The following is a 60,948-nucleotide window of genomic DNA, read 5'->3' as shown; positions in this document are numbered from 1 at the left end:
AAAACAGACTGACACAATAAATTAATAAACAGTACAGGGACACAGAGAAACTACTCAGAAAGAGACAAGAAAAGCCTACAGGACATATTTAGAAAACATCATTTGCTACGACGAAAGCTTACAAACTTCACAAAAACAGAAAAAGTTTTGAAATTACATCAAGTCCACCAAAAAAGACAGTTCAGGAGTTGCATCGTAAAGATCTGAGGGCATGCTGATAGATGATACAAAACAAAAAGCTGAAATACTAAATAAAGAATATCACTCTGTTTTTACTCCTGAAAATGAAAAAGAACAAATACCAACTCTTTCCGACAGTTATCAATCTATGTCAGAAATACATGTAACATCAAATGTTATAGAAAAGAAAAACTAAAATATCTTGATCCATCTAAAGCTACAGGTTCAGATGAAATACCAGCACCCATACTATAACAATTTGCATCAGAATTTGCACCACATCACACATTTTCATTTTTTAACAAATCTTTTTTGAAAGGAGATGTACCATCAGACTGGAGACACGCAAATGCAATTTCTTTTTTTTTAAAGGCAAAAAATACCTAGCCAGTAACTACAGGCCTGTCTCATTAACCATGTTAATCTGTATATAACTGTTAAAACACATTGTAGTAAGTAACATTCTAAAACATCTGGACACACATAACATTCTAGTGGATAACCAGCATGGCTTCAGAGCAAAACACAGCTGTGAAACACAACTCCTTACGAGTAACAATGATGTACAAAATCACACACAAACTTATAGCAGTAGATCCGAACTTTATCTTTCACCACAGCCAGTCAAAAACACTAGATTCACAAATTCACTACCATACCAAACATTCAACACCAGGACAGATTACTTTAAGTACAGTTTTTTTTTCCCTTCACAGTTGTAATGTGTAATTCACTTCCACAAAAAGTCATCAGCGTTAACTCTTTGGATCAGTTTAAAATAGTGATCCAAAGTCAGTACATTTAGATATCTACCCTGTTTGTAAATATGTAAATGTGTTTATTTTTTTATTTTTGCACAAAATTATTTTTGATTATTGCACTAATAGAATTGTTATATTTTGATAAGTCTCTGTTTGAGATGCGCCGACGTATAGTCATCAATGAGCTGATGGATCGTTGTACGATGTAGATGTAGATGTAGATTTGTGACGTCATAACATGAAAAATCTTATGTTAATCATTTAGTATTCTTGATTTAATGCATTTTCCGAACATTATGTGCGAATTTGAAATAGTTCACAAACATTTTTTTTTCTTGGGCCAAAACTTCGCCTTAATGCCCTTGACTCCTTTATGTATATGAAATCAAATCTCTTTATTCCTAAAATCTTGCTGTTTAGTTTACAAGATTACTACTTAAAATTTTGAATTTTCAAATCTCATGATATTAGATTTAAAGGTTAACATAATTTTTTAAAAATACTGTATAGAACAACAGACCACATCAACCATCAACACTGAATACTCCGAAACAAACGCATTTACAAACAAAGATTAACAGCAACGAACAACACATGATTCAGATAGTCTGATTCAGTACAGACACCAGAATGGAGTAAAATCAGTTTTACGTGCGCACATTTGTGTCATTTAAACTTTTCTTTGTTACCTTTTCTAACATCGGACTCGGACTTCTTTTAAACTGAGTTTTACTGTGCGTATTGCTGTGTGTTTAAAATAAACTTGAGAATGGAAATGGGGAATGTTTCAAAGAGACAACAATCCGACCAAAGAGCAGAAATCAATCAGTACACATCCAATGGATTCAGGATAAAGACGTCCAAAAAAGTGTGAGAAAAACATCACATCCAACGTCCTTGTACAATGCCAAAATATAATATCGCCGGGATGTAAGACCAAAACAAATTATGCCCAGCAAAATGATGTTAACTCAGACGTGAATAAGATAGTACCATCAGTCGTCTTAAGTTTTGTTGACGGAATTGTTGAATGAGATGGATTGTGTCATTCTTATTCAGTGCTTCTTGGTTCATTACCGATTAGGTAGAATGTACTACTGAGAATTTACTACAGCAACGGTATTGTCCTACTAAAAGATCCCAGGTGTCCTTATCTTAAAATAATCAATATGTAAAGGTAATAGTAGTATCCCGCAGTTCAATAGTCATAAATCGATTTAACTGAAACAAATCCGGGTCACAAACCAAGGATGAGGGAAACACATCAACTATAAGAGGAAAACAATGTGCTACTTTTGATTTCTGTTTGTTCATTTACTTTAGAGGGTTACAAATAGTGGATCGATGAATACTTTGATTTTCGTTTGTACCAATTTGTGGACTGAACATTCTTTATTAATGCAGAAATACATTTGTTGCTTTATCTTAAGCATACATTAATGCAAATTAACTGCTTAGGTTTTTTTTCTGTTCATCTTCAGTATTATAGCCATTCAAGCATTGTTTAATCGTTGGAGAAAATATTATCAAAGCAAAGCCTTGGTTGTTATTTTCAGAGCCTAAAGCCTTAGCAAATCTATCGTTTGGAATTCAATAATATCCTTTTTGATGTATTAATTCTCGTTACATGTACGTAGCTGCCTTTTACAAACGTAATTTTATATATAAAAGTAGTAACTAACGTATGATTACAGGTAAATAAATTTGATAAGTCCTGTTTTATAATTAGAGTCGTCTTTTGTCCTTTATATACAATGCTACACTTACTTAAGTTAAAACTAACTTGAGTTAGTAATGCTACATAATCTGACAAAAATATGTGTTTTATGAGATCAACCTACGAAAACATCTCAACTTTCATCTTTTTGAAAAACTTTATTACCGTAACAATATAATTTTTACATAACATTTTAATGTAACAGATATAATACACAATTTCATTGCTGTTAGAACAATGTTCATCATATCAATTTTTTTTGTATCTACAAAAATGAAATTGTTTCATTGGCTTTGATGTAATATTTCGAAGATATATAACCAATTACTTGAACTGCTTTTTACAAAACCGTATCGGCTAAAACAATCAAGTCTCCTGGGCATAAAATATTAAACAAATAACAAACATCATGAAATATGAGTGTACTTTTGACTTATCAAGTGTTTTGTTTATTCTCTTTACAAAAAGCGATCACTTTCAAAATACGTGCAATAGGTCTATTAGGTGAAAAATACAGGTCTAGTACGTGGACTTGTTCCAGTCAGCTGACGAGGACTCGATCCTAATGTTTGTTTATCCAACTGGTCGGTGACATCACTTAATTCGTCCGTTTCTGGTAGACGTGAGGTGGACACTGTACTGAGAGTCCTCTTCATACTTCTTGTTAGTGGTGGGATGTATTGACGTGGAATAAGGAATGTTGATAAATTAAACAGATCAACAAAGACTTTGTATCGATCACTGAAAACAAAAAGAAACTTTATACATAAATCAAATCATTTTATTGGTGTAAAATCCAAATATTGGGTTGTTACCAAGACACACATGACAATATTTACAAACATATGATACTGTTGTTGAAATACTGTATAACTTCTGAGAAGTAAATTAATAGAATCGGACCACAACACAAGCAGAAGCAAAAATATTTTGCTGAAAGGTTCTTTTCATTAAGACTGTTTAAAAATAGGACGAAAGAAGAATGATGAGGTTTAATGTAGCTGCTATTGGTTTTGTTCTTTGATAAGGGTCTGGCTGAGAGGTCCTTCATTTCTGTATTCTTTTGAAATTTTTATGTCATTTTTCTTTATTCTTTAAATTTTTTCCTATTGTTCTCTGTTCTTCATATTTAAGTACCCCATTTTCTCATTTCTTTATTTTTATTTACTTTATTGTTTTGTTTATTTTCCATTCTTCAGCAATATTGGCTCATTACTCTCTATTCTGTAAACCCAATCCAGACCCTCTGTAATGTATACATTTTGTACATGAATCGTGTTGCTCTTTAGTAGTTGCTACTAATATCATTGATTGTCAATCCATATACATATTATGTATAGCCATAAAGACAAAACAAATATGTTTAACCTTGCAACATTCTTTATGTGCATGTCCGAAGTCAGGAGCATGTAGTTCAGTCGTTGCTGTTGGTTCAAGTCTGTCATATTTGTTTTTCGTAAATTGTTTTGTTATCAATTATGTTGTTAGTTTTCTCAATTTTACTGTTTCACATTTATTTGTTAAAGAAAAACACATTTTATTATACTGTAAACCAACTTATTTTCGCGAATACTTTATCTTGCCTTACTAGCCCTTTCTAGCCCACTTCGCAGCGATTTTATTTCGCGATTTTCAAATTTATTTGATGAGGTTAAATGAGGAAAGCATTTTTCTTGGCAGTCGATGATCTCTGATGAGAAAAAAAATAATCTTTAGATGTGCGTTAGTAGTAAAGCTATGGTCATACAGACGGTCAGCTATTCGCGTATTTTCAAAACTGTATTTCAAAGCTTTCAACCTGAGAGTTCTTGATAAAGTATATCCAGAAAAGTGATTCGGACACACCAAATTTTATAAAGTATTATATTGTTTTTATTCGTATTGATTAAACATAAAAGCAAAACAAGGTTATAAAAATTGAGAATAAACTGCTAGAAGATCTTAAAATTTCAAGGATTTGCAAAGCTGCGATCTTGAAGAGAAATTGTCAGCATGAGAACAACATGTATATAACAAAGTTCATTTGAATATTTATTTCGTGTTCTTCATACCTGATGGTAGACCGTAAGTAATGGTAACCAGAAGATCCACCTGTCCCTATTTTACTTCCGATCATGCGCTGAACCATCATAACGTGATTATCTATAACAAAAAAAAAAACAGAAATATGATTTCAAACACTATGCGAGTAAAAATCTTCAAAACGTAAATATAAAATATGAAAGAGATAATTATAAGGAATGAAAAGATATTCATAGAATTTGATATACTAATTTTGATTTAACAGGTCGACAAAACAATTCAATAGCTTATTTTTGCCATCAATTCATTTCAAAGCTAAAAGTAAGAAATACTATATTTAAACAATTTTCAATATGAGCAATTCACTGTAAATAACTGCAATTTTCACATATAAATAATTTGTTGAAAAGCTTTGGTAGTGGACTTACTTTGTTATCATTACGAAAACAAAATCATATTTGAACAAAATACTAAACGTGCTCTTTAATTTTCTATTAAATATCTATTTTCTACACAAGAAAATGCCTGTACCAAGTCAGGAATATGACAGTTGTTATCCATTCGTTGATGTGTTTGAGCTTTTGATTTTGCCATTTGATTAGGGACTTTCCGTTTTGAATTTTCCTCGGAGTTCGGTATTTTTGTTATTTACTTTTTACTACATAATATCGTAGAACTATTTTTTTATTCACCGTTATGGAAAATATATCACTAATGACCACGGGTATGTTTCATTTTCGTAGCCACAATCACGTCCTCTTTTCCTCGATTGTGACATCCCCGAATGTGAAGCAGTATCTGCTTACCCTTCCGGAGCACCTGAGATCACCCCCGTTTTTTTTTGTTTTTTTTTAGGTTTTTAGGATTTTTGAAGTGGAGTTCGTGTTGCTTGAAGTCTTTAGTTAAATTTTCTATGCAGTGTTTTGTAGACAGTTTGTTTTTTCGCCATTATTCTGTTGGTTTCATTTCCTCTTCGACTTACGCAATGATGAATATTAAACTTACAGCGCCATTTAGTAATGAGGGAATCTATGTCCATCAACAGAGTAAGCATCTGGAATGGTTGGTTGAATCTGGGTTCATCTCGATACAACGATATCATCAGTGCACCCTGGAATGCCTTATGGTTTATTCTCCTTTCGCCTGACAAATAGAAAACAATTTTGCACAGTTGCTCCAGTGTAATCAGGTGGGAAAATATACATACCAACTATTTATATGTAATAAGAAAATTCAAATTTAAATTAAATTAAAGCTTTTAAGTTCTTAAATGAAATTTATCGAAGAAATCATATTTAAAGGTTAATGATTTGCCAGCCAGTATTTAGTTATGAGGGATAACCTACTCTTCATTTTAACCGTACACGGACATAAAATTTATACAGCGGCTTTTTCCATTGAAAGGTTAAGAGTGTTTCATAAACGAAACACGATTTTATGACCTTTATGAATATGATAGAAATTACAAAGCTGTTTTCTCTTTATTTATTTATTTGTTGTTGTTGAGGGTTAATAATATTATAATTGTACAACAATTTTATGTTGTCTAATGAACATTAACTGTACGGTTTTTTTTCTTCTAATGTCAATAACAATGTTATATTAACCAAGTACTGATGATCGAAAACAACTGTTTAAAAAATAAAAGAGGAACATAATTTCTTGGTTCTCATTTGTTCAGAAATTATAAGAAGTTTTTGAAATTTAACAAGAAGTAAAACATTTTGGACAATATACATTTTTGAATATATCTAACAAATTAATTCACACTAAATATATAAACAATTGGTATGTTAGCCAAAAAAATGCTTCTGATGGAAAATTGTTCAATTATTTCAAATTTAAACAAAATTTTGGCTATGAAAATTATCTCTCTTTGGTAAAGAACTTTGATTTTAGAAGAGCTATTTGTAAATTACGTATATCTGCTCATAAGCTTCAAATTGAATTTGGTCGTTTTTTCTAATATTCCACGAAATGAAAGAATTTGATAAAAATTCTCCTCAGGCTGTGTTGAAGATGAAATCCATTTTTTAACTTCATGTGAAAAATTTAACTCTGATAGAGATGCTCTCTTTGACTTTGTTTGCCATAAAATACCTAACTTTACTTTACTAAACAATCAGCAAAAATTCATATATTTATTAAGCTGTAGAGATAATCAGGTTCTTAATGCTGTTGGAAAATTTATTCAAGTCAATATGAGTTAGATGTATTTATTTCTCATATAAATATATTATATACAATAAACCAAGGGTTTTTTTACTGTCTAATTGTATCGTAATTGTGTATGTAAATTCTATGTATTTATGCTAATCAATGTTCTTTTCCTTATACTTGTATTCTCTATATGCCCCTTGTGGGCCCTTAATTGGTAATAAAATATATCGTATCTTATCTTATCTTATATGAGTTTCCTGTCTCCAAGACATTTTATTTTAAAACAAGTACACGTAGAACCTTTAGTTACTGCTCACAAATATTCGCGCCGGTATAAGTATTCGGTAAACAAGATGTTGATAAGCAATGGATTTTAAAAGTCAGCACACATGAAGCTTGGATCCAAATATAAGATTTGTAAATTCTTTAGAAAATGCGATAAAAGTTCGATGGGGCAGACAGAAACAGGGATGGAAGGAAACACGTAAACCAGTATATTCTTCGGAGCGCGGGTATAAGAATCAAATACCCGTGAGAAAGTATTTACCTCTCTCTACATAGACGTTGTATTTTTCAGCTGTAAACACAGATTCAAACGAGTCCTACAAGAAAAAATACACAAGGTCTCAACAAATACACAATGTTTCTCAACAAATACACAATGTCTCAACAAATACACAATGTTCTCAACAAATACACAATGTCTCAACAAATACACAATGTTCTCAACAAATACACAATGTCTCAACAACCTGGTTAACTAGCTGTAAGTAGAACAACATGCAAAAACCCGAAGTTTCAGATTAAACTAAATTTATTTTTCGAAAATAAGATTGAGAAGTAAATTTAAAGGTTAAAATAATTTGTTCTGACAAACTATTTAAATGTGGCTTAACACTGCTAGAAATGTTACATACTAGAAAAAGGTTTCAAATATGCTCATAAAAGTTAAGTTTCAAATGACAAAAAAGAGGAACATGTAATTTTCAACTTATAATTGAAAAATCCTCACCTTTTGTTTGTTGTATTCAGCAAGCAAGATTTCTTTCTGTTTCGGATCTGTCTCTTCCTTTAAATAAGTTTAATACGTTATATTAACCACGGTAATTCTTTTAGTTCATTTGTAATATGGTTCTTATATACCAAATATCAGTTATACGCATTGGTTGAATTTGTAAATATTATATTGGTTTATTTTATGTACATTGCTCGTCAATGTTTGATACTTTTTGATTCCAGTAGCTAAGTTCGTAGTTTCTTCTGGCGAGAAATAATATTTTGAAGAATTCATATGGTGCATCAAACAAGCAAACTCACTTTTAAAATTGTTTTTATCTAAAGCAATGTTCTGTTAATACGGAATGCAATGTATATATGCTTTATTTGTATCATTTATGCTTAGCATCATAATAGACAGCAGATAGAAAAAAAGCTATGTTGTACATAATACGAATAGGACAGAAGGTGAATATTTAGTTATTTACACATATTTATAAATTTTACAATGCATTCTTCTTTCATATCTTTAATTTGTATCCAGATCAGAATTAAAAGAACTGCATATTCGACATTACAATCAGTCCTATACTCAATAATATAACCAATTACAGTATAGCTTTATAAATTTGTTGCGTTCGAAGCATCAACCTTCATCCGGGACTCTCAAATCCAAACATTTACAAGCCAAATGACGCACAAATACTTGAATTTCTAGTGAGATTTATGACAAAATAGGGCCTAAACAGAATAGTTACAATAAAATCAACCTAATTTCAATTTTCCAGAGAGAGAGAGTTCGAAACATGTTTTTTTAATAATTTCTAGTCCAAATAATTATGACGTCTTGAAAGGCTAGGCGTCACAGAAATAAAAATAATAAATAGCCTTTCAAGACGTCATAATTATTTGGGCTAAATAATTTCTAAATTTATCAAAGCAGAATCTAAGAAAGGTGTTATAAATCATACAGTACCGAAGCAATGACTACTGCATGCGATGATTGTACCATCGGGGACCAGGACTAGGTTGCTCAATCATCGCAAAAGTCCAAAAGTAAGAGTTACAGAGTGTCGACCTAGTGCTAGAAAATGTAAATAACGATTATGATATATAAGAAGATCAAATAAAAATGTTCCGTCTCTAAGAACATAGAATTTCTGGTAAATCCCTATGCTATTTTGATTTTACCATGTATGGTGTATGCCAGTCGTTTTCAATCCACTGGTACACTGCTGTTTTGTATCTTTCCCAGAAGTTAAAGTCAGCCCTTTCATGGTCAGTTAATCCTGGAGTCCGTTCCAGCCATTTCTTAAATATGAAAAAGGCTTGGTAAAACTTTGACAGTAGCCTGTTTTAAAACATACAACTACTGTAATGTGTAAGACAGTAACACCCAATAAGATGGCGCTGTTTTATAATACAATCAAATGCATTATAATTGAAATAAAAAGGAAAACGTACAATATGCAAATCATTGTAAGGTTCTATTTCATTTTTTTTATTTTTCATTTCAAGTCTCCAATCGGGATTATTAGAGTTGTAAACACGAACATGACTATAATACGTTTTGTAGGGTCGTTGGGTTTCTGTCTGATAGATGTATACCTTACATCTCCATTTATTCATACACATCTACAGTCATTGTTTAACTTTATACATACATAGAAATAAATGTCGCCCGCTATATAATCTGTGTGCTGTTTGATTGATTAGTTTGTAAGTGTATGTCTTTTTGAAAGATTGCCATATTCTAAAACATACAGCTTTTTATCTTTATTCAGAAATACTTATTTCTCTGACAACAATGACAGCTATCACTTTTACATTTTAACTATGTTGTCTACTAATATTTTACATCTTATTTGAATAAGGCTTGTTATGGTGCCATAATGCATAAACTAAAAATAAATAAACAAATAAGTCCGACTATTCGTACCTCAAGTAAAGTAAGTAACGGAGGCGATGTAATAGAGTCTGCTAACATTTGTTTTGAATCTTCATCGTTAAAAACTTTCATATAGTGCTGCTGGTTATACTTTACTCGATTTTCCTGAAATAAAACAATGCATATACATGCCTTTGTAAGCTTTCATTTTCATTACTTTGCGAAATAAAGTTGTTTCAACATATTTTGTTCTTTTGCTTTAAATTCAAATTTCGCATTAGTAAGAGTATATGTGCGTAAAACAACATTTCCATTCTAGAGAACTGCGAAATATGGGTCAAAATCCTAATAAGCATATAGTTTTCTTTTTAAGTTTACACTACAATGAACATGTGCACTAATTTTGAAGTCGATATGCCACAACTTCATGGTCAACTACCTTAAACCAAAACTTTAAATTAACTTAGACCAAAACTTTAAATTACCCAAAACTTTAAATTATCTTAGACCAAAACTTTAAATTAACTTAGACCAAAACTTTAAATTACCTTAGACTAAAACTTTAAATTACCTTAGACCAAAACTTTAAATTACCCAAGACCAAATTTTAAATTAACTTAGACCAAAACATTAAATCAACTTAGACCAAAACTTTAAATTACCTTAGACCAAAACTTTAAATTACCCAAGACCAAATTTTAAATTAACTTAGACCAAAACATTAAATCAACTTAGACCAAAACTTTAAATTACCTTAGACTAAAACTTAAATTACCTTAGACTAAAACTTTAAATTACCTTAGACCAAAACTTTAAGTTACCCAAGACCAAAACTTTAAATTTCTTTAAATCAAAATTTTGAATATTAACCTCTAATCAAAACTATAACATAATCGTCCATGAGGGATGGACGGATACACAGGCATGAAAACATGTCACCTTACTTTCATGGCGAGGCATAGAAATCAGACTGAATATCAAGAGATTAGTGTTAAAAGGTATAGATTAGACCAGCATTTCTGTAAATTTCATTCGTGTACCTTACAAAGGTCGATCACTAAACGAAACCATAGGCCTGTATGAGCTACAGCTTACAACATAAAAGATGTTATGTATTATATGAAACAAGGGGAAATGTTGCTGGCTCTGTCACTGTAACCTACCATAATGATTGGAGATATTCTTTATCAACTTAATTCAATATTATTTTAACTTCTAAAAGAAATTCTTATTTTGTCATCAATAATAAATTATAATAAAATAATAAATCTTTATTCTCAAGGGTATAACGCAGCTAGCTATAAAACTTATTCTCAACGATATAACGCAGCTAGCATAAGAATAATCCTCCCTGAGATCCTCATAAAATACAATAAAATATAACAAACAAAGAAAAACACAAAATGATTAGTATTCAAAGCCATTAGGTGATAATAAATAATATATAACCTTACCTCCTTAACTCCAAGTTTATTTTCCATCAATCTAAACTGTAGACTTTGAAATCCAGAGGCTGAAGACAAATACTGTCTGTAAAAAATATTAAAGCATTTACTTGATATACACCAGTATCAATCTAATAGAGGTATACAGAACCTGTGTATCATGTTCAGAACTCATAAATGCAATAGGAAAATATACAAAGAAAAAAAAACAGTGAGGAAACGCATGATTGATTAATTGTTGTTTACTTTAATAGTCCAGTTGCAAGTATTTCATACATGTTCAGGACGAAAACAAATTAATAATAAATACAATATGTAAGTCATTTAATTGGGAACCGGTCGATGTACGTCCCGACAAGGATGAAATTAATTTGGACTGCCACTAGAAAATGTAGGTATACTGTAATAGTCCAGTTACAAGTATTTCATACATGTTCAGGACGAAAACAAATAAATAATAAACACAATATGTAAATCCTTTAACAGGGGTCGACCGGGAAGAAGGGCGGGAAATTGGACTGACACTAGAAAATGTAGGTATACTGGACAGGGACACAATTTATCCTTTAAACAGTCGACCTATGAACCCCTCAAAGAGTTTTACAAGGGTTTTGGACGTGCAGAGAGCGTGGCACTCTCTCGACACTAGCTGTAGGCACCGGATATAACATTCCATTATGTCCGGACGTGGCTGCGTATCTATACATCCAATTTACAACCAAACGGAAGCCCCACTTCGGCAAAGATTTGAGATTTCACTGGTCGGAAGAAGAGCAAACGTGACCATTTTTCTATTCGCTAGTCCAAACGGAGCGAAACCTGTGTCCTGTTGACTGTACAATGTTTTCATTCTGTAATTCATATCTGATCATAATTATCTTAGTATACAATCATAAACAATGAATATGTTTTTTCTCGGTTTTGTTTACTCAAATAGAAATTATTTCAGCACATTTTATGTCATTTACCTGAACTCCAAAAAATCCAGTGGCGTCATTGATTCTAAAATCATAAACTGGTCAACCATTAACTGGAAATAAGAAGAAAATATGATGTTATCAGCATAAAGAGTCTGTCCTTATATCATTATTATTTTTTATTGATTTAATTGTTGTAGATTTTGATGACATTTAAACTGAATACATTTGATTACTTTATTTTTGATCATATCATTATGATGTAATAGAAAACAAAGGGAACTTATTAGATGAAATACAAACGAACTATGACCATGACCCTGTATTCTATAAAGTTCTACAAATTAGACATAAACGTACGATATGACTTCGTGGGCACTGCTAACATGTGGGAAAGGACATAAAATCTCCAACTGAGAGTGTCAACCATGCAGAATGAGTGTTCACATTCATAGATCACATTAAAATGTATTTCGTCCTGAATCGCACCTTATAAACGGGCTATCTGGACGGCAGATACAAACGGGCTATCTGGACGGCAGATACAAACGGGCTATCTGGACGGCAGATACAATAGAATATGTGTTCCCGATTGATTGCTATCAAAACAACAATGGATTTTGTAATCGTTTATAGCAAACTTTGATCTGTGTTTTGTGCCGAACGGACAGTTAGCCGGACATGGGTGTGTGAAGATGGTAGATTAAGGTTAGCATCCCTCTATTCAATGTTTGGTGGTGTATTTATACAGTTATACCGACCTTTAAGATGAGTACAACCCTACTCAGTCGGTTGACAATCTTCAGCATCTGATTTTCATCCAATACCTATAAAAACAATAATAATTCTTGTTTTGTTCTCGTCTATTAGTGTCTTTATATGCTAATTTTGGTTAAATTTTGTTAAATATTAGAATACATATCATTTTATTTATCAGTGAAGGCTCCCTCGTCTAAATTTTGGGAATTATAATATATAAACAGAATAAGTATATTAACGATAAATTTTTAGATTTAGATAATTTTGTTCATATAAATCTAAGCTAATATAGGTACATGTATGATTATATCAAAACGGAACTGATTGCTAACCGAAAATCTCATTAACTTAATCTATTTGATTTAATCCAAATTCAAAAGAATGTTATATGAAAATAACGCTTTAAAAATGTGTTGCATCCGAGGCGTAATTCACTTTCATCCTAAACGCTCTAACCCATATATCTGAAATCAAAGGGTACATAAATATCTGAATATTCCAGAATTCCAGAAGAAAAAAAGCATTCTATCCCAGATCCAGAAAAATTAATAATTAATTCCGTACAAAAAAATTAGCTGAGTTTCCCGAATGTTACGGGACGCAGTTAACTGTCGGGAGTGCTTGGCCGACCTTTCCGGACCATTTCCGATCCGAAATACTCTGTAACTACCGTATGATTGCGTTCAAGCAATGATAGGACAATCAATATCAAGATCATTGACGATAGTAATCCTACCAAAATCGGCACTATATTAATGCCGCAATGAACTTAATGATTGATTGATTGTTGGTTGCTTAACGTCCAGTGGCAAATATTTCATGCATATTCAGGACGAGAACAAATTAACAATAAATACAATAGGTAGGTTCTGTAATAGAGGCGTCCAGGATTAAGGTCGGAGAATTTTAGACTGCCACGGGAAAAGAGGGTATATAAAATAGGGACAGAAATTTAGCCTTGCAACAGGTCACCTACGGACCCCTCAAAGAGTTGTTGCAAAGGTTCTTAACGTGCAAAGAGCTTGGCACTCTCTTTACACGAGGCATCGGATTTAACGTCCCCATTCTGACCGGACGTGGCTGCAAATTTGTACATCCCGCACAGCCAAACGGACGCCCCACTTTAGCAAGGGTTTTACTGCCGGTCGGAGGAAGACCAATGGTGACCATACTTCTATTCCCCAATCACCCTTGGGGGTATGAACTTAATGTTACTGACAACTAGGTTAAATTCAAGTTAAGCTAATAAGTAGAGTCTGTTTTCTTACACTTGGACCATCAATTAGTACACAATTATATAATAGACTTACTGGCATCATAAAACTTTCCCTGACAGAATCTACCTCGAATAAAATCTGTTTAAACCATAGTTCATATGCTGAAACATAATTTAAATTGGAATATAGTATAATTTCAAAATCTATTACAGAAAAGTCATTCTGTCCTATATTTGATCTCTCGAATCAAACCAAATATTTGTTGTAAAAAAATAATAATATTAACTAAATTTATTGTTGTTGCAGTTTTAGAAACTCTTTACCATCTGATCCATCAATAATTTCACTGATTAATAATTTTGTCATAAATATAGTAGAAAAACAAAACTGAACAAATATATTGATTGAAATACCAAATACAACTGATACGGCAAATTGTTTTTTTTACATTATGTCTTTGGAATAAGCTAGTGATTTTTTCCAAAACAAAGAAGCGTCAGCTACTTTTTTTAATTCTAATTATTGTCATGATTTGAATTCATTTTGCACTCAAAGACCAAATATTTACCTTTTCCTTGTTACTATACTACATTGTATAAAAATATTGTTTGTGGTGAACCAAAAAGGTAGGAAAATACCCCGTTTTTTTTTCCTAAGAGTATGGAGAGATGTTAAAATGATATTAATACACAGAACCTTTATACAATCATTTTTTGGCCAAAATGTTACATTTTTAACTGACTTTTATTTTTGAAAAGCGTCCCATTTTTGTATAATTTCCATTTAAAAGTTTGGCGAAAAAATTCTGTTTTCAACATCTATATAATTAAAAGCTTGTACCATATAATTTTACATGTAATTTGTGTCTTCTCCCAAAATAAATCGAAATTTCATGTAAAATGGTTGACCTGTTGTATAATAAAACATGCCATATGTTTCGAATTGTCCCAAAATTACCTTTTACGTATACTGCTACTGCAATATTATATTTACCTTGGTGAGTGATGATAAACAGGTGTTCGTCGTGAACCGGCTTTCCTGCTATAGAACTAGACATTGTCTGACATTTTAACAACTTCTCTAGCTGAAATAATAGATAGGATAGAGAACCGTTACGGGGAATGTGTGTGTCAAAGATACAACAACCCGACCAATGAGTAGAAAACAGGCCAAGACCACCAATAGGTCTTTATAGCAGCCAGAAAATCCTGCACCCGGAGGCGGGATTCAGCTGGCCCATAATATAATGTATATACTAGTTCAGCAAAATGGATGACATACTTAACTCCGAAACATTCAAATGAACCAGATACAATATAAACATTGAAATTTACTCATAAGTATTTTAAGAATATATGTGCATTAGATTAGATGTTCATTTGTCGTGTTCACGATCCCGTTCTCTTTCCCTTGTTCAAGACTTGTCATCAGTCTTTTTACGTGTCGAAGGCGGATGTTACTTGTAGGACAAAAATTGATTACCATGCCATCCCTAGTTATTAGTGGGGTCCGTTGTGCTCAACCTTTTACTTTTCTGTACATGTTATAAAACAATTGCTTTCGTCTACTTTTGCTTATCTGTCCCTTATTATCTTTCTTGGCTGTTGTCCGTCCACCTATCTTAAATTATTTAATATGTTTGCCCCTATGGTACCGTCTCGTCATCATTTTTTGCATTATTCTTTTTCCCATTTGTTACTTTAGATAAAACTATTTTATTTTAAATTCCTATATATCAAAGTTGTTATGACATATAAAAATAGCGTATGAAGCATGAAGAATTCACCGACTTATTTCAGCGACATTACATAAACATAATGTACTTATATTACTATAGTATCCAAGTTCAAAGTATTTGTATTTTGTACCGTAAAGTTTATATTTTTTGTTATTTGATTTTATCTATTAATGGGATTGAAATAATGTCTGATGGCCATCATGCATGTTATTGTATGTAGCTTGTGAGACCGTTTAATGAAAAAATATATACATATAGCACCACAGTACTTATTGAATACTGTATATATGCGTATATATATACTGCTGTCGATTTTATACACCACTGGAAAGAAGTGGCCTTAAATTAATGTATCTGTTTAAAACTAAATTTGTTCAATTATGACGCAAGTTTGCACAAAGTTGTGAGAAAGAAAAACAATTCGTATCGATTTATTTAAGTTCTTTGGAAATATAAAAACTCTTGAGAAGTCAATTGAAAATGCCCGAAATACTTGTGTAATTTGTTTTTGTTCAAATTTTTTTTTTTATTGATATCAACATGGTAAGCAGTCTAACTTTATTTGGTAGTTCTTGTTCAAAAATGACTAAAACAAATCCTTCGGAAAGGCACTAAAAATAAGGGTCTGTCGGGTAAACCTATGTCTTTTTATAAGGCCTAAATAATCACTTACCTGTAAGTATTTGCTGTATGAATCAGGCATTCCATTCATTTTACGTTCTAGTCCGTTTTGTCCCATTGGACACCCTCCCATTGCGTCCTCATCCCCAGAATCAATGCCATTGGTAGCTATTGGACATTTTTTCTCTAGTTCTTTCTCCTTCCGTTCCATTTTCTTTACAAAACAAATGTGAAATTGTTTGCTGCTTTTTCACATGAAGTTACAAACTATACTGTCATTAGTGAAAAGGCTGTCACAGATTTGAAGGATGGTGACATGATAATTATAAACCTTCTCTCTTATTTGGAACATGTATTTGAATAGGCTACATACCGAGTGATTTATTATAGTTACAAGCAAAGGCCACATGCTTTTGGTTTGGACATATTTCGTTGTCAGTAAGCAAATCGGGTAATTTATCTATAGTAAGAAAAAACTCAATGTTTTAGGAAAAAATGTGTTGTGAATACTATTCATTTCATGACTTTAGTACAACCGAATGTCCGTAGTGTGTATAAATTAAAACTTATGCATTGGATAAAAAGATCAACAACTCTAACTATTTAAGGACATCTCCTTTTGTCCCCCGCCGAAACATAGAAATACCGGGCGTATACGTCAATGTGTTCGTGCATATATATATATGTGTCCGTCATTCCGGTCTTAAACCTCACGAGTACAATTCTTGAAGGATATTTATGAACTTCATATCTAATGTTTTTATCTGCAATGTCTCAGACAAACTGATCAACTATTTTTACAGGGGTTATTTCCCTTTGAAATGTAAATTCGATGGAAAATTGCATTGTAATTGCTCTCAGCCATACTTTTCTTGTCAAATTGTATGCAGTTTACATGAAACGTTAATATCAGCAATGTTTTCGACGAGTTCAAAATCAGTTCCGATCAACTATTTGCACAGGAATAATTTTGTCACTTTTAAATGTAAAATATACTGAGCATTGTAAGCACCCTCACGCCTACATTTCTTATCCGATTTTTATGAAATTTTTATTAATGGTTAATATATAAATATAAGCATGTTCTATGACGACGTGTTCAATAATTAATGCCGATCAACCATTTGTACATGAGTAACGCCCTTAGGAAATTGAGATATGGAAAACTGCATTGTTATATATATGCAGTCTCATGTCTACATTTTTTGTAGAATAAAAATGAAAAAGTTTAAAAGAGCCAAAACAATATATGGGAGTTATTATTGTCCTAGAACACATAATATATGTGCATCGGCGTGATGACTTTAGAACGCTGTTCTTTTATAATTATAAACTTTTCTATACATGTTTCGCACAGAGCCCATGCATGGAGTGAAATTTCAATAACACGAAAAACAAAAGAATATATCAATGCATTACTTTCCTAAGAGGATAAACAAGTTGTTAAAGCTAAATGAAACTCAGCCTGAGATTAACAGCTGGGATCTCCAGACTGTAAAACAATTACATTTTTTACTAGAAGATACTATAAGTTACACAGTTTGCTAGTGACCTAATACAATATATATGGGGTCAGTAAATTCCATATGAGGTGAGAGCGAAGCTCGAACCCCATATGAAATTTACTGACCCCATATATATCGTATTAGGTCACTAGCACACTGTGTAACGAATTTATCTTACCAACTATCTTAACATGTGGCATTTAGACTAATGGCCTATCAAAGTGATCAAGTCTTTAATATAAATAACCTACTTCCATAGGCCTATACATAAACAAATGCCAACAATAATAACTTGTTAGTTTTTAATGTGTTTTATGAATTTATTTCAATCGTTCATCTTCAAATTCTTCAACTGTTGTCCAAATGAAACGTTTCAAATTTTTCCTCAACGCCGTGTTGTTTTTATAAAGGGACGTAACACCACTACTAAGCGTGTATTAAAATAAACCACGCCTGCTAACCCCATATGGAATATACAGGGTCTCCACGCGGTCGCTTATAACCAATCATATTCCTAGAAATGTATAGGAGGTAAGATAAATGTTTATTATGGTGTGAGACCTATAGGTTTTACTGGGACTCTGATGTGGCATATTTGACTAAAGGATAATTGATAATACATGATTCTTTTTGGCATCAATGTACGATGACACTACATGCATATATTTTTGACTGACGTAATCGGAACTTTGAAAAAAAGTCCTTTCCAACGTTGTACCCCACCTTCAGTCTCGTTAGGATTGCATGACATAAAAATGAGATATGGGGACGACCGTTTGTATCCCCTACCACCACCTTTTCCCCTCGAAAATCAAATGGTCGAATAAATCTATCATGCCGCTCTTAGATAAGTTTCGATTTCAATGCAAAGACATGATTTAATTACAATCTTGACAAAATATTATATGTGACCTATGTTGCGTATTTATATATTGAATAATAAAATTTCATCAAAACTGGGGGAAAAACAAAATCGTCTTAAACAGAAAATATTCAGTATTAAAAAACCAAGCAGAAACCATTTTCCTTTTGTCTGATGATCGAATTAACACAGCATCCAATTTGATATCAATTGTCTTACTGTTGACAATTCCTAGGAAATGCTTTGAAGCATTGTATTTTTTTTTTCTTCCAACACTTTGAATCTGATTCGGAAAAGATCGCTCTGGTATCTGCTTTCGAAACAAATAAGTGACCAGTTCTTCGGAACGGTATGATTATATGGTACATTTTAAATGTTAATCAGCTTGAAATTTATGTTTTTGTGCTAAATGCAAAGTTTATTGACGACGGATTTGTCTGTCCTGTCAGGCCCTTTTATGTTGGTGCTTTCAAATGTTTTTTAATTATATTTTTTTTTTGGCGTCCCAGTGGTTTTGGTTACGAGTGCATCGGAAGAAGATTATTCCAGAAACAATGCAAAACGACAAGAAAGAAATTTCAAGTCAGAAGAATTCAAAGGGCACTAAACATACTTAATTCGAAGAACAACAACGTCACACAATTACACTTCGCAGAAAACTATAGATTGAGTAGTACTGAACACGAAACACCATCTACTCCCCTCTTTTTAAAATCAAAATTCATAAGGTTCACGGTACGCTCGCGAACAAAAGTTGCATTGATGTATAGAGAACATCAACATCAAAATACCCCCAAACAGAACAGCCAACAGTCAAATGTCAACATTTCTTCAGACAGTTGCAACCGTAGTGAAGTGTCAGTATAGATTACAAACTAAAGTTCTATATACATATGTATATTATTTAAATCATGCCAAAATGTAGCATTGGTTGCTGGACCGATGGTGAGCTTGGGGACTAACAGTTAAAGTAGCAGAGGTGCCTACACATTCATCCTATATAAAGAGTGATACCGTTCAGTGCACACACCACGTGTTTCTGATATAATCAGATATATGCTCGAGACCACAAGTTTGAGAGACACAAACATAAAATGGTTGACAGTGTCCATAATCACTTGTTCCTTAGTAGGGATATCCACTTTATTGGTCCTTGTAGGTTATACAATTAAACAAATTCAAAAGGATTTATATAAATTTAAAACAAGAAGATGTGGTATGATTGCCGATGCGATAACTCTCTCGAATCCAAACGACGTAGAAGTTAACAGATAAAATTTATAAACGCTTTTTAAAGCATGGTTACACGTTTGATACTATGTTAGAAACTAAAATATATGACGAACTGTCGAAAATTGCATATGAAATATAAAATACTTACAATTCAACGGAGAAACACACTTGCAGGCAGTTATCCGGTACAAGGTTAAAATTTATTTCGAAAATAAAATAATATTAGTCGAGCTTTAAATGGTCACATGATTGATTATTAACAATGTAATTTATTTGATGATTGAACAGTGACCTAAAAACTTCGTACACAACATGTGATCAGAAAATCAATGAAAAACTGTTAAGACTAACTAAATAAATGTACCCCTTTTTTTACTTTAACCCATCCTTTCACTTGATTTTAACTCTGGTAAGAACTATTATAGTAAATGATTCCTGGTGAAATATTATACAAGTATTTATTTAGTTTACATTTCCTGGATTAAAAGATTTTATTTCATAATATTTTTAAGTTGTTACTTATTATGAATATCCATACGTAAAAGAAACTTACCCGTTGAGACATTTTCATTGATTGTTATCCAAGTAAAAAATTGTACGTTAAATCAGATCGATGTTGTTTTTTAATATCTTTGAAAATTTCAATTTATAAAGTGTTTTTCGTTGTGATAATTAAGCAGAATTAGTTGATAAATTTAAGAGGATAAAAAATTACATAAAAGTACGTGGCTTTAGTATATTTACATAGTTAATAAGATAATGACCATATTAAGTCTGGCTTCATATTTATATTATTTTTGAACAGTCAATTCTATCGGATTTGTCTTTATATTGGTGCGAAGAATTATATATTACCGAATTTCAATTGCTTTCTTATACTTGTATCCCTCTTCTTTGTTGTTGTTCTTGTGGAATTTTTGAAGTGACGTCATGACCGGCACTAAGAGTGTTAATAGAGCAATACTGTTTTGAGTATTTATACATTAACAAATGGATGATGTGGGGTATAGAGCTATAGCTATAGAGTCATTTTATTCACTTCATCGTTAAAATCGAAAATGAAATTTGGATCCTTTACTTAGACATTTATCCATCATAGACATTTCAGGACCAAACATAATGTCATAAAAGTTGGACGTTTGATTGACAGATGTTTGGGTTTGAGTGTTCAGGATAGGGTAAATTCAGAAAAGCGCCTCCGACTCGTGAAATTTTTTAAAGTGTTATTTTCATTTGTTGAATACACTTTGAATATTCTTTAAAATTAAGCACCTTTACATAATTTTCCTCTCGGTACAATATCCGAATTTAAAAGATGGTAGATTTATTAAGGGAATTCATTCTAAAAAGTTTGTAATATTGGACAAATAGTAGTTTTCTGTAAAGCGTACAATTGGATAGCTATTTGCAGAGACATACAATTGTATTTTATGTCTCTGGAAATAGCTTTTTCATCTCAAAGATGATGATATAAAAATGTCTTTCATTTTTAGCATTGTACGTTTCATCAGTTCTGACGTTAGCAAATTTGGTGTATGTTGGCCTTGTACTTCCACCATTCAAAATAGTCACTCAGTTGTGTATAAATTGTAGCGGGATTACAAACTGTGACAAGGACAAAAAAAAAACGGTTGATACAATTTTTTTCGGTGTGATGTATTATATAAATTTTGAAAAGGAGGCATTTCTAAATCGTCGGTGTTTTTATCCTTTTTGCATTTTGGTACCAATAATAGGTGGTCTGGTTTTTCTTTGTTTTTTGTTGTTTTTTTTTTTGTAATCAGAGATTTATAATTTATTTACTTTTTGTCGGTTTGTATGTATTAGAAAAGTTGTAACACTTTACCGTGTATTTATTACCTCTGCATTTATAGAGTCAATATCGGAAATCGAGGTGAAAGTAATGGAGTTTGATCATTAAAAAATGCATTTATATGTTTCAAAGTCTTCAGACGGTTACTGGCTACAGGGTTTATCTATGAAAGCTAGAAACCCAAACCAATGAAAAAAAACTCTTTTGTACATATTATATTTACCATGGTTCCATATTCTATAATAATTATAATGCTTATTCAGATAAAGCCAATATATACAAAAACATAATACGATTTAGAAACTTAGCTACATAAAACCCTAAAAGATATAGCAATGGTTGTGATTATAGATATATTTAATTCCATAACCCTGAGATTACTATAACACATTACCCAAAGTAGACCTATGAAAGCAAAAACGCTTATTTCCAATGGGGTCCTTATGGTGTGGATAATAAAATAAAGTAATTTATCTTTCAATTGTAAAGCAATGAATAGTATCTATAAATCACAGCTTAAAACATTCATATAAAAAAGCAATCTAATAAGATATAAAATCTGCATCTGACATTGACCTGCGATTACTCATTATGTGTTTTTGTTTACTTCAAACTTACATTTTATTTTTGATTTGACATGAATACCTTTTACATGATCTGGCAACGCATTCCAGATTTTAATACTATTAAAAAAGAAAGAAGAAGATTCTACACCTTTTTTTCATTTGGAACATAAAAGTTATAAGCATTGTAGTTCTAGTATAATTATTAAGGGATGTTATTGAAAAACCATTTTTTAAGTATTCTGGATGTTTGTGTCGAAAAACATTAAACACATGATTCAGACGAATTTGTGTCCCTCTGTTACAAACATTATGTGCTGAATTTGTGAAGCAATAGTCAGCCCATCATAAATACTATCTAAGCCCCCTCCTAAAATGGAGTCATTAACCTATACCAGAACTTGTCATTCTTTCTAGAAACGTACGACTCATATTTAATAATGCTTATAAGGATGTTCGATACTCTATTTTAAAATAACAAGCTTTTTAAAAAGACTGTTATAAATTGATAGTATATAAATAACAGACCTAAAAAAAGCAGAAAAAATGATAGGTCCGTGTCCTTGTTTTTGAGATATAAGCCATTGGAAATTTGGCGGGAAATGGTTTTCTCTAGATTTTTCGTATATTTAACATTGGCATCATTTTTCTTTCAAAAACTATAAAAAAAATAAATAACAAGGATTTTGTATGATTTTCAAAATTGGCTTTTTTAAACTATATATAATAAAGTTATGAAAAAGAAAGAAAGGGGTTAGTGGGCAATTTTTTAATGGCACTACATGGATAATACCAGAGGATTCCGAATATTTGCCATAAAGCCAAAAACCAAGAGCAGCAAACATCTCAATCGGGCATCGGACTTTGCAGAGAATACCGAATGCTTGTCGGCCATGAGTCAAAATCCTCATATGGTCAACCAATGTATGGCAGAGGTCATATTAAGTGCAGTATTGCGGAGCATGTATGAAACGGATATGAACTCTGCGCCGGAGATTGCAAACATCCTTAAGTCCATCAAGCTTTTTGAAAAGCTAGAAATTCCTGTTACTAGTTATCTCCCCTGATCAATGGCAGCCTCCATGGAAAAAATTTCTTCACACATTTGTCAACTTTGTAAAAGGAGATATTTAACCTACAACCATAAGAGATCATGCAGTAACTTAAAGTAACGAAATCTCAATCATATTTACATTTTATTTACTGTTTGATAAGTTTTTAATCTTAGTTAGAGCCAAAAATAGTTGTGTTGACACCGTCACATAAAAAAGTACCCTGAGTACAGACTAACTTATACACAACATTAGATGATTTTTTAAACAGTGTGACTGATTGGACAGTATCAAATGTAATTCAGGTGTTTCTTTATTTTACTATCTTCTGCAGTTCTCACTGATGAAAAAATGCCATTTAAAATCCCTAAAAGATTTTATCTTTCCGAACCACAAAATGCATTTAATATTTACATGTATCGGTCTCACTAATTAGGGACAAGAAGACAGAATAAGGGACAAGAAAACAAATTTATTGACAAGAAAGTTTAAATTCTATTAAAAATTAATATGAGGCAGGCATTACCTGTGAAAGGGGATGAAGTCTATATAAATTATTTTTTTTAATTCAAACATATTTTAAGTTCTAAATCTGTTAAAAAAGAAACGGAAATACCGTAACGTTTCTGATTTTGGTTCTGTTGTTAGGAATTTAGTTGTGACGTTATTTTAGTTATGACGTCATATTCAATGTAAACAAAGAAACGCTATCATCAGGTAACATTTTTTCATATCAAAGAATAATTAGAAATGAAATTGTTATAGTGTTCCTTCCTATATTTTACTGTACTGATAAATATATATTTCACTCATGACAAACAAGACCAGAAGAAGGAAGTAGATTTCTGCGCAAATGCGGGAATTAAAGAAAGTGACAAAAAAAAGTTAATGATTTTGAGTTCATTAGTACAATGAAAATTTCAGGAAATTTTCCCCGTTTTTTTTTTCTTATTGATTTTTCTACTGTAATAGGGGACTTCGTCCCCTTATAAATTTATAGAAAAAAGTCAATTTATTACAGTTGATAATTTGATGTTTTAAAAATTTTCATTTTTGTTAGCACGCCACAGATTTTCTGTAATTAATACAGGTTTTTATACGACTTTTTTGCAGTCCTATATTGGTATCACGTTGTCGTCCGAAGACATTTGGTTTCTGGACAATAACTTTAGTAAATGTAAATAGAAATCTATGAAATTTAAACAAAAGCTTTATAACCACAAAAGGAAGGTTGGGATTGATTTTGGGGGTTATAGTCCTAACAGTTAAGGAATTAAGGGCCAAAAAGGGGCCCAAATAAGCATTTTTCTAGTTTCCAGACAATAACTTGTGGAACGGTGTATGGATCTCTTTGAAATTATACCACAAGTTTCCATACCACAAAGGGATGGTTAGGATTGGCTTTGGGGGGTTATGGCTCAAACCGTTTAGGAATTAGGGGCAAAAAAAGGGGGAAAAACAAGGGTTTCCTGGTTAATGGACAATTAAAAAAAAGTACAATGTAAAGTTTGGATTACCTCCCTTACACTGCTTTTAAATTATGTATAAAGAAATGTTGTATTATCTTGAGGTGATTAGCTGTCAATTTATGTTTAGAAGTTACTATTTTAAAATGCTGATTAAGGAATATTTAATATATTAATTTTAGCCATGATTATGTATGTCATTTTCTATTTTAAGACTTTTATGATGTATTTAAATGGGTAATTATGGTTGCAAACTCCATTGGAAATTTGAATTGAAATTATGACCATATCTTGAGGGAAAGAATTTTTTTTTTTGGAAAAGGGGGGGGGGGGGGGGGGTAAAAAAAGAAATTGTGAGGAGGGGGGCAATTTTTTCTCATTTCAGATTTCAGAAATTAAAAAGAAAAATTCTTCAAATATTATTTTTTTTGGTGGGGGGTCAATTCGCAACAGCATAGTGTATTGCACAAAAGCAAAAAAAAGGGGGGGTAATTTATTTTTTTTTTTGGGGGGAGGGGGTCAATTCGCAACAGCATAGTGTATTGCACAAAAGCAAAAAATTGAATATAAATTCAAATCATATAACCAATTCTAAGTTCTTTGACTACAGTTATTCTGTGTCAGAAACCTATTATGTGTAAAATATTTAATTACAATCCAAATTCAGACCTGTATCAAGCGCCAATATTGTGTCCATTTTTGCCCAAACTGTTCAGGGTTGGACCTCTGCAGTTGTATCCAGCTGCACTCGGCGAAGCAAGTTATTTATTATACAATCATTTAGTAAAGTCGAAAAGGGCTAAACCATACATTGAACCTTAATGGTCAAAATGTCTACTGTTCATATGCAACTATTTCAGTCATAATTACGTTCGATAACTCTGCATGTTACTGGTTTAATTAGGTTTTTTGTAAAATTTATATATTTTTTTTTTTTTGTTCAATCATTAATGAAAGTGATAGAGTGAAATAATAATTCATTTTTAGCAGCCAATTTGGTTCAATTTTGACAAAATAAGCTAAGAAACATCGTTGATGAATTATTCACTTGCAAGTGAATAATTAGACCTCATTGAATCCGTATTCATGTGACCTTCAATTGAACCCCTTAGCTGGAGATGGGTTACGCATGTATTCTGTTATCAAAAGGAAAAGAATGTCAACATTGAAAGTGAACAAGGATGAACCATTTGGTTAACTAATTAGATTCGATCCACAAACAATCATTCTTATACAGGAAAAAACGATGATAAACATACTTTTTAACCTACAATATGAAATCAAACAGACCTTGAAAAATCCAATTGCACGTGGTCGCTATCTGTTTATATTTATATTTATGTTTATATCGGGTTATATGACCATTGGCAGTCTTCTGAGGTCATCTCGATGGTTAATTAGATGATGTCTAGACAAAAAATACACACCAAATGTTGATACATATTATCGAGTCCATGCATTGTTAATTGTTTAATTTAAAATTTTTGTAATTTGGATGTACATTTTAGTATGTATAAATCAAATATGACAATTTGAGTCAAATTGGTAAACATGAATTTGATAGCTAATGCCCCTGTAACATCCATTGGAGGTTTATCTTTTATCAATTTAAAACAAAATCATAAAATAATTTCATTAAGACTCGGACAAAACTAATCTACATAGGTCTTGTCAAAATTTACACCATCATCGGATGCCACATGTTTGTTTTCTTTGATCACTTTGGTGTTATGACTTTATAATCTCCTTTATCACTGTTTATCTAGCTAAGTATACGTACTAGGGTATTATTAGAATGAAAATTTTGTGTCAATTTTAATTGCAGTGTAAACATTGAAATCAAATCAAATCATTTGCCTGGACAAATGGTGAGGATCGTCTTCATTGGAAATTAATGGGGCCCGGTCACCGTTTTTTTTTGTAACTTCAAAATTTTATCAAAACGAATAAAATGTACCCCCTTTTATAAAGAAACCAATGTTGGATTCTATGCTGCTTTTAGGTAAGACAGTGACTTGAAAGGTATGTGTCCAACAGTTATTTGATTTCTATCGTCAAATTACAAAATATCTTTTCAAAAGTCGAGTAACGATGTCAGTGTAAACAACTTGCATAATTGCATAATCGATGCATATAAATCTTTATTTTGTGTGCGAGAGACTGTTTCTTATAAATATACTAAAGTGAAGGTGAAAATGTTAATTTCTCAAATACAATAGACGCACTTAAAATATTTCAAATATAACTTTTTAATTAATATTAAACAAAATGCATACATTTCGTGTCGTTGTTTACTTCCATTTTCAAAATTTTACTAACAAATGCCAAAATAACTTTTCAATCAAATTTTGATTCAAAAAGTTTGTTACCTAGAGTCAGTTGACTGATTTTGTTTTTGATTTCTTTGAATTAAATGTATTGTTGACCTTTTTAGGGGTTGGGAGGATATTATTTACAATGAATAAGTTTAGAAAATTGATTATATAAAAAGGTCCCATTGCAGTTTTATCAATTGTTAATGAAGAAGTCAACGAAGGCTGTGTGGTTATGGCACCTTTATTTTCAAACTTAATTTGAATCAAGAAATCATACCTCTGAACTGAAATTTAGAACATACATGTATTTAATTGTAAATAAAAAAAATCTTTAAAACGTGGGGATGGAAGGTAAATACATAATGTATCCAAAAAGTTATGATCGTTTAATCTATGTAACCCGTAATATAATGTCATAAAAGTTGGACGTTTGATTGACAGATGTTTGGGTTTGAGTGTTCAGGATAGGGTAAATTCAGAAAAGCGCCTCCGACTCGTGAAATTTTTTAAAGTGTTATTTTCATTTGTTGAATACACTTTGAATATTCTTTAAAATTAAGCACCTTTACATAATTTTCCTCTCGGTACAATATCCGAATTTAAAAGATGGTAGATTTATTAAGGGAATTCATTCTAAAAAGTTTGTAATATTGGACAAATAGTAGTTTTCTGTAAAGCGTACAATTGGATAGCTATTTGCAGAGACATACAATTGTATTTTATGTCTCTGGAAATAGCTTTTTCATCTCAAAGATGATGATATAAAAATGTCTTTCATTTTTAGCATTGTACGTTTCATCAGTTCTGACGTTAGCAAATTTGGTGTATGTTGGCCTTGTACTTCCACCATTCAAAATAGTCACTCAGTTGTGTATAAATTGTAGCGGGATTACAAACTGTGACAAGGACAAAAAAAAACGGTTGATACAATTTTTTTCGGTGTGATGTATTATATAAATTTTGAAAAGGAGGCATTTCTAAATCGTCGGTGTTTTTATCCTTTTTGCATTTTGGTACCAATAATAGGTGGTCTGGTTTTTCTTTGTTTTTTGTTGTTTTTTTTTTTGTAATCAGAGATTTATAATTTATTTACTTTTTGTCGGTTTGTATGTATTAGAAAAGTTGTAACACTTTACCGTGTATTTATTACCTCTGCATTTATAGAGTCAATATCGGAAATCGAGGTGAAAGTAATGGAGTTTGATCATTAAAAAATGCATTTATATGTTTCAAAGTCTTCAGACGGTTACTGGCTACAGGGTTTATCTATGAAAGCTAGAAACCCAAACCAATGAAAAAAAACTCTTTTGTACATATTATATTTACCATGGTTCCATATTCTATAATAATTATAATGCTTATTCAGATAAAGCCAATATATACAAAAACATAATACGATTTAGAAACTTAGCTACATAAAACCCTAAAAGATATAGCAATGGTTGTGATTATAGATATATTTAATTCCATAACCCTGAGATTACTATAACACATTACCCAAAGTAGACCTATGAAAGCAAAAACGCTTATTTCCAATGGGGTCCTTATGGTGTGGATAATAAAATAAAGTAATTTATCTTTCAATTGTAAAGCAATGAATAGTATCTATAAATCACAGCTTAAAACATTCATATAAAAAAGCAATCTAATAAGATATAAAATCTGCATCTGACATTGACCTGCGATTACTCATTATGTGTTTTTGTTTACTTCAAACTTACATTTTATTTTTGATTTGACATGAATACCTTTTACATGATCTGGCAACGCATTCCAGATTTTAATACTATTAAAAAAGAAAGAAGAAGATTCTACACCTTTTTTTCATTTGGAACATAAAAGTTATAAGCATTGTAGTTCTAGTATAATTATTAAGGGATGTTATTGAAAAACCATTTTTTAAGTATTCTGGATGTTTGTGTCGAAAAACATTAAACACATGATTCAGACGAATTTGTGTCCCTCTGTTACAAACATTATGTGCTGAATTTGTGAAGCAATAGTCAGCCCATCATAAATACTATCTAAGCCCCTCCTAAAATGGAGTCATTAACCTATACCAGAACTTGTCATTCTTTCTAGAAACGTACGACTCATATTTAATAATGCTTATAAGGATGTTCGATACTCTTTTTTAAAATAACAAGCTTTTTAAAAAGACTGTTATAAATTGATAGTATATAAATAACAGACCTAAAAAAAGCAGAAAAAATGATAGGTCCGTGTCCTTGTTTTTGAGATATAAGCCATTGGAAATTTGGCGGGAAATGGTTTTCTCTAGATTTTTCGTATATTTAACATTGGCATCATTTTTCTTTCAAAAACTATAAAAAAAATAAATAACAAGGATTTTGTATGATTTTCAAAATTGGCTTTTTTAAACTATATATAATAAAGTTATGAAAAAGAAAGAAAGGGGTTAGTGGGCAATTTTTTAATGGCACTACATGGATAATACCAGAGGATTCCGAATATTTGCCATAAAGCCAAAAACCAAGAGCAGCAAACATCCCAATCGGGCATCGGACTTTGCAGAGAATACCGAATGCTTGTCGGCCATGAGTCAAAATCCTCATATGGTCAACCAATGTATGGCAGAGGTCATATTAAGTGCAGTATTGCGGAGCATGTATGAAACGGATATGAACTCTGCGCCGGAGATTGCAAACATCCTTAAGTCCATCAAGCTTTTTGAAAAGCTAGAAATTCCTGTTACTAGTTATCTCCCCTGATCAATGGCAGCCTCCATGGAAAAAATTTCTTCACACATTTGTCAACTTTGTAAAAGGAGATATTTAACCTACAACCATAAGAGATCATGCAGTAACTTAAAGTAACGAAATCTCAATCATATTTACATTTTATTTACTGTTTGATAAGTTTTTAATCTTAGTTAGAGCCAAAAATAGTTGTGTTGACACCGTCACATAAAAAAGTACCCTGAGTACAGACTAACTTATACACAACATTAGATGATTTTTTAAACAGTGTGACTGATTGGACAGTATCAAATGTAATTCAGGTGTTTCTTTATTTTACTATCTTCTGCAGTTCTCACTGATGAAAAAATGCCATTTAAAATCCCTAAAAGATTTTATCTTTCCGAACCACAAAATGCATTTAATATTTACATGTATCGGTCTCACTAATTAGGGACAAGAAGACAGAATAAGGGACAAGAAAACAAATTTATTGACAAGAAAGTTTAAATTCTATTAAAAATTAATATGAGGCAGGCATTACCTGTGAAAGGGGACGAAGTCTATATAAATTATTTTTTTTAATTCAAACATATTTTAAGTTCTAAATCTGTTAAAAAAGAAACGGAAATACCGTAACGTTTCTGATTTTGGTTCTGTTGTTAGGAATTTAGTTGTGACGTTATTTTAGTTATGACGTCATATTCAATGTAAACAAAGAAACGCTATCATCAGGTAACATTTTTTCATATCAAAGAATAATTAGAAATGAAATTGTTATAGTGTTCCTTCCTATATTTTACTGTACTGATAAATATATATTTCACTCATGACAAACAAGACCAGAAGAAGGAAGATTTCTGCGCAAATGCGGGAATTAAAGAAAGTGACAAAAAAAAGTTAATGATTTTGAGTTCATTAGTACAATGAAAATTTCAGGAAATTTTCCCCGTTTTTTTTTTCTTATTGATTTTTCTACTGTAATAGGGGACTTCGTCCCCTTATAAATTTATAGAAAAAAGTCAATTTATTACAGTTGATAATTTGATGTTTTAAAAATTTTCATTTCTGTTAGCACGCCACAGATTTTCTGTAATTAATACAGGTTTTTATACGACTTTTTTGCAGTCCTATATTGGTATCACGTTGTCGTCCGAAGACATTTGGTTTCTGGACAATAACTTCAGTAAATGTAAATAGAAATCTATGAAATTTAAACACAAGCTTTATAACCACAAAAGGAAGGTTGGGATTGATTTTGGGGGTTATAGTCCTAACAGTTAAGGAATTAAGGGCCAAAAAGGGGCCCAAATAAGCATTTTTCTAGTTTCCAGACAATAACTTGTGGAACGGTGTATGGATCTCTTTGAAATTATACCACAAGTTTCCATACCACAAAGGGATGGTTAGGATTGGCTTTGGGGGGTTATGGCTCAAACCGTTTAGGAATTAGGGGCAAAAAAAGGGGGAAAAACAAGGGTTTCCTGGTTAATGGACAATTAAAAAAAAGTACAATGTAAAGTTTGGATTACCTCCCTTACACTGCTTTTAAATTATGTATAAAGAAATGTTGTATTATCTTGAGGTGATTAGCTGTCAATTTATGTTTAGAAGTTACTATTTTAAAATGCTGATTAAGGAATATTTAATATATTAATTTTAGCCATGATTATGTATGTCATTTTCTATTTTAAGACTTTTATGATGTATTTAAATGGGTAATTATGGTTGCAAACTCCATTGGAAATTTGAATTGAAATTATGACCATATCTTGAGGGAAATAATTTTTTTTTTTTGGAAAAGGGGGGGGGGGGGGGGGGTAAAAAAAGAAATTGTGAGGAGGGGGGGCAATTTTTTCTCATTTCAGATTTCAGAAATTAAAAAGAAAAATTCTTCAAATATTATTTTTTTTGGTGGGGGGTCAATTCGCAACAGCATAGTGTATTGCACAAAAGCAAAAAAAAAGGGGGGGTAATTTATTTTTTTTTTTGGGGGGAGGGGGTCAATTCGCAACAGCATAGTGTATTGCACAAAAGCAAAAAATTGAATATAAATTCAAATCATATAACCAATTCTAAGTTCTTTGACTACAGTTATTCTGTGTCAGAAACCTATTATGTGTAAAATATTTAATTACAATCCAAATTCAGACCTGTATCAAGCGCCAATATTGTGTCCATTTTTGCCCAAACTGTTCAGGGTTGGACCTCTGCAGTTGTATCCAGCTGCACTCGGCGAAGCAAGTTATTTATTATACAATCATTTAGTAAAGTCGAAAAGGGCTAAACCATACATTGAACCTTAATGGTCAAAATGTCTACTGTTCATATGCAACTATTTCAGTCATAATTACGTTCGATAACTCTGCATGTTACTGGTTTAATTAGGTTTTTTGTAAAATTTATATATTTTTTTTTTTTTGTTCAATCATTAATGAAAGTGATAGAGTGAAATAATAATTCATTTTTAGCAGCCAATTTGGTTCAATTTTGACAAAATAAGCTAAGAAACATCGTTGATGAATTATTCACTTGCAAGTGAATAATTAGACCTCATTGAATCCGTATTCATGTGCCCTTCAATTGAACCCCTTAGCTGGAGATGGGTTACGCATGTATTCTGTTATCAAAAGGAAAAGAATGTCAACATTGAAAGTGAACAAGGATGAACCATTTGGTTAACTAATTAGATTCGATCCACAAACAATCATTCTTATACAGGAAAAAACGATGATAAACATACTTTTTAACCTACAATATGAAATCAAACAGACCTTGAAAAATCCAATTGCACGTGGTCGCTATCTGTTTATATTTATATTTATGTTTATATCGGGTTATATGACCATTGGCAGTCTTCTGAGGTCATCTCGATGGTTAATTAGATGATGTCTAGACAAAAAATACACACCAAATGTTGATACATATTATCGAGTCCATGCATTGTTAATTGTTTAATTTAGAATTTTTGTAATTTGGATGTACATTTTAGTATGTATAAATCAAATATGACAATTTGAGTCAAATTGGTAAACATGAATTTGACAGCTAATGCCCCTGTAACATCCATTGGAGGTTTATCTTTTATCAATTTAAAACAAAATCATAAAATAATTTCATTAAGACTCGGACAAAACTAATCTACATAGGTCTTGTCAAAATTTACACCATCATCGGATGCCACATGTTTGTTTTCTTTGATCACTTTGGTGTTATGACTTTATAATCTCCTTTATCACTGTTTATCTAGCTAAGTATACGTACTAGGGTATTATTAGAATGAAAATTTTGTGTCAATTTTAATTGCAGTGTAAACATTGAAATCAAATCAAATCATTTGCCTGGACAAATGGTGAGGATCGTCTTCATTGGAAATTAATGGGGCCCGGTCACCGTTTTTTTTGTAACTTCAAAATTTTATCAAAACGAATAAAATGTACCCCCTTTTATAAAGAAACCAATGTTGGATTCTATGCTGCTTTTAGGTAAGACAGTGACTTGAAAGGTATGTGTCCAACAGTTATTTGATTTCTATCGTCAAATTACAAAATATCTTTTCAAAAGTCGAGTAACGATGTCAGTGTAAACAACTTGCATAATTGCATAATCGATGCATATAAATCTTTATTTTGTGTGCGAGAGACTGTTTCTTATAAATATACTAAAGTGAAGGTGAAAATGTTAATTTCTCAAATACAATAGACGCACTTAAAATATTTCAAATATAACTTTTTAATTAATATTAAACAAAATGCATACATTTCGTGTCGTTGTTTACTTCCATTTTCAAAATTTTACTAACAAATGCCAAAATAACTTTTCAATCAAATTTTGATTCAAAAAGTTTGTTACCTAGAGTCAGTTGACTGATTTTGTTTTTGATTTCTTTGAATTAAATGTATTGTTGACCTTTTTAGGGGTTGGGAGGATATTATTTACAATGAATAAGTTTAGAAAATTGATTATATAAAAAGGTCCCATTGCAGTTTTATCAATTGTTAATGAAGAAGTCAACGAAGGCTGTGTGGTTATGGCACCTTTATTTTCAAACTTAATTTGAATCAAGAAATCATACCTCTGAACTGAAATTTAGAACATACATGTATTTAATTGTAAATAAAAAAAATCTTTAAAACGTGGGGTTGGAAGGTAAATACATAATGTATCCAAAAAGTTATGATCGTTTAATCTATGTAACCCGTTCATTTTCATTGATATAAAGATCGGCCATTAATGATAAACAACTGAATTGTAAAAGTCATGTGATGACGGCGATAGTTGGATATGTTATGAAAATTGGCAGACCACCGTGTACATACATGTAGTGTATAATGATTATGTAAGATACATGTAGTAATGTAAATATTACTATTATAAATAAAATAAGGTAAGACAAAATATGGATCTCGAGTAGAACCATGTCCATGTCGTGGGGTCTGGAAACACACTTAAACAATATAGATTGCTAAAACTAAACAACCCTTTTTTTTTACAAATGTTTAATTTCTTCATCTATCAGTATAATGAAAAAATGAAAATCACTTTATTACTGCATGTATATTAAAAAAAATCATTTTTATGCTTTTTTTTTTATCTGTTTATTTAAAATAAGTAATTGTTAGATTTCTTGACATTAAAATTATTTTTTTGTCGCTAAATAAATCTTCTTGTCTCTAAATTATTCTTCTTGTCGCTTTTTGACGCTTCTTGTCGCAAATTAGTGAGACCCAACATTTATATATCTAGTGGATGTAAAGCCTAATAGATGATTTTTCACATCCATCAATCAACTTCCTGTTTACCGAATGCTTAAAGCAGGGGCATCAGTGAGTCATTATCAGTCATACATTGTAGCTTTCATTTCAGCGGGTTTATTATGCCCCCGCCATAGCGGAGAGGGTATTAAGTTTTACCCTTGTCCGTCTGTACATACATCCCAAAATTGGTTTCCGTTTTCTAACTTAAGTTTGCCTCAACCAAATGTTATGAAATTATACACAATGCTTATTACCACAAAACACAGATAAAGTTTGAATTTTGGTGGCGTTACTTTTACTGTTCTAGAGTTATGCCCCTTTACAAATGAAAAAATTGCTGAATTTTTTGTTTCCATTCTCTAACTTAAGTTTGCCTCAACTAAATGTTATGAAACTTATAAACAATGCTTATTACCACAAAACTCAGATCAAGTACAAATTTGGGTATCGTCCATTTTACAGTTCTTGAGTTATGTCCCTTTATAACGTTATATGCAAGCGGGGGCATCATCTGTGTCCCATGGACACATTCCCCATTTATTTTTATTAAGCCTCCAGTATGCATAAGAACAACAGTTGGGTATGAGTATTAAGGTAGCACAATACAAAAACAACTAAATTTTATCAAAATTTCATTTTCAGCTGTTTTTGTTACTTCTTAATATTACAAAATAGATATAAGAAGATGTGGTATTAGTGCCAATGAGACAACTCTCCATCCAAGTCACAATTTGTAAAAGTAAACCATTATAGGTCAAAGTACCACAGAAAGCCACAGAAGAAAAATAAGTTTCCATATCTTGCACTGTTAACTGCACTGAGTTTTGATGATAATTAGTTTTATGAACAAATGCACGTGTTTGACTGATACAAATAAGAACATGTGGGCAGTACTTTGTGGTTAATCAATAGAATCGTTTGATAGCTTTATGACCACTGACCAGCTATAAAAAATAAAAGTCATAGAAAAGAGGTTGAATTCAGGATTTATAGAAAAAAGAAGATAATGAAATCCAAATAAAAATACATTTCTATATTGGAGCTGCCAGGAGAAAAAACAAAAAATAATTTGGAGCTATAGAGGGAATCAAATATAAATGCACAACAATTAATGTTGCTGATGCTAATGCTGATTGTTATATCAGATTTTCTTGAGGAGAATGTGTACATATGAAATCTTTTTAAAAGAAAACACAAATTAAATATTTTATTTTCAAACTACAAAAATAAGAAAATTCTACTTTTTGTAAAATTGTATATTGATTATAATTCTAGAAATCCCCCATACATGCCATAAGAATCCTCCAGACTGACCAAATGATGATTTTATGTACACATGCATAACTTATTCTTTGGAAAAATGTTAAAACAAAATATATTGTTTCATGTACTACAATGTACTAATTGAATAAAAAATCCATATTGAAAAAAGCAAAATGCAATGTGTAAATAAACTTCTGAGATCATTAATGGTTGATGTTTATCAAGGTGGGCGGAGTTTTGACCATATCAGTAGCAACTGACTTACAGCAAGGTCAATAAAGATATAACTTCTCTGGCCAGGTCTGGTTTTTGATGCATAGGGTGTGCATTTTCTGTATATATTTAGAATTGCTGAAATGTAATGCTTTCTTACTGGTCAAAACATAATTGATGTATGCTTAAAGGCCAATCCTGAAGTATCCCCATGGTGCATGTGTGAATGATATTGAAGTTAATGAGGTTCAAATAGGAAAATCCTTATTCATTCAATTGTGACACATACATTTTTGTCATGAAAATGTAGATTTAAATGAAATTATCTCCTAGACGGGTGCCCTATATGCCTGATTTTATCACATGTTGTTCCTTGACCAGTTATCTTCAAAGCTGTGTCTCAGATTTCCAAAAACATCAATAGAACAAATTTTATACCCAATTAAATTGAGTGATTTCTTATGAAATAAAGTTGCAAACTTAATTGAAGGGTTATGAGAGAATGAAATACAATATGCAAAATCTGGGACATTGTTTTGGAGGTCAAACTGTGTTGCACAAGAATCTATCAAACACTTTGGGATGTTGTGAATAACAAAGAAGCTAATTTCATTCAAATGTGGACATCAGAATCTGGCAACTAATTACATAATAATCAATTATGTAATAATTATGTAATAATGAAATTATCACCATTTGAAAGATTAATCTTTTTTCTTTCTTTTGGTTCCTCATTTAAGAATTTTAGAGCTGGGTGAAAGAAATTACCTCAGTTTAAAGTTGTCTGATTGGGGGTGAAAAAATCATTGTATTGTGCTACCTTATCAAATACCATTTATGATATTGTAGGTCTAAGCAATGGAAGAGTGTTGTTGGACTTGAAATCCATGCCCAGATAAATACAGAAAGTAAACTATTCTCAGGAGCAGAAAACAAATTTGGTGGTCCAACCAATACACAGGTGTCACTGTTTGATGCTGCTTTTCCTGGTACCCTACCAGTAAGTTTAGAAATAGGAATCCAGTATGAATTTGTTGTAACCTATCATTCCTTGATTTAGATTTTAGTAAATTATTATGTTGTTGGGTTACTGTCTCATTGACAAACACCACACTGGACTAGGCCCTCATTTCCTTTTCTTCTTAATAATGAATGTAAACTGATTTAGTGATACTGAATCATGTGAATTGCTGATGAGTGATATTTTTAAATGACAAAAGGGAATTATTATTGGCTTTCAACAATTAATCACCTGTATGACTACTTCTTAAAATAATCAATAATAAATCTAGATATCTAAATTATTTATTACAAGTATTAAAAAGCCGAAATGAGTGACTGCTCTTTATAGTGCAGAAATGTCTGTTTCAGTATGTTTTGAAGACTCAGTTATATTATTTGAACCCATGATATTCAAAAATTGTACCTTTATTCCATACGATATGGCCATGGGAAAGCACTGTCATGATAAAATGATTCTAAATGAAAATCTCTCATAGAAAGAACTTTTTATAGAAAATATGAGATGTGGAGGAAAAATTTATTTGATGAATTTCATATACCAGTAACAGTAATTATGTTAATGCAAAGTATAGTTGAAAAAAAATATAAAACTAAAATTGAGAATGGAAACGGGGAATGCGTCAAAGAGACAACAATCCGACCAAAGAGTAGAAAACAGCCCAAGGCCAACAATGGGTCTTCAACACAGGGAGAAAATCCTGCACCCAGAGGTGGGCTTCAGCTGGTCCCTAAACAATCAGGGAAAATGGACGTCACACTAAACTCCGAAACATATAAATGAACCAAAATAAAAAAAATACATACAAGACTAACAAAGGCCAGAGGTTCCTGACTTGGGACAGGCGCAAAAATGTGGCGGGGTTAAACATGTTTTGAGAGACCTCAACCCTCCCCCTTTACCTCTAGTCAATGTGGAATAAAAAAAACCACACAGCAATACGACCAGTAAAATTCAGTTTAAAAGATGTCCAAGTTTGATGTCAGAATAGGTAACAGAAGAAATTAAGCAAAATGACGATTATTAGAATAACTAAAATTGAGAATGGAAATGGGGTTGTATTTTTGTCATCTATGTTCTTTGTTTTTTATAGTTTCATAACTCAATCATACAGACATACTTGGGATTCATTGTTATTTAGTGGATAATCCATTTCTTGGATTTTGTTGGTAATGGTAAACAATTAATTTTGGTTTTCAACAAAATAGTTTCTTTAGGCTTGTACATGTTGTATGCACACTATTATTAAACCAAGAATTGGATTGAGTATGATTCAGGGTTCTCACTAAGGATTTTTAAAGGCTAGTCCAAGGACTCAACATTTTTGACCATGATGAGTCCAACAGTGAGAAGAAGAAATTGTATGGCTATATAAATATAATTGATTACCTTTTATAGGTACTAAATAAAGGTTGTGTAGAAGCAGGTGTTTTGACTGCCTTGGCCTTGAGATGTACTGTTAACAAAGTATCCAAGTTTGATAGGAAACATTATTTCTATGCAGATTTACCGGTAAGTACAGGATTTTCTAAATTTTATGTTTGAATTAACTTGCATCAGTGTTTATACTGGCCTGGTTCAAACATACTTTCATTGGGGGGGGGGGGGGGGGGGGGATTTTAAGAGAACTGGGTCTAAATTGTAATTACCTACTCAGGAAAGGATGAAACTTCAGTGTTTAATTAGAAGTAGTAGTTATCTCCCTTAGAGAACTTTAACATCAGTCTATCCTGGTGCTAATGATTTTACCCTAACAGTATTTTAAATAACATGCAACATTTTTCCTATTAATTATCACACCAAAAAGTTTAATTGTAAAACTTATGTGTACCTTCATGATGTATGCTTCATTAACAAGATGTTATTTTTGTAAAAAAATTCTCTCTGTCAGGATTCTATATGAAATTTTCCAATTGTGGAATAACAGTACTGTAGTTGAAGAGTTGCCACAGTCAATTGGCGATTTGACAGAAGCAAATGCAGTTTTACTGGCGACTCGTAGAGGAGACAGTAAAACAGACATTTACTACCGTTAAATCATAATTGATGGCAGCAACTCTTCAACTACAGTACTGTTATTCTGATTTTAATGCATTACAAAAAGAAATAATATGTTAGAGCTTGAACAAATATATAAATTGGAAATAAAATAACATTCTGTCAAACTTCATGAAATATTTTGGCGCATAGACTGTGACGTCATACAAATGAGAATTACAACTTCTTACGTCATTTGTTCTCTGCAATCTCTGGTGTAGAGTTGTCTCATTGGCAATCATATCACATCTTCTTATTTTTAAACTGAAGACTATTACATTACTTCTACGATTCAAATTTGGATAAAATCATATCAAAATGTTTTGTTTTATTTTCGATTATTTTGTAGAATCAAACATTTGTTGATTCAAGCAATTCAAAATGGCTGGTCACTCCTCAGTTATGACATGCATACTGTGGGTTTGATGGAAACTTTGAGCCAATGAAAAAAATTGTCACATAAAAATTGCATGACAGTGGATTTAATTATTTCAATTCCAGGCTGGCTATCAGATTACACAACAAAGACAACCCTTAGCTGTTAAAGGCTATGTTGATTATTGCATCAGTGATAAAAATAATTTTGAAACAAAAACAGCAAACATTACACAGATACAGCTAGAGCAAGACAGTGGGAAAAGTCTCCATGATGAAAAAGACAAGATTAGTCTGATTGATTTAAACAGATGTGGTAAATGTACTCTTTGAAAAACATCCTCATTTATAGTAGAATATGGTTTAAATTTACCAAGTTAGTTTCTTGGTAAATCTGTAAAACTAAAGCATGCATATATTTCCTTTGAAAATATATAGATAAAAAGATAATTTTCGTGTTAGGTTTAAAATTTTGTTTTTCTTTCTTACCTGATTTTGAAGTGTCTTAAGGGCATACGATACAGTTTTGATCCCACAGTGATTTTTTTATGAAAATTTGCATACTAGCTATTTTTCACCTAGTCTTTTCAAATATGTAATAAATAATATACCTTCATATGCTACTTTTAGAAATAAATGAGGTCAAAATTTTAGACAGTTACTCAAACTTGATTTCTTGGACATTTCTATCCTTTGGACAGACATACTTAACTTTTTGTTTCAATCGATAAACACATGCAGATTTTTGTAAAAACATTTGGAATATCTTCTTTACAAATGTATGCTCTAAATTTATGTAACAGTTTCTTTGGAAATAATTAATTTTTATTAAATTTTCATGATTTCAGAAAAAACAGCATTTTTTTATGTATATTTATCTAATTTGAAAAAAAAATCATTAGTGATTTGTTCATAAAAATTGGAATAATTATTCTTCATACGTAAACAATCCTAATGTCGTTAAAAAAAAAAAAGGTCCATGTACTTGTTTCAAGCTAATGATTAAGATCAGCCGAAACATGCATCTTTTCCTGATATGTCTCAGTTTGACATCGCCAAAAATAACATTTTATGTCATTACCTCCCCTTGTAACTGTAGTATTTCTTCTGTTTTTATTTTCTTTCTGTAAGTTTTCAGTTTGTGAATTATTTGATATGTAATTCAGTTTGTACATGCATGTGTTAATTGGTTTAAATCAGTAAGTATAAACATGTATGTGACTTTGTAGGAACAGGTCTGATGGAAATAGTCACAGAGCCAGATTTCTGTGATGGAACAGATGCTTCAGCTTTTGTTAAAGAACTACAAAAAATATTACAGACAATTCAAACTTGTGATTGTAAAATGGAAGGTAAGCAGAAATATTACAATAACTTTAAAATGGAAAGTAGAAATGTTAATGTGTATTGAAAACAATAAAGGTTTTGTTCATTGATTGTTTTATAGTCATGACAAACATTGTAAATTTAAATAAAAAAAAACCAGCACCAATGTTGCGAGTTCTAACCTGCTCATAGCAGTGAATTTGACTCCAATCTTAATTGGTCAGTTTTCCAGCTGAAGGTTGGGGGTTCTCTCTGTGCCCTCCGGCTTCCTCCACCAATCAAAACTGGCCACCACAATATAGCCAAGGGTGCTGAAAGTGATGTTTAACCCTTTCCTCCATGAAAATTTTTTTTTTACATACCTGTTTCGCATAGGATTTTTCAATAAAATGTTGAAAATAAGCTTACTTTAATGAAATATTGACTGTGCCTTTAATAGACCAGTTAAATATATATAATTTTGGTCAGTTATTTATCATATAAGAACTTTATTTTCTGGTAATTTTTTTTTCATATATTTTGTTGCCATGGTAACAATTTTATAGATATAAATACGAAAATACACTAAAATTAGGGTAGCCACTTGTAACAGCAGTTACATCTTATGGAAACCATGATATGTTTGACTGTCTATGAATAAGCTGAATGTTAACCCTTTTTTTATGTGAAAAGGTCCCAATTTTTTTCCATAGCAACAGATTTATTTCCCTAGCAACAAAGTAAATTGTGATGAAATTAAAAAAAAATTAGAAAAATTCATGTTTGTTGACTCTTATATTATGTAAATAGGAAACATAAAGGGATGTTTTATCATAATATGTTTCCCTAGCAACAGTTTCCATCCAGAGCAACCAAAGGAAATTTTCTTTAAAATATGCAAATTGAACAACAGTCCATAAATAAAACCATTTTCAAAAAAATGTATCATTTCATTCACTGGAAAAACTTTACTTCTTGCAACCAAATGATGTCTTTAAAAAATAAGCTTCTACAAAAAAAAAGGGCAACAGTGGCTTAGTGGTCTAAGTAGTTGAACATCTGTAACACTAGCTTCTCAACACTGAGGTTGTGAGTTTAAATCAGGCAGGAGGCAGGTGCGCTCGACTCCAATCTTAATTGACTAGGATTGTCAGTATTTCTGGTGGTTCTCTTTTGGCACTCTGGCTTACTCCACCAATTAAATTTGACTGCCATGAAATAGCACAATAGAATCAATGAATTCAATATAAATTTGTTTTGTAATCCAATATTTTAATGCTCAAAGTCAAATGGCAAATGGCAGTCCATGTTGCTGATGATAGTGTTCAAAGCAGGATTCTCTGCATAAATGAATGTTACAGTTCGAGCAGCCATATACAGTTTCTTTTCGTTTCTTTTCTCCCTACTTGGTGCACCATTTGCATCTTCTTTTTGTCCTGTTCAAACGAACACTAACATGGTTATTGTTAGGTTGTTGATTAACGATTCTCCTGTTCCTTTTGGTGAAATTCCCAATCAGTTGCTTGGCAATGTCGATGCGAAAATCCAACAAGGAATAGCGCTTCTTCCTTGGTTGATAACCAACAGATTCATTCATAACAATGAACGCATTAGTAATGCATAAGTTAATAATGTAAAAAAACAAATATTTCCACCATTTCTTTGCTGGTCTGCCTACAGGTGTTTTAGCACAGAGCTGATTGTTTCTGTCTACACCTCCCATGTAATTGTGATAACCTTCAACAGGGGGTGATCTGTTTATTTCAATCCTAGTGCCAGTTTTCAGTCTTCTAAAGGTTGAGCCTTCACCTGTTGGATTAGAGTGGGTTGACAGGAAATGCACCTGAAAAGAAGTTTGTTAATTGTTCAGAATAGCATCAATAAAGTACAATAACAGACCAAGTAACTGGAAAACAATTCTTAATTGCTGTTCTTCATTTTTAAATGACAACAAGACCTTTAACTTTGAGCAACAAATCCTGTAAATAAATATGTCATTTTTTTAATCTTATCTGTCAAAAAGGCTTTTTTAGGTTCATTTTCCTATTTCACAAATAGATATGAAACTAAAAACCCATTAGTATGATCTGTAAAATAAGTTAGATTTAAATGAATCCTTATTTTATTTAAATCATTTTATTGATAAATTTTCCTCATATGTCACTAAAACATTTACATCAATAGTACCGCTTAAGTCCACGCTAGGGGCCGTCTTGACCTTGTTGTAGGGTATGAATGATTCGTTCATTGTTGAAGACCCTACATCAACTGTCAAGATGAAGAACAGGAATAAAAGCCCTGTTCATTGATAATTTTCTATGTTTTCAATGTATTGTGTGCGATTTTGTCCCATGTACATTTACTCCATATCCTTTCATTTTTTCTACATATTATTTTCTGTTTACTTACTTTTTTCTTATCTTGCCACACAGTTGCTACCAGATTGCCATTCTGGCGGGCAATACTCTCCCCTCGAGCCATCCTGGGGGGATCTGTTATGTCTTCTGGAAGACCAACTGCTGTGCATTTTATTGTACCACATCCATAAATGCCATTTCTTTCTAAACATCTGAACAATGGTACTGATGTAAAGTATCTGAAAATAAATAAGAAAAAAGGATAATTTTTGTTTCTATGATTTATCTTTTCAAAAAATCAGGTCGATCAATTATAACACAAGAGATTAAAAATTTGTTTTAAAACCTCTATCCCAAATCCTTGTTCTATTCATAATTTTGTTTGTATTTTTTTTAAGCCCATGTTTATCTCCTTGTTTATTTACTATCTAGGTTTTTTCATATTTTATTAATTGTTTTTGACATTTGACGAATGTTCACAACATCTCATTGTAGTCATCAGTACAACACTCATGGTCAGTATTCTGTTAATTTGCATATTTCAAGGTGTAATTAATATACACTTTAGATTCATTATTGTTTTTCCTATTTTAATGTAATTAAGAAATTACCTATCCATATATATATGGTGTCCTTTCCATTTGAGGTCCTTGCATAGCAGTTTCACCACTTTTTCCCCTAGTTTAGGCCTTTTGTTTGGATCGTCCTTGCCCATGTATACATTGAATTGATGACAGTATCCAGATGTTGAATCAGCCGGCATCCAAACTTTCATGCCTCTTTTGATTGGTTTTCCTGACAAAAAAAAATTATCATTTCACATTCTATTTCTATTTTTTTTTCAGGTCTATAAAGAAAATATGTTAAAATAAGAAGATGTGGTATAATTGCCAATGAGACAACTCTCCACCTTGGACCAAATGACATAGATGTTAACAACTATAGGTCACCGTTCTGCCTTCAACAATGAGCAAAACTACACCGCATATTCAGCTATAAAGACCAAAAATTGATATTTGTTTTCAAGAATGTTGAGAGATCTAACTGAAATATGATTTTGCAGAAGTTTCAAATGAAAAAGGCGACAATCATCTTAGAATGTCAATTGTTTGTTTATATTGAAATTAGCAGAAATAAAATCAAATGACAATATATTTACAAGTGAAAGAGAGGGGAAAGATACCACAGGGATATTCAAACTCAAAAGTCGAAAATAAAGGAATGAAATGCAACCAGATAGAAAAACATTTTTTTCTGCTCTTTGGTCGGGTTGTTGTCTCTTTGACACATTCCCCATTCTCAATTTTACTTAGACCTCCAATGTAAAAGAAGAATAAGGATTGTATTCAATTGTGTACAAATAATAAAATTACCTGGCATGTACTGTTTAATTGAAAATCTTCCCTTGTATTTCACCATTGCTTCATCCACTGTTTGATTCTGTTTTGGTTTGTAATGGTCTTTGAAAGTATGATCTACCATGTTGATGATTGGTCTAACTTTATGTAGTTTGTCGAAACCTTCAGTGTCCCTTGGTACTGCTGTTTGATTGTTATTGACATGAATATACTGATATAGTTTTGAGAATCTGTTTTCTGTCATCACACTTCTTATACCAGTGTTTCCTAAGAATGGATCTGAACTCCAGTACAGTCTGTATGATGCTTACAATCAATCTAAACTAAAATGTAAGTTTGTCCTTATCCCCATTATGATTATTCTGAAATGCCCTACTAGAATAGTTTGTTATTTCAGAGGGATCTTTAAGAGTTGATGCCAATATATCTGTTCACAAACCTGGAGAACCTCTTGGTGTACGGACAGAAGTAAAAAATCTGAACAGCATTAAAAGTGTATCAAAAGCTATAAGTAAGTTTACAATATGAGATACTGTGAATTCATTTAATTCCGTGGGTAACAATTTTCATTGATTGAGGAAAACATGTATTTTCATGGATATCTTATGTTGTGGTTTTTTTCAAAGTCTGTACAAAAGCATAAAAAAAAATTGTACTCTGATGAACATTCAAATTTAGGGTTTACATAAACCAATAATATCTGGGAAAATTGGTATTCCATAGATAATAATGAATGGGGATTATTACACAGTATTACATGCTATATATATATATATATATATATATAATAATTGTGTAGAACATGTACCTGTACAGACTGCTATTATTTAACAGTTGCATTAAAATCAAATATTGACATTGGCAAGTATAGACACACCAAACAGTTATAAAGGCCAGATAACTTTGTATTGCCTAGTGCCTAAGCCTCTTTCTAACAATATTATGATTGATAAATTGATGGATGAAGGGATGACTTTCTATTAAGTAATTCCTCCTTCCCTACTTTTATTTTGTTAGTAAATCATATATACCATTGCTTCATTTTGCAGGTTTTGAAGTAAAAAGACAAATAGAATTATTAGAAAATGGTGGGATAGTAGAGAATGAAACAAGATCATTTGATACTGAAATAGAGTAAGTTAATTAAGTTTTTATCCAATGAATGTTATCCAGTGCAACCTGTTTGAAGAGACCACTCTAGGGAGAGCAAAAAAGTGGTCGCATAAGACAGGTGGTCTTTAATACAGGTTCAATCTGTATGAAATGCACTACAGAGGGATCTAAAATTACTGGTCTTATAACACATGTTTTTGCTTAAATCAGGTGGTCTTTTGGTTTGACTGTATTCATCAGTTATTGGTGTTCTCATATCAGACATTTTTCACAATTTAATCATATTTGTCCATTCACTGCAAGTCTTTTTGCATATCTTTTTCAGGAGGCTGCTGTTATTTTTTTACCAAAAAAATTAAAATATTTTAAAGCTTCACTTATTTATATGGAAACTCTTAAAGCTACAAAAAATAAAAAAGTTAGTTCAGAAAAACCCTGTGCTTTAACATATATTTCTTTCTAAATAAAAGTGAAAAAATGGAGGTAACTTGTTGATGTAAAGAGCTCGTAACTGTCAAAAAACAAACACCAGTTTACAGTATTACAATACTTATAAAGTGATTCAGTGGAAAATCACTCTCGGTGATAATATTTGACATTGAAGTATAAATACCTAAAAAAGATGTTTTTGATGTGACATGCCATTATACAGATTAGGGGTTTGATCAAATCTGTGCAGCAATGATTGATATCATTATCCACTTGGATTAGTGATACAGTACGATTGTCATGGATTGTACAAAATGTATTACAAATACAATTTACTCGCATTTACCACTTAGTATTTCATGAACATTTTTAAACAAAATTTTATTTCTTTATTGGAGCCTTGGAGCCACAATGTTATTTCAAAAGGGACTATAATGCTTTATTGTTTTTATAAGACAGATAGATTAGAATAAAGTCCAAGAAAATTTTACAATTCAGACCATGTAAATCTTAGTTGCTTATCATTATACTTACAGAAATTAAACTTGCCATAAGGAAACATCAAAAAACAAGTTCTCACCTAAAGCTTTAAAGTTATATTGATTATCCTAAACAGTAAAAGAATATATAATCAGGCAAGAGAAAACTAAATCTATTTATAGTGAAACAGTACCGATGAGGGACAAGGAAGTGAAAACAGATTACAGGTTTATGCCAGAGCCAAACTTACCACCACTACATTTGTTTGATAATGAGTCTGTGAAAACTGTAGCTAGTAAAATGTCTGTGATTAACATTGATGACATTCAACAGAAATTACCTCCCTTACCAGAAGATACAAGAAAGAGGCTTGAACAACACTACAGTCTGAAACGTAGGGATGTAGCTGTGTTAGTTGTATGTATATATTATATGGAGATTGCAATTTTGGTCGTATGGATATTTTCTACTCCTGTAATGTCATGTTTCATTTTACACAGCCATATACACTATATTTTTATGAAAGTCAGTTTATCAATAATTGACAGAACGTTTATGTATGTTGCAAAATATGAAAATAAGGAGCTATGGTTTGATTTCAAATGAGACTGTTATTCACCAAAGAAAAGATGGTGATAGTTGATCTGAAGGTAACTTTACCCTCTTTGATAATTTGCAACATTCCATATGATAGGGTGTTAAGTTAAGGTAAACAAAAAATGCACATTGAAAAAAAAAAGTGACAATTTGAAACATTTTGGGAAATGTCAGATTATGCAATGGAAGAGAAAGGACATGGTGTACGAAATAAAATAAAAGTAAAGGAACAGTGATTTTATTGTTGTTGTTCATCTTAAAGTTAACAGCATGCAAGTCAACTTTGCAAAGCTTCTATAACTTCTCTTATTTATAATCTAGAATTAAATTAACAAAAACAAATTCTGTAATATATGTGACACAAAGAAAAATGTTTTTACAAATATATGATTTTTTAAATATTAAAGGACAATTCTGGTCTGGTGGACTATTTTGAAGAAGTGATGAGGTTATCTTCAACAACAAATGCAAAACTAGTATCCAATTTTATAATCAATCAACTGCTTGGTGTTCTGAATGACAAGAAACTAACTATTCACAACTGGTAAATATTTAGTGCAGTTATTTTGATTTTTTTCTGAAATGACAACACTTGTTCATGTTGGCTGTTGATATTGAAATGTAAGATGATGTGATTTCTAAAGAAGATTCTACAGTAGGTGTGAGTTCTAAAAAAAATCTTACCCTATCACTTGTAAATATTTCTGTCCTCTTTCAGTAGCCTTGTCAGTTGTTGTCTTAAGTTAAACCTCAATATTTGTTTTCCTTTAAGAATTTTAGGTTGACAGCAGATCTTAAGGTAGATCGGGTGTCTTTTTCGGAGCATCCCTTCTATGTATGTTGCAAAAATACTTTTTTGGTTTAAAAATATTTTACCAAGTATCAGTCAGTATACAACAGTAACACCTGGCACTTGAAATTTTAAGATTAAAATATCAAAAAAATTAAGTGTTGTTAAGTGTATTCAAAATTTTCCGAAAAAAAATCTTTTTAAATTCAATGGCAGATAATTATATTGAATTTAATAGGACAAATTGGGTCACCCAAGCTACCTAAAATAATAAATTTATTCACAAAAAGTCAATATGTATAGACATGTGTAATGTTGAAGACACTGTATTGACCTCTAGATTGGAGAGTTGTATTTGTTGTTGGAATGATGTTTCATGTAACATGTTCTCTTTTTATAAAAATTGTAAAATATAATATGGTCAATAATATTTTAACTACATTTGTACCTCAAATGACAAATATGGTATGCAATAAGATAGGTCATCCTTTAATGGTCCAATAATACTTAATTTTTTATGTTGTGTTGTTTAGATGGACATGTAACCTAACATTTTGTGTGATTTTAACCTTCAAGGAATATGTATTTTGTAGTCCAGTGACAAAAGATGATTTTGGAAGACTGATAGACTTAGTTCAAACTGAGGAGATATCATACAGTACCTCTTGTAAGGTAAAAAATTATACATTAAAGACCAAACTCTTTTCCCATCTTTATAGCCCATACTTTGAATACACTCACTAATAGGAGCCAATTGATGCAAAAAGGTTTGCATAGGCTAGTTTTCATAAGGCATATTGGTTGAAGACGCCAATTTTGTTAGTATATGAGGTTCAACAGGGCCATATGCATTCATTTATTCCCAAAATATTTTATTCACATTAAATGAAATAACACAGTCAATTGAAAACTTGTTCGAAGTGAAAGCACTTGGTCCGAGTACACAGTTATTTCGTAGTGCATTTCTTTTAGACAATAAATGAAAATTAAAAAAATCCCACCTGCGCTTTCTCAATAATATTTTTACAGTGTGTTGTACTACTTTTGGGACAAATTATATCAAAATTATAGAAAACTTCATCGGCTGTAACTCAAAATATGGACAATTTTATGTTAAAGGGGTCTTGAAATCTTTTGACAGCTTCGGAAGTGCTTATTTTTAACCTTTTTCAGCTGGACCAAATCACTACTTTACTTTAAAATTCATGACCCAAATTTTTTTACAGTGTAATTTCATCCCCCTACTTGGCATAAAACATGGAGAAATAAATTTGGAAGGGGTATAAAAAAAATTGGCAAGTAACACACTGTCCACACTAGGGACTATATTTGTATATGAGGTTCAACAGGGCCATATGCATTCATTTATTCCCAAAATATTTTATTCACATTAAATGAAATAACACAGTCAATTGAAAACTTGTTCGAAGTGAAAGCACTTGGTCCGAGTACACAGTTATTTCGTAGTGCATTTCTTTTAGACAATAAATGAAAATTAAAAAAATCCCACCTGCGCTTTCTCAATAATATTTTTACAGTGTGTTGTACTACTTTTGGGACAAATTATATCAAAATTATAGAAAACTTCATCGGCTGTAACTCAAAATATGGACAATTTTATGTTAAAGGGGTCTTGAAATCTTTTGACAGCTTCGGAAGTGCTTATTTTTAACCTTTTTCAGCTGGACCAAATCACTACTTTACTTTAAAATTCATGACCCAAATTTTTTTACAGTGTAATTTCATCCCCCTACTTGGCATAAAACATGGAGAAATAAATTTGGAAGGGGTATAAAAAAAATTGGCAAGTAACACACTGTCCACACTAGGGACTATATTTGTGGACATCGAAAATCAAAGGACGATAACTGTGTACTCGGACCACTTACCCACAAATGTAGGGTTGAGGGGATAAAGCATTCACTTGTGCAACTGGTGGAGGGGGGAGTTGAAGCGTGAAAAATATCAACTTTTTTTTAAAAATTGTCCTTTTGAACTGAAAAAGTTTAGAGAATAAATAATCTAAGAATTTGAATGTTGAAAAATATTCGACAAATAATCAAATAGCACATCAATTTAGGAATGTGCATGAATATGCACAACTGAATAATCAGTGTTGTTCAGTAATGAGATGAATATATTTCAATATTTAAATTCTTGGATTAGTAATTTTTTTATTGCATTGATTTAAACTAGATAAAGTAGAAAGAGGAAGTAACTATGTCTATTTGTACTGTTCTCTTTTTGTTTTGTCAATTTGATGCAATTTAGTTGACAACATCTTGACAACACTTTTGTTGTTTGTCGTCAGAGGAGTGAAATTACTTATTTGTTATACCACAAGAGAAATATTAGTTTTCATTTGAAAGGGAACCAAACAGCTTTTGTTGCAACCAATGTAAAACTTTGTATCAAATCATTATATAGATGGTAAAATTTATCATATATTTAGAAATATAGATTACACCACTGCATCAAGTGTGTTACGATATTTCTCCACTTGAGACAATTAAATTTTAATATTGAAAGTGCAAGGCTTGCTGAGCTTTTTAATTAATTAAAATTTAACTGTTGAGAGTGGAGAAATATTGTAATACACGAGTTATAGTGGTGGAATCTGTTTCTCTAATGATTTTTAGACGATATCTAAACAAAGTTTATCCTTCCTTTTCAAAGATTTGCACAAAGTTGTGTTCTTTATATGTTACGTAAACAGGCATGGTAGCCTATTTTCATGACGTCACAATAGGAAATTAAAAAAAAGCAAAGAAAATTTGATGTCATAATTAAATCTCTACCAATCATTTGCCGAGAAAAAAGCTTTCTCTAGAGAAGAGAAATATTTTTCTCACACTGGTCGAGAAATGTGAAAAAAAAACATGAAAATTAGAGAAAGTCATATAATAGAGTCCATAATCACTTGATTTTTGCATGCTTTTATTTCTTATCCAATCTCCATTAAAGGAAACAATACCTTGAATGATTTCAATTTACTGAAAATTTGGCAATGTGAACCCCCTTTTCAAGAATACAATTTTTCAAGAAATAAAAGTATTTAGTTTCACCATATTTTTCTAATAACACACTTCTAAATTTAACATAGTACAAATTACAATTAAATTCTAATATAACAAGTCTCAATGGATGCATATTTTTCTGTTTGTCCATAAAATATTTCTTCCAGCATTTTATGTATCAAAACTCTTCAGATATCAGGATCATATTTGACAAAATGATTTCTTTAAAAAAAAATGGCTGTTCTATGGAAAGAAAACATTATAACTTAGATCGTAATGACTTTTAAAAAGATATATAGAAGTTATTGAATACTTAAAGAAAGTCTTAGAAGCATTGTATAACTGTGTCTTTGATTCTGAGACAAAAATTCAAGAGGTTGTATTATGATAAAGAATTCCAACTATTTTAGGTTTTAGATGAGATGTTTGAACATCCAGACTTCACAGCAGAAGATATTGTTGACCAGAAGGACTGGAGGCAGATCAGTGATACACAGGCTTTAACAAATATTTGTGAAAAAATTCTTGAGGAGCATCCAAAATTGGTAAGATCAGTACACATATATATATTTGTTTACTTAAATACCAGTACATACAATAATTGCAAATTGCAAATTTCATGAATAACCTATTGATTTGACTATCAGAATACCTTGAACTATTGGAGACACAACAAGGGTTGACAATGTTTTTTTCCTGTTAGTGATTTTTACTCATTATTGAATTATGTAAAATAAGTCCATGCAAATTGGTTTCCATTCTTTCAATTTAGTTCAGAAGATTGTCCCTATTCTAGATAAGTTTAAATGTATAAAATACTCACTTCTTTTTTTACTTGGAAGGACTTATTACCCCAAATTTTTTTTTTTTTTTAAATCTCAGATGCAAATAAAGAAGATACTTAACTGTACTGGATAATTTTAAGGATGTTAATGACTAGTCTATCTTAGATTTTTCTCTTATTTGTCCCTACATACATATATGGAAAATAATATGCTTTGTTGATATTTGATGATTACGGATCTCTGTATGTAATACCATCATTATATCAAAAACGTTTTTGATATTATTTCAGATTGCTAAATATAGAAAAGGAAAGTTGAAATACCTCCATTCCCTTGTGAACAAAGCTGTGATAGACTCGAACAATAAAGGAAATCCAAGGATACTCAAACAAATAATGGAAGATTTGTTAGATAATAAATGATATGTTGAATTTTTATTAATAAAATATATTCTTTATATCTGTAATATGATCAACAATAACAGAATATCATGCATCAGTAGAACAACTAACAAAATATTCGAATGCAATGAGGAGTCAATAGTTTCAAAAATATAATGACATCATTGAAACATGAAAGGATTTCGGGTTGATATAAAAAAAAAATGTAAAAACAAAAATACAGAGCTTCAAATTAAATTAAAAAAGGTGATGTTCATAAAAACTTATAAAACCAACCATTCAACTATATATACCAACTGAACCAGTGAAAACAACTGTCATATTCCTGACTTGGTACAAGCATTTTCAGAAGAAAATGATAGGGTTAAACCTGGTTTTATAGCATGAGACAATACCATTTTTTAATGTTATTTCATGACAGAACATAAGGATAGCAGCAATCAGAAAACTTCAAGCCCAAGATCATGATGGTATCATAATAATTCTTTATTTAAAGAGGGTTACACAGTTAGCTATAACACTAATCTTCCCTGAGGACCTTCATAGGTACAGTATAAAAGATTAATGTTGAGTTACTAACTAGTCACAAATTAATTAATGGACATGAAAAAAAAATATAAAAAAGGTAGGAAAAAGAAAATAGTTTTAATGCTTGATAATGGAAAGGGAAAAAGGATTCAAATATTCATAGAAAATGCAAGGAATCATAATTTTTGAATAATTATAGCATATAGATTAAGCAGCATCAGATGGTCCAAGGACACAGTTGTTGTCCTTTGGTTTTTGTTGTCTACGAATATAGTCCCTAGTGTAAACAGTATATAATTTGCAAATTTTTTTCATACTCTTTCCCAATTTATTTCTTGATTTTTCATGCATGAAATATAAGGTATGGGGATGAAATTACATGTTAAAAAAAATTTGGGTGCTGAATCTTTATGTTAAGAAGTGATTTGGTCTAGTTAAAAAAGGTAAAAAATTAGTATGTCTGAAACTGTCAAACTGAATTTAAGATCCCCTTAACATAGAATTGTCCATATTTTGAGTTAGAGCTGGTAGACTTTTCTATAATTTTGATATTATTTGTCCCAATAGTAGTACACTACACTGTAAAAATCTTTTTGAGATAGAGCAGGTGCGATTTTTTTAATTTGAACTTATTGTCTAAAAGAAATGCACTACGAAATAACTGTGTTCTCGGGCCAGATTGGACTAAAAGTAGAAATGTCCAAACTTAATGGTTAAAACTCTACACTTAACATACATGTAATAACTGATTCAATATTTAATGCCTGACTTGTTGTAAGGCATATGCTGTGCCTTTTCTGTCAATTTGAGAAAAAAATGCTATGATAATTTGAAGAGGGAAATATTTAAAACTTCATTATTAATAATAAGAAATATTTAAATTATAGTTTTCCACATGATAGCTATTCAAAGAAGAAACCATTTGAAAATTTATACCCTGTTGATTAGTGAAAATTCAAATTTCAAATCGTTAACTATAACTTTATCATTTTAACACTAGACTAGCTGCAGTATTACTTTATCATAAACTTAAAGGCCACATAATGTGTATTTACACATCAAGAAAATATTTTTAACTTGTCTGTGATGAAGCTTCTGTTTACCGTGAGGCCTTTTTTGTTATTCAGCAGAAAGTTTGGTGTTTATCGAGCCTGCGATCTTTGTCGCAGAAAGCTCGACATAGGGATAGTGGTCCAGCGGCGGCCAATGGGTTGTTAACAAACTTCTTAACAGCTTAATATTTCAGAATGTAGAAGACCTGGATCCTTCATCCTTTGTATATAGAAGCCTTATGTTATGAAGTTTCCGTCTGTCATATGTCCATTGTCCTTGACCTCATTTTCATGGTTTAGTGACTACTTGAAAAAAGTTAAGATTTTTAGTATTCTTAGTTTCTCTCTTATTATGAGTAATAGCTATAGGATAACTATATTTGGTGTGTGCCTACCTTGCAAGGTCCTCATGACCGTCAGACAGTTTTCACTTGACCTCGACCTCATTTCATGGATCAGTGAACAAGGTTAAGTTTTCATGGTCAAGTCCATATCTCAGATACTGTAAGCAATAGGTCTACTATATTTGGTGTATGGAATGATTGTAAGATGTACAAGTCCAACTGGCAGGTGTCATCTGACCTTGACCTCATTTTCATGGTTCAGCGGTTAAAGTTAAGTTTTTTGTGTTTCGGTCTGTTTTTCTTATACTGTAGCAATAGGTCAACTACATTTGGTGTATGAAAATAATTTACAATGTACATGTCAGTCCGACATGTTTATTTGACCTTGACTTCATTTTTACAGTTCATTGCTCAATGTTAAGTTTTTGTTTTTTGTCTGTTTTTCTAATACTTTAAGCAATAGGTCAACTATATTTGGTGTATGGAATGATTGTAAGGTGTATATGTCTGTCTGGCAATTATCATCTGACCATGACCTAATTTTGATGGTTCATTGGTCAATCTTAAGTTTTCCTGATTAAGTTTGTTTCTTAGAGACTATATGCAAATTAGGTCAACTAGCTTAAAAGCATGTAATGATTGTAAGGTGTACATGTCTGTCTGGCAGGGTTCATCTGACCTTGGCCTCATTTTCATGGTTCATTGATCAATGTAAAATTTTCCTGGTTAAGTGTGTTTCTTAGATGTGCAATAAGTCAACTATATTTAAAGCATATTTGGTGTATGGAATGATTGTAAGGTGTACATGTATCTCCAGTTTGGTTTATCTGACCTTGACCTCATTTTCTTGGATCATGTTAAGTTTATATGATAGCTGTAGTAAAGCTTTATATTTAGGACTATCAACATAATATCAATGGTTAGTAAAGAAGGTGAGACATTTCAGCGTGTGCACTCTTGTTTAAGATTATAACACATTTTAGTATTAGTTTGGTTGAGTTTACACAGAATAAGTGGAGTATTGATCAATGTTAAATTGAAACAGAAGATATACTTTGATGGCATGAAACATCTTTCAGGAAAATATTGGTAAATTATTAAAGCTATATTCAAAATGTATTAATTTTGGGATGTTTAGGAATAATGTTTAAGCAGCTATTGCACCAAGGGTTCTTTGTGATAAGTCATTTACAGTTAGTTCACCTGATTGATTGTAACAGAAAATCTGAATCACAGATGACCAGGGGTATGTTCCTTTTGTTGTAATCAAATTCAATCCTTGATTATTACTATGACCAATAATATTTATCCATGGATTTTTAAAAGTCCAATTAGCATCTTAGGTGTCACTCGTGGAGCAGAATTGTTACCTCTTCTGGAGTACCTGTTTATACACCTGGTTTTTGGCTTTTGTAGACCAGATAGACAAATCTTAAATTTTCTGTGTTGTGTGTTTGTGGACATTTGTTGCTCTTTTTTATTGGCTATGGTTTAGTCATTTGAATAATTTTCGCCCTTGGTATCATTTTACTTCTTTTTAATAATAATAAAGAAGCAGATACTCTTTCTGCAATACTTATGGTGATACTCATTCAGCTATTCAATAATGCAGTATGCAGCACAATATCCTCTACATGCTGAGTCTGTCACTAAACAGAAAAATCTTTGTAGGCAATTATAAAATGTCATATCTGAAACATATAACACTAAATTAGATAGAAATTGAAAAATACTGAAAATAATTAACTTTTAACAAACAGATGTTCATTAAGAAAGCCAAGAACCAGTCCTGAAAATGAGAGGTTTTCATTGGATATTTAGCAAACAAATAAAAAACAACGAACAACAAATAATACACTCTTTATTCTGACCTTTGACAAAATGACAATTTTTGTCGAGCCTTTCGACTTTTGTCGAAAAAGCGAGACATAGCGATCCTACATTCCGTCGGCGTCGTCGTCGTCGGCGGCATCCACAAATATTCACTCTGTGGTTACAATGTAAAGTTTTTGAAATTTTAATAACTTTCTTAAACTATCCTGGATTTCTACCAAACTTGAAACAGAAGCTTGTTTATGATCATAAGATAGTATCCAGAAGTAATTTTTTTTTTTTTTAAATCCTGTTTTTCCGTATTTTACTTATAAATGGACTTAGTTTTTCTGCCAGGAAACATTACATTCACTCTGTGGTTAAAGTTTTAAAATTTTTAATAACTTTCTTAAACTATCCTGGATTTGTACCAAACATGGACAGAAGTTTGTTTATGATCAAAAGCTAGTATCTAGAAGGAAATTTTTATTAAAATTTTGTACTTGTTTATCCATATTTTACTTATAAATGGACTTAGTTTTTCTTCCTGTTAACATTACATACAGTCTGCAGTTACATTTTTTAAAACATTTATTAGATTCATAAACTTTCCTGGATTTTTACCAAACTTGGACAAAAGCTTCTTACAATAAAAAAATTGTATCGAGAGGAATATTTTTATTTAATTTTTCCATCTCATTTTTGTTGAGCCTGCGATTAACAGCAAAAGTAGGCGAGACACTCGGTTCCGCGGAACCCTTACGAATTTTTTTGTAACTGCCCATACTTTTATTATATAAGTTTTCTTTGCAATGGCAGTCTATATATATTCAACATGTCCTGTCCTACTACTACGTTTACAATAACGAATGCACGGGGGAGGGGGTTTTAACGTCAATTCTATAGGTACTATATAAGAAAGAGACTTTGGTTGAGTATGGTTCATACCTAAATTTCTTTTAGTCGAGTATTGTTAAGACATTGAAAACAGTTCGAGAGCTGGTTAAGTATAGGTCGAAAATTGGTTAAGACTGTTTCAACCTGGTCGAGTTAGCGTTCAGACTTTTCAGCATGGTCAAGATAAGAGTCGAGTACAAGTTCAGACTGTTGGGTATGGTTCAGACTACAATCGAGTAATATCGGGTAAAATTCAGAAATTCTGAATGGTCGAGTAAAAATCAGTACAATTGAGTACAAAACGTGCCCATTTCAGACTTATACTGGTTTGTCGTGATTTTGATCAACAAATCTTTGTTATTAAAGGTGGGGGTAAAAAGAATAAAGAGCTATTTTCCAACAGTCGTCTTAAATAATCCGTTGCTATTAAATTTGCTTTTATATTAGATGTCAGTAAAATGTTTTCTTTCACCAAACGTTTTCATTTTACCCAAAGAATATATGTCGTTTAGAATCAGTTTATATACCTGCATGGAGTTGTTTTCTTTCATATATGGAAGTTTTTAACGACCTTGACTGGCTATACAGCCCTTGCACTGTCGGAACGGGCGTATAGCATTTCCGCTAATTTTTCAAAGTTCCAATACTCCGTTTCAGGAAACTTAAAGTATACGTTTCCAGAAATTGTATTTATTACTTTTCCGGAAATTTGCCTGGTAGTAAATTATTAATATTTGAATATATGTTAGATAAATTATTCAGTTCATATTTTTATACAAATCGGTTCTGGTCTTATATCTACAATATTCTAGTCTGGATATAAAAAAATGAAAGTTTCACCTTAGTGAAAGATGATGATGTCGGAATCGTTATATTGTTATGTTTCACCAACTTGAAATGTCTTTGATCGTCTATGAAATGAAATAACTGATATTTTCATAGTTGGCACAGTTAATTATTCGATACACGGGTGTAAAATGGTAACTATATTTCTGTTGTGTTTGCGTTACTTCCACTTTTTATCAAAATATTGCATCTGCTTATTTATGTGTGCACTACCCGAAGACTAACTCTCCAGCCCGAAGTAGATCATATTGACTTGGAATGCATACTGCTGTTACAAAAATTTCAGGCTGCTACAATCAGTTGTTGCAGGTTTCGTTTAGGACAAAGTTCAAGGTACTCCTTAATTATTTTCCCGAAAAAGTAATAATTTATTTTTTATCCGGAATCGTTACTATTTTTTCGGAAAAGTAGGGTATTTATTTCCGGAAACGTAGACTTTTTTTTGCGGAAACGTCATCTTTTTTTCCCGGAAAAGTAATGCCAATTTGCGGAAACGTAAAACGCCGGTCGGAACGATAGGTCTTTCTTTTAAAGAACCAACCCGGACGATACCAAGTGTCAAAGAAATTTGCTTCAAGGCATAAGATAATGACCTATGTAAGGTAATTATTTTCCTGATTAAAATGCAAACTTTAATTTATTTAAACATTTGATTCATTTGATAGTTATCGTGTGTTGTTTTTGTTTTTGTTTATCTTTTATTTGTTTTTCAATAGTCATACCCCTATGTAACAGTGGTTTGATTCCGCCAGTGTACTTTATCCGGAGGAAGAAAATCCCGAGTGATTTTTATCCACCAACAAAAATTCACTAGGTTTTTCTATCCGGGTCCAGTGTAAAACATCCACTAGTCAATATAAGGTTCTAAAAAGGGTTTTTTGAAGGGGAAATATATATAAAATGTGGCTTAATAGTTTTTAGTGTATTTGAAACTTGCATAGCTGATTTATATAAAAAGTGGAGAGTTTTCATCCAAGGAATGTTCACACTAGTGTTTTTGAACCAGGAATGATTACACTAGTGATTTTGTACCGGAATGATTGCGCCAGTTATTTTATACCGGGATTAATTACACTAGTGCTTTAGATCCATACATTGGGTTACAAGAGCGCAATTATTTGTTTACATTTTACCGGCAAGTTTTTTACCCCAAGATGGTACTCAGAATAGAATCCTATACGGCTTCTGATTGGATGATACAGGATTGGAATTACATTTAATCGAAAGCTTATCCAATTAGGTTTAAAAATTGCAGAAAATCATATTCACATTTTACGAAGTATAGAAAATATCCTCCATTTCTGCACGTCGGAGCCATTAAAAATATGCCTTTTTCATTAAGCGAAAAAAATAGACGATCTTTTTCAACTGCATTTTAAGTCAATTTCTGCCGCATGACCCTATATATTTTTTTGATTGTAATGCAACACTGGCATTTCTAGTAACAGGAACTGCAATCCGTTTTTCCCTAGTTTGTGTAGTCTTCGAGAAAAAAAATACGGAACACCAGTGGTACCCTATGGAAAATGCATTACGAATAATTGCGCTCTTGTAACCTATAGAAAAAAGACATTTTTTTTTAATAAGGCTTAGAAAAATGTTAAAAATAGTCATTTTGCTCGGAAAAAATGTGAAACAGCGAGAAATTGGGTCAAATGGACTTTTCATTAACGTGAATTCAAGCTATAGTCTGTTTCCTATTTGTGTTGATTTCCATATCTAAATCTAGGATGGGCTCGAATGTCGACAAAGTATGAAGAGAATAGAACGGTTTTGTGATATCTACTGTTTTTATGGGGAAAAGCATGTGTATATCTTGAATTTGAAGATTCATTTTGGTTTTTAACAATAATGATCGTGACTCAGTTGCTATTCTAGCAAAAAGCTAATTTGGTGAAAATTGACCGAAAGGGTCCCTAAGCAAACACCAACGATTTAGTTAAATTGCAAAGTAGAAAAATTAATCTTGGCATTGAATATTGTAGTCCAAGAATAGTTTATCCTGCCAAAGTAGTAATATTATCATATTTTCAAAATTTGGAAAAACTATAGTCTGTTTCAAAAACGTGTTTTTTCAAGAAATGGTTTCATTTAAAGCCATTCTTCAAAATTCGATGTAGCTTTTCCATATCAGAACGGTTTTGTCGACAATATGATCAGTGCTGGGTGACCTTTGAAAAATAAGGCCAGTAAATAAACTTTATCTTCATGTCTTTTTGAACAGTACCGTATTTGGTGAAAAAATCAGTTCAAATTTTTGGCCCGATCGGCGGGCAAAAACTAATTCTTAAAATTAAGAGAGTGATCAGATAATGTTTTAAAGACGTGATTTTATCAAGATAGACGCTAGCGCTTCATTTAGCGCGGGCGCTTAATTTTCGGAATTTTTTTTCATTACCGTATAGGTTACAAGAGCGCAATTATTTGTTTACATTTTACCGGCAAGTTTGTTACCCCAAGATGGTACTCAGAATAGAATCCTATACGGCTTCTGATTGGATGATACAGGATTGGAATTACATTTAATCGAAAGCTTATCCAATTAGGTTTAAAAATTGCAGAAAATCATATTCACATTTTACGAAGTATAGAAAATATCCTCCATTTCTGCACGTCGGAGCCATTAAAAATATGCCTTTTTCATTAAGCGAAAAAAATAGACGATCTTTTTCAACTGCATTTTAAGTCAATTTCTGCCGCATGACCCTATATATTTTTTTGATTGTAATGCAACACTGGCATTTCTAGTAACAGGAACTGCAATCCGTTTTTCCCTAGTTTGTGTAGTCTTCGAGAAAAAAAATACGGAACACCAGTGGTACCCTATGGAAAATGCATTACGAATAATTGCGCTCTTGTAACCTATAGAAAAAAGACATTTTTTTTTAATAAGGCTTAGAAAAATGTTAAAAATAGTCATTTTGCTCGGAAAAAATGTGAAACAGCGAGAAATTGGGTCAAATGGACTTTTCATTAACGTGAATTCAAGCTATAGTCTGTTTCCTATTTGTGTTGATTTCCATATCTAAATCTAGGATGGGCTCGAATGTCGACAAAGTATGAAGAGAATAGAACGGTTTTGTGATATCTACTGTTTTTATGGGGAAAAGCATGTGTATATCTTGAATTTGAAGATTCATTTTGGTTTTTAACAATAATGATCGTGACTCAGTTGCTATTCTAGCAAAAAGCTAATTTGGTGAAAATTGACCGAAAGGGTCCCTAAGCAAACACCAACGATT

The 60,948-nt window shown here is 31.5% G+C and overlaps 2 protein-coding genes across 3 annotated transcripts; one reads left to right on the top strand and one right to left on the bottom strand.

Annotated features, from left to right (window-relative positions):
* Window positions 1-2,796: 2,796 nt before the first annotated feature.
* LOC127716691 (tryptophan 2,3-dioxygenase-like) lies at window positions 2,797-20,276 on the bottom strand. The gene is made up of 14 exons (XM_052222925.1): window positions 20,170-20,276; window positions 16,474-16,635; window positions 15,056-15,146; window positions 14,156-14,223; window positions 12,848-12,913; window positions 12,138-12,199; window positions 11,179-11,254; window positions 9,776-9,889; window positions 9,028-9,147; window positions 7,853-7,909; window positions 7,388-7,442; window positions 5,686-5,823; window positions 4,710-4,800; window positions 2,797-3,399 (listed from the first exon to the last, which is right to left on the bottom strand). The coding sequence occupies exons 2-14, from the start codon at window positions 16,630-16,632 to the stop codon at window positions 3,159-3,161; spliced, it is 1,338 nt and encodes a 445-aa protein (XP_052078885.1). The 5' UTR covers window positions 16,633-16,635; window positions 20,170-20,276; the 3' UTR covers window positions 2,797-3,158.
* Window positions 20,277-23,455: 3,179 nt separating this feature from the next.
* LOC127714314 (glutamyl-tRNA(Gln) amidotransferase subunit B, mitochondrial-like) lies at window positions 23,456-52,283 on the top strand. 2 transcript variants are annotated; one of them, XM_052220376.1, is made up of 12 exons: window positions 23,456-23,565; window positions 37,012-37,162; window positions 38,582-38,695; window positions 39,722-39,911; window positions 40,825-40,947; window positions 45,013-45,126; window positions 45,665-45,749; window positions 46,820-47,054; window positions 47,642-47,778; window positions 48,618-48,696; window positions 51,452-51,586; window positions 52,117-52,283. In XM_052220376.1, the coding sequence occupies exons 1-12, from the start codon at window positions 23,468-23,470 to the stop codon at window positions 52,246-52,248; spliced, it is 1,593 nt and encodes a 530-aa protein (XP_052076336.1). In that variant the 5' UTR covers window positions 23,456-23,467; the 3' UTR covers window positions 52,249-52,283. The 2 variants fall into 2 exon arrangements, with proteins under 2 accessions (XP_052076336.1, XP_052076335.1); XM_052220375.1 differs by lacking the exon at window positions 23,456-23,565 and adding an exon at window positions 29,954-30,063.
* The last annotated feature ends 8,665 nt before the right edge of the window (window positions 52,284-60,948 follow it).

Source organism: Mytilus californianus, unplaced genomic scaffold (genome assembly GCF_021869535.1).
Source record: "Mytilus californianus isolate M0D057914Y unplaced genomic scaffold, xbMytCali1.0.p SCAF_9, whole genome shotgun sequence".
In the NCBI taxonomy this organism is placed as follows: domain Eukaryota; kingdom Metazoa; phylum Mollusca; class Bivalvia; order Mytilida; family Mytilidae; genus Mytilus; species Mytilus californianus.
This window is presented reverse-complemented; position numbering and strand designations above follow the sequence as displayed.

Bases quoted from the DNA above. Each gene is read 5' to 3' on its own strand.
- LOC127716691 (XM_052222925.1), bottom strand. From the start codon at position 16,632: ATGGAACGGAAGGAGAAAGAACTAGAGAAAAAATGTCCAATAGCTACC. The intron at 12,914-14,155 runs GTAAGTCTATTA...TTGTTTTTATAG, and splicing joins GGGAAAGTTTTATGATGCCA to GTATTGGATGAAAATCAGAT. The intron at 3,400-4,709 runs GTATGAAGAACA...TTTTGTTTTCAG, and splicing joins TACTTACGGTCTACCATCAG to TGATCGATACAAAGTCTTTG.
- LOC127714314 (XM_052220376.1), top strand. From the start codon at position 23,468: ATGGCAGCCTCCATGGAAAAAATTTCTTCACACATTTGTCAACTTTGT. The intron at 38,696-39,721 runs GTAAGTACAGGA...TTTCAATTCCAG, and splicing joins ATTTCTATGCAGATTTACCG to GCTGGCTATCAGATTACACA. The intron at 39,912-40,824 runs GTAAATGTACTC...GTGACTTTGTAG, and splicing joins GATTGATTTAAACAGATGTG to GAACAGGTCTGATGGAAATA.